Source organism: Chenopodium quinoa, unplaced genomic scaffold (genome assembly GCF_001683475.1).
Source record: "Chenopodium quinoa cultivar QQ74 unplaced genomic scaffold, ASM168347v1, whole genome shotgun sequence".
Classification (NCBI taxonomy): Eukaryota; Viridiplantae; Streptophyta; class Magnoliopsida; order Caryophyllales; family Amaranthaceae; genus Chenopodium; species Chenopodium quinoa.
In genome coordinates, this window is record NW_018743199.1 from 1,427,889 (window position 1) to 1,499,977 (window position 72,089).

Below are 72,089 nucleotides of genomic sequence, written 5' to 3' on the forward strand. Positions count from 1 at the left end.
GGCACTTGTGTTATCACAATGAATAGGAACGCACTCTAAAATAATGCCATAGTCACGCAACTGTTGTTTTATCCATAGCAATTGAGAGCAACATGCAGCAGCAGCCACATATTCTGCTTCAGCAGTGGATAGAGCAACAGTGTTTTGTTTCTTGGAACTCCAAGAAACCATGCAAGAGCCTAAGAATTGGACTATACCTGATGTGCTTTTACGATTGACCAAATCTCCTGCATAGTCAGCATCAGCATATCCTTTTAGGTCAAACGAGTCACTTTTTGGATAAAACAGACACAAGTCTTCCGTCCCTTTCAAGTATCGTAGAATTCTTTTGACGGCTGTTAGATGCGATTCCTTTGGATCCGATTGAAATCTAGCACAAAGACCTACACTAAACGAAATGTCAGGTCTGCTGGCAGTTAAATATAACAAGGAACCAATCATACCTCTGTATTTTGTTTGATCCACACGAGTTCCCTTGGGGTCTTGGTCCAACCTTGTGGTTGTTCCCATGGGAGTGTGGTTTATCTTTGTGCTTTCCATACCGTATTTTTTTAATAACTCCTTCACATATTTCTGCTGATGGATCATTATTCCTTCGTTAGTTTGCTTAATTTGGAGCCCAAGGAAGAAGTTGAGTTCCCCCATCATGCTCATCTCAAACTCACTGCTCATTAAATCAGCAAAGTACTTGCACAAGGATTCATTAGTTGCACCAAAAATAATATCATCAACATAAATTTGTACAATTAATAAATGAGTTCCTTTTGATTTTAAGAACAAAGTTTTGTCAACTTTTCCTCTTTTAAAATCATTTTGTAAAAGGAATTTTGAAAGTCTTTCATACCATGCTCTTGGAGCTTGTTTTAATCCATACAGTGCTTTATCAAGTTTAAAAATATGGTTAGGAAAGTTTGGATCCTCAAATCCAGGTGGTTGTTCAACATAGACGTCTTCCTTTAAAAAACCATTTAAAAAAGCACATTTGACGTCCATTTGATAAAGTTTAAAACCCATAAATGCAGCAAATGCAATTAAAATACGAATTGCTTCTAATCTAGCTACATGAGCAAAAGTCTCCTCAAAATCGATACCTTCCTGCTGATTGTAGCCTTTAACAACTAATCTTGCCTTGTTCCTTACAATTGTGCCATGTTCATCTAGCTTATTCCTGTATACCCATTTGAGACCAATAACCTTTTGATTTGTTGGTTTGGGTTCAAGGTGCCACACTTTGTTTCTTTCGAATTCATTTAATTCCTCTTGCATGGCAACAATCCAATCAGCATCTTCCAAGGCTTCTTTGTGATTTCGAGGTTCCAGTGTTGATAAGAAGGCGTTGAATGCACAGAAGTTTCTCAGTTGGGATCTCGTCTGAGTTCCCTTGCTTAGGTCACTTATAATTTTATCCAGGGGGTGTGACCTTTGATGTTTCCATGGCTTTGGTTGGAATGATTGAGCTGGTATAAAAGTGTTATTTTGAGTTGCTCTTTCTTCCATTTCTTCATGGTGTTCTGCTTCTGCATTTGCTTCGCCTTCTGTATTTTCTGTTTCTTCTGTATTTTGATCAGAGGCTTCAGTATTATTTGGAACTTCAGTAGGTTCCTTATTAGTATTTTCAGTAATTCGAACATGCTGCTTTCTGGGAATTAATTCTTCATCTTGGTCTGTTGAACGAGTGAGACCAATTTCAAAATCTCCATCTTCATATTCCTGTATACAACCATAATTATTAGTTTCATCAAAAATCACATGTATACTTTCTTCTACACACATAGTCCTCTTATTGTAAACTCTATAAGCTTTACTATTAGATGCATATCCTAAAAAGACTGCTTCATCACTCCTTTCATCAAATTTTCCAAGATTTCTTTTATCATTATTGTGAACAAAACATTTGCATCCAAAAGCTCTTAAATGAGCAATATTAGGTTTTCTCCCTTTTAACAGTTCATAAGGTGTCTTGTCCAACATTGGTCTGAGCATGGCTCGGTTGACGATATAGCATGCTGTGTTGACGGCTTCTGCCCAAAAATTTCTTGGAAGCCCACTTGCTATTAGCATTGTTCTTGCCATGTCTTCCAATGTTCGGTTCTTCCTCTCAACCACACCATTTTGTTGTGGTGTTCTTGGCGCTGAGAAATTGTGACTTATTCCCTGTTCTCTGCAAAATTCATCAAACTTGGAATTTTCGAATTCCGTACCATGGTCAGTTCTCATATGAATAAGTTGATTACCTATTGATTTTTGTGTCTTTTTCAAGAAAGTCATAAACATATCAAAAGTTTCATCTTTACTATGTAAGAATATGACCCATGTAAATCTAGAATAATCATCCACAAGAACTAAGACATATCTTTTTCCACTTCTACTTTGAATTCTAACGGGGCCACACAAATCCATATGAATGAGTTCCAATGGTTTTGTGGTGCTTACCATTTTCTTTGATTTAAATGATGATCGAACATGCTTTCCTTTGATGCAGGCTTCACAAATTTTGTCATTTAGGAATTTGATAGAAGGTAATCCGATTACCAAGTCCTTTGACCTTAATTTGTCAAGCAATGAAAGACTAGCATGTCCAAAACGTTTATGCCATAGAAGTGGATCATCCTCAATAACACTTAAACAAGATAGATTGTATTTTGGAACTTTGTTAAGGTCCACGGTATATGTGTTCCCTTTACGAGTTCCTTCCAAAACGATTTTACCAGTGTTATTGTTGATGATTTTGCATTTTTCAGAAGAAAAGCTTACAAAGTTTCCTTTATCACAAAACTGAGAAATACTGAGTAGATTATGCTTCAAACCCTCGACTAAAAATACATTGTCAATTGCATGGGAACTTGACCTTCCTACTTTGCCAACAGCAACAATGTTGCCTTTCTTATTGTCTCCAAAGGTCACTGTTCCCCCTGTATAGGCCGTCAGTGAGAGAAATCTGGATTCATCTCCTGTCATGTGCTTAGAACAACCGCTATCGAGGTACCACTGGTTGTTCCCCCTCACTTCGACCTGCAAAAGAAATTAAGAGTTAGTAGTAGGAACCCTTTCATTCATGGGTTCCTGTGTTGACACATTTAAATCAGATTTCTTCTGCCAAACATAATTCACATTCTTATTGTACAGATTTGCTTTCTTAGTACATTCTTCACTGCGATGTTCCTTTTTACCACAGAAAGAACAAACGGTCTCACTAGGTAAGTTCACATATTTCTTTTTCTTTCCAGTGGACTTCTTCTTATGAACATAGCCTAGACCTTCTGTTCTTTTTGTCTGAGCTTCCTTTACCCACTTGGGAACACCCGTGCTTGCTGTATTTTTCCTTTTTCTTGCAATTTCTAGGTCCTTTTCTAGTTTCTCATTTTTATCATTGGTTTCCTTTATCTCTTTCTTAACATGCTCTAGTTCATTATTAAACATGATTAAAGGAACTTCAGTAGACCTGCAAGAATCAATGTTAGTACACAACATTTTATATTGAGTCAATTCAATATTCAGCATGATATTCTCACTCTTGACTCTTTCAAGGGATTCTTTTAGCATAATATTTTTATCTAACAATTCAAAGAATCTGCCTTGAACATCATTTCTTAAGCTATTCAGATACTTAACATGATCTCTACAAATTCCAGTTGCCTTTTCGGCTTGCCTTAGTTTTGCACATAATTCTTTATATTCATCTAAGGTTTCTAACAATAAAGAGATTAATTTATCCTTTGAGAGAGATTTCAAATAATTAGGTTGAATGACTACCTCATCATCATGCTTTGCCATTAGACAGAGATTGGCTACTTCATCGTCTGTGTGTTCCTGTTCCTCTTCTTCGGAACTTGATTCTCCCCACGTGGAAATCATTGCTTTCCTGAAATTTGTTTTAGAAAAGTTAGGCTTGGAATTTCTGCTTTGATCAGCTTCTTTTCCCTTGCCTTTCTCAGATTCCCATAATGGACACTCTTTGATGAAGTGGTTGGTGCTTCCACATTTGTGACAAGAAGACTTGGCTTTGGGTTCCTGATTTCTTTTACTGTATCCTTTCTTCTTGTCTAAAAACTTGTTGTTACGGTAGAATTTTTTCAGCCTTCTCACCAACATTGCAGCTTCTTCTTCATCGATGTCAGACTTCTCTTCGGATTCTTCATTAGCTCTTAATGCTAGCCCTTGACTTTTGACAGTCTCCTGAGTCCGATTGTTCGACTGGATCTCGTGAGTAATGAGGGAACCCGCAAGATGTTCCAGATTGAACTTGGTGAAGTCTTTTGATTCCTGCACCGCTGCAACCTTTGCTCTCCATCTGTCATTGTCTGGAAGACTTCTTAAGACTTTTCTGACCTGCTCATCTATAGGAATTATCTTGCCAAGACACGTTAGTTCGTTAGTAATACCTTTAAATCGAGTAAACATGTCTTTAATGGATTCTTTGTTTCCCATTTCAAAGCGCTCATACTGAGACAAAAGAATGTCTATTTTGGAACGTTTAACATCTGACGTTCCTTCATGTGTAACTTCCAGAAGATCCCAAATTTCCTTTGCGGACTTGCACCCTTTGACACGAGTATGTTCATCGGGTCCAAGTCCCCAAATTAAAAACTTTTTGGCAGTAGCATTCATTTCAAGTTTTTCAAAATCAGTTTTTTCATACTCATCCATAGGTTTAGGGATTACCTCATTATTAGCATTCGTTTTCGTAATTTCGTAATCTCCTACTTGTATAATTCGCCATACCTGATAATTCTCTGCTTGGATAAAGATTTCCATCTTATCCTTCCAATAAGGATAAAATTTGCCGTTGAAGTATGGAGGCCTTTGAATGGATGTACTCCCGAATTCCTTTTCCTCTGTGTAAGCCATTTTCCAGGAACTTACTCAACAGGGTTGCCTGCGTGTTCTGAGTTCCTGCTCTGATACCAACTGAAAGTCTAACTGGCTAATACAAGAGGGGGGGTGAATTGTATTTGAGGTGAAATCTAAAAACTTTTTGCGGAATTTAACTAAATGAAATAGTGACGAGAGAAGATATAGGCTTTTCTAAATTTCCACTAAGTAATCAAACTCTTTACAAGTGAAGATTCAAACCCGTTAACAAGTTCCACAAATTAGGAACTTGTTCCCAACTCTCACAGAAGACTTCAGCAACGAAGCTTCCTTGACCTCACTTTACAAACTCACAATCCCAACCCCTAAGTACTTGAATACAATCTGTGATTACAAATACCTATTGCACTCAAGAATATATGAAGGAAAATAACTCTCTTTTTGTTATTAGATGGCTACTGGAATTTTTATGCTCAAGAGTTATGTTTTTCTGAGATAGTTTGCATGAGTATTTATAGAGAAGGCTTAGTCATTAACCTCCACCATAATCACGTCCACATGTCAACAACCCACTAACAACTTGTGGAGTTATCTTGACAGATTGTGATCATGAAGAGGTTTCCTAGCCTTATCTAATTAAACCACTATCCTAACAACTTGATAACCATTAGCCGTATAAAAGATTTTCTCACAGAAAAACCACTTGCTAACTTTATCAAATATTTATTTAAAAGATTATCAAAAGTTTGTTTAAAAAGATTTTATTTGAAAAGATAAATTTATTATTTATTAAAACAACTAGATAATTATCTTCGATAATTATCTTTATTAAAACTTTTACAAATTATCTTTTCTTTAAGAAATTATCTTTTAAAACTAACTTTTATTCCAGTAGTCTTTAACATAAGTCATTGAGTTCCTTTCCGACTTTATATTATTGAGTGCTCACAATTAAAACTAGAACGTGAGATTTGCACGAGGCTTTTTAAAGAATGCTACTCCGCATCCAAGTTCCTACTCCGGAACGAACTTTGCTTGAACCCTTTATTCACCAAAGACTCAAAACATTCATTAGTCGAGTTTGTCAATTTGTCCATCAAAATCAAAAGGCTCAACAGTTGGATATTGTTATCAACTGTGAGTGGTGTCTAGAAATTGGCTGGAATCTGGATTTTGCTCCTTATGTTTATGACTTAAGAGGAAGCACATCACATTGTTATGATAGTGATAGCTTTGTATTATAGCATACTTCTTGTCTCGATTCCCTTAGTCATTGTCCCCTTATAGATGGGATCAGATAGCTGCAGATTGTGATTTCTGATAGTGATTATATCTCTTCTTATCTAGTGTCTTAGTAGTTTGACATTTGTCCTATGAACAGTGGTCGGAACTGGTACTTAGTGAGAAAATCGACATGGTAGGAGTATTTGTACTTAAGAAGAATGCTGTATGCATTCCTAATACGAGTACAGAACTACAGATTGCCGACTTTGTTTCCTCATGAGGACTTGAAAGCAAGAAGACTAACGAGATGTGTAAATAGAAACCTATACATGTATTTGTTTTGAGAACATGGTGGTGTCTCTATTTACCAGATTGAAGATGATAATGTAAGGTTAGAAGAGCATAACACTGACTCTCTGAGCTTTCCATTACTTCCTTTGTGCGGGAGGGGACGGGGTGTCCTGGGATAGTAACGTGTATGAAACCTTGATAGGCCTACTGATTGGACTCTGTACTTGTGATTTTGTGAAGGGACCTTAGAGGTGGCCAGTGGGCCGGGTTGGACCCAGCCCACCCTAACTCGCACGGCTGGTGGGTCACGTGGGTCCGACCCGGTTTCAATCCGGCACAGCCCGGCACAGCTCGGATTTAATCCGGGTTGTGTCGTGGGTCCAAAATTTTCGACACAACCCATTTCAACCCAGCTTAGTTTAACCCGTTTGATTCGACCCAAATCGCACAACCCGTTTTGACTCATTTAATTCGACACACCTAGCCCGTGAACCCACCTAACCCGACCCACCTGGCACAACCCAGCCCGCACGGCCCACTCGCACGAATGACCCACCCAACCCGCACGAGCCAACCCACCTAACCCGCACGCATGACCCACCCAACCCGCACGGCCGGCACAACCCGCACGGCCCGCACAACCCGCACGGCCCGCACAGCCCGCACAATTCGCACGACCCGCACGGCCTAACATCCATTTTAAAAAAAAAAACGGCTAGTTTTTTGAATCTAACGGCTAGTTTTTTGTATCTAACGGCTAGTTTTTTAAGTGTATGATCATCCATTCTATTTTTCCTATAAATACCAATTCCATTTCACTCAAATTTCCACACAAATTCAAGCTTTCTTTCTCTCTTACTTAAAAATTCTTATTGTTCTCAAATTCTCAAGTGTTATATAGAGTTATATTTTTGTTAAAAAAAATCTCCTTAATATTATTATTAGTATTCTTAAGATTCTAAAAAAAAAAGTTCTTCTCCATATTATAATTAGTAATCATACAAAAAAAAAAAATGAGCTCAAGAGGAGGAATGGGAAGGAGTCAAAGTGGTGGTCGAAGTGGTAGCCAAAGGAGTGGTGGTGCAAATTTTTCGTATGAAATTAATACGGAAAATTTAAACCAATTTGTCAATGAATATGGAGATTATGGTTTAGGAGATAGGCAAAATATTCAAACGTCTCCACCACAACATTTCTCCCACGAGTCCCACCAATCATCAAGTTCAACTATGCCACCTCCATCGCAACCAACATCTCAACCTTCATCTCAAGGTAATTTCTAATTAAATTTTTATTGTTATGAATATTTAAAAAAACTATTATTAATGATTATAAAGTTAGTTTAGTTTCCAATTTTCTATGATTTACAATTAGTTAATTACCATGAAAAATGCGTTTAAATAAGTATAATTAAAATATTTAAAATTTAAAAGCTTATTTTCATGAATAGCATTTAAAAATTAATTTTAATAATTTGATTTATGAAAGGTGGTGGCGGTGAAAGTAGAGGTCGAGCACATTTTTCTTGGGTGTGGAAACATTTTGAACGAGTTGAGGTCACACCCCCGGGATGGCAACCTGGTCAACCAAAGAGGTTCACGTGTACATGCCTAGTTTGCAAGGCGCTAGGTGCAAATGTCAAGTCATATAATTGGAAAACGGGAGATGGAACCGGAACCTTGAGTCGGCATTTGCAAAATAAACACGACTTGTTCGAAAATGGCCCCCGTCCTTCGGGGGGTGGCGTCCAAACACAATTGGGTGGATACATGAACCAACCCGGCGGAGGTACACCTTTCATTTATAATAAAGATAGAATGATTGATGAAATGAGTACTTTAGTTATTGCTAATGAATACCCTTTTAGTTACGGTGAAAATGCAAACGTTGAGCATTTTAATAAAGTTGCATTACAACCTGCATTTACTCGTGTCCCCCGAAATACCCTAAGACGTTATACACAAACTTCTTATTATAAGTATAGGAGTGGTTTGATTGAATTATTTCGTACTTTTGATGGTCGTGTTAGTTTTACAAGTGATACATGGACTTCTAGTTTTGGCGAACCTTTTCTTTGCATTACTGCTCATTGGGTGGATGATGATTGGTTTATTCAAAAACGTATACTATGTTTTCAAGCTATGGAAGAAAGGCATACCGGTTTTAACATCAAAGTTCGTATTTTGGATTGTTTAAAAGAATTTCACTTGAATAATAAAGTTTTTTCTTTGTCTCTTGATAATGCAACTGCAAACACAAAGTGTATTGACTATTTGAAAAATGACTCCGAGTTGAATTTGTTGTTGGGTGGTAGTCTCTTGCATGTTAGATGTTGTGCTCATATTTTGAATTTGTCTGTTCAAGAGGGTCTCGCTGAGTTGCAACCATTGCTAAACCCAATTAGAACAGTTATAAAATGGATTAGGATTACTCAGTCAGTTAGAAGAAAGTACATAGCTATGTGTAAAGAGAGAGGTCTTAAGAAAAGACAATGGTCTATTGATACCCCTACCCGTTGGAATTCTACTTTCAAGTTGTTGAGTGATGCTATAAAGTATCGTGATATTTTGACCCAACTTTACAATGAGACTCGTGTTGATCCTACTGAGTTAATAACCGAAAGTCATTGGACTAATGCTTCTTTTGTTCGTGATGTTTTAAATGCTTTTGATAGTGCAACTCATATTTTCTCTTATATTTATGAGCCTAACGTTCATTTAGTCATAATTGAGTGTGTTAAAGTTGTTCACACCATCGAAGAGCATATGAAGATTGATGGACTTCGTCCCGTTCTTGATAGCATGAAACGTAAGTGGCATACTTATTTTAGTGAATTTCCAATCATTTATGGAATTGCTGCTATTCTTGACCCCGGTGTCAAAGCTGAAGGTTTGGAAAATCTTTTAGAATTTTATTATACAAGTTTAAGTATCGATTATGATGTTAGTGAATATATTAACAAATGCAAATCTGTTTTGGGAGACCTTTATGATCATTATGCATCTATTTATGGTTTTGATTTGGCAACACCAACTACTACTAGCACTTCCGATTCTAGATTTGGTTTTCTTGATAAAGTTATGAAAAAAAAAACACAAAGCATCTACATCATTCTCATCATCATCTTCTTCAACACTTGCTATTAATGATTATTTGTCATATCAACATGAGACCAACAACAACTTTCAAATTATAAAATGGTGGCAAGAACATAAAAAAAGTTTTCCTATATTGGCGAGAATTGCAAAAGATATACTTGCAGTTCCCGCTTCATCTGTTGCTTCCGAGTCTGCTTTTAGTGCAGGTAGAAGAGTGTTAGATGAAAAAAGATCTCGCTTAACTCCGGAAAGCATTCAAATTTGTGTTTGTAAGAAAGATTGGGATCAAGCTGAAAGAAGAACTCAAGGTTTAAAGGAAGACGAAGACGATGAAGATGATCCTGTGATGATATTGGAGTCGTCAACGGATGATGCAGCTTCCGGGGATGATGATGCAACAAACATGGGTGGCTAGAAAAGTCTAAATCAGGTACGCTAAGAACTACGTGGGCTTTGATTCTTTCGGGATACGTAGGCAACTTATTTTTCGAAAATTACAATTTAATTGCAAAATTAAATTTTAGTTTTCTAAAGATAGGTCCAAGCCCCCCCCCCCAAATTTCAAAAGAAGTACAATATAAGAACTACGCTGGCTTTGATTCCTTATTTTATAATATAAGGATACGTAGGCATCTTAATTAAGAGCAAGCCATCAAATTGTTAATTTTGTAAAAATTAAAACACCACACAACCCACCCGACCCTAACCCACGAACCCACCCGACCCTAACCCACAAACCTACCCGACCCTAACCCACCTAACCCACAAACCCACCCGACCCTAACCCACTAACCCACCCGACCCTAACCCACCTAACCCACAAACCCACCCGACCCTAACCCACTAACCCACCCTTCGACCCACCCTAACTCACTAACCCACCTTGACCCGTCTAACCCACGAACCTAGCTCGACCCACCCATGACCCGTCTAACCCACAAACCCAGCTCGACCCACCCACGATCCGTCTAACCCACAAACCCAGCTCGACCCACCCACGACTCGTCTAACCCACGAACCTAACCCTGGTGTGTCCAACTTCTCCGACCCAACCCACGACCCGGCCCACCCTACCCTACGTGTGTCGTGCCGTGTGTCATGAAACCCCAACCCGCGACCCACCTAACCCTAACCCAGCTCGCACGACTCGCACGGTGGACACCTCTAACCTTGAGCTGAATTGATCGTGTCATGTGTTATTGGGCTACACATTCTCATCAACTTCTTTAACCTCATCAATGTGTGCTGGTGAGCAGGACTTTTCCTTGTAGTGTGCCCGACTTCTCTCTTGGGCTAAGGCGTAAAGGCCTTGGTGTTAACAACTTGCTAACCTAAAGGCCCGACTTCTCTCTTGGGCTAAGGCCTAAAGTGAGACTAAATAAGAAGTATACTTAGAGAGTCTAGAGTCCATAAATAAGCTATACCCCTGAAAGCTAGTGGTCCAATGACACAGTGTGACTCGACTCGAGGGATCTAGACCAAAATATTAAACCCTGATAGCTCGAGCATAACAATAGATCGACATTGAGTAACAAATACTTCCGTTAGTCCGCTGTTGTGTGAGAATCCGTAATAGACATGTACATGATGCACATAACTTTACTCAAAAACCAATTAGTAATGTAGCAGGATTATTTTCATTTTATCTTTCACCTAACCTTTTTCTGTATCCTTGTTAGTAATTCAAAATATGCATTGTTAATAACCTCATTTGAATTAAAAATCTCAAACATGTACATTTGATTATAACTCCACATTTGCATCATTTATAACCCTATTTAAACTTGTCACACCAACAAGTCAACAAGTGATGGTGAGGGACATCATAAGAAATTGTGGAAAGAAAACACACCACCTTTTAGAAAATCTAACAAATAAGGGTTTCGAATAATTAATCAATTTGTCCACTTGCTCTTAGCTTTATAACTTTATTCATTATTCTCCTTTCGTGACTAAGGGCAAAATCTTCGTTTTTCCATTAATGATCCAATTATTTTATGCTAACGAAGTGATTAAGAGTTATAATGATCCAACTATTATTTTTACTCATAGTAAAATCGTATCGATATATTATATGTTATATTACACGTTCTAACAAGTTTGGTTTCACTTGGGTCAATTAGGTTTTAGGTCAAAATATAATTAAGACATATTTCTACTTTTTTTTTTTTTTGAAACCAACCGAATAAATAATTATATACTATATTAAGTTGACATATTCCAACCTTAAATATTTTGCTTGATTTGAATGGTTATTTATTTTATTTATTTTTTATTTTTTTATAAAGCTCGAAGGTCGAATGATTTTAATTTAGGTCATAATAGATTCAAAGTCAAGTAGTATAAAGTGAAAATTAAACCAATTTCATTTTATTTTGTTTGTTTAGAAAAGCACAAAGGCAGGTGATGAGAATCGATCCAAAATCCTATAGAATCGGGAGGGAAGCTCTAACCATTTGAGGTATCCCTCACTCTCACAATTGTTCTCATCACTTTAATGTTCCTACTAGAGTTACAAGCTTACTTTCATCATATTTAACCAATTTGTATCAACCAAAATTGGATAAACTCAAGCTAAAAATAGAACCTTTTTTTTTTTTTTTGGGGGGGGGGGGGTGTTATTAGGCCAAATTTTGCAATTTCTCAGTACTGTACTGGATTAAGCTGGCCTTGAAATATGAGGTTAAGAATTGGATTATTAATGTTATAATCAATCAACATAAGCCCACTAGGCTACTACTATGTTGGGTAGTGGAGGCAAAATACCCTTTGCAGTATGGCCGACTTGTCTACAACTTGTTAACCCTATGGCCCATCTTCTTTTTCTTGGGGAGAGGAGTAGCAGGGTAAGGAGGAATAATACACATCACTCAAAGTGGATTTTTATGGTCATTATTAGGCATTGAGAGGATTTTATGGGAGATCATTCTTACTACACCACATAAAATTAAGGGTTTTAGGAGAAACACAGATGAGAATAAAAATAATAAGTCCACTCTCGGAGACGGTGTATACTTATTCGAGTCTAAGGAGAAATAAGATTTTTCTGATAGTGGATTCTTGAGTCTATTCAAAAATAATTATTTCAAAAACATATACAAAGTATTTGATTTGAATATTTCTTTTAATACTTCAACAAGAAAATTCCAACTTTAAAATCCCCTTGTGATTAAACTAGGAATCCACCTGTGGAGGGAGACATGTTATGCAATTAATTATAAGAGTTAAATTTATCTCTAAGGAATAGATTCTCGAGTGTATTCTTAAATTTTTACTTCAAAATATCATTTATTAAGTTTGAATAATTCTCATACTACTTTAAAGGCGTCATTGTTTGAAAAATCTACTAAGATTAAACTCTCAGCCGATTTTTAGAGATGTAACTATCACTCTGTGACAGATTAACAGGATGTTATTAGCAAATGAACAACTCAACATTGTCAAAATCATATATGTACGGTGTTGGACGTCTAGAATCATCCCCAGGCCAGCTAATTAATGAGACTAGATAAGGTTTGTAAACATCATATCGCGCTAAGATGGAGAATCATTATATGCAAGTAGCCAAGTACACCTTCAAATAGCTGAGTCGGAAACCATTGCCTACCATTTAATCTACATTTCCTGAATTATCAACTTCTTTTCATGCTGTAACACTCCAAAATTGCCAATATCTAAAATAGCCTATATTTTAAATCCACACTTACCATACATGCAAAATGTTACAAATAACTATAGTATAGTCTATACTCTATAGTTTATAGTGTGAGTCCTACATGTATGTAGCATGTAGGAAGAAGGGAACATAATTGCATAAACGCCGTTTCCTTTTTGGAATGTGATTAGCAGTTAGCACTTGTATAATTGTTTTCTATCATTTCATCATTATTTAAGCATGTGAATGCAACAGTTTCAACCCATGTTCTTCGTAGTGGGCGTTGCTAAAAGACAATTTTTGAGGTGGTCTTATAACTTCTTATACTATACCAGCTTTCCGGCAAGCCTTCCCCACCACCAAGACCTAACTAAAGATGATACATGAACAATAAACAACCATAATTCACTGTGTTTTGAGCATTGCATATGCTAATCTTCCGTCTAGTCACTAGTCTCTAACAACTTTGGCGGAGGTGCTTACTTCTATTTCTTACATCATCGTATAGTTTTAAAGATTTTGGTTGGAAATTAAATCATAAGATATGTGTGATAGAGGTGGCTAACTAGTCGTTTGAATTAGATCTGATATAAGAAACGAACTGCATGTATTTTTTTATATTAAATGAAATATGTATGAGGTGGTAAATAAGTCGTTTGGATTTGATCTGACATGAGAAACAAACTGCATTTTTTTATTAAATGAAATACGAAATCGGTTAGAATTTGGGTTAACCAGCGTAACCTTTCTCCATGTTTTTATTACATCACCACATGTAACACATTTGTGATTTTTCCTTAGCTGAATTATTGCAATTTTGCAATCATCCATCAAAGTCACACAAATTGCAAAAATAGTCGGTCCACTCCGAAAAATTTGTGATTACATGCATAGTAACATTATTTTAATAAATGAAATGAATTATCAAGCATTGTAGTTATTCAAACCACCTATCAACTGCCCTATGCCCCCACATCACAAATTCACAAGTGTGGAAAATTGTAGCCAAAGTTATTGGTAGTCTAATTCACCCTAGCAAAAAATTTAGTGCATATTATGGTAAATTTGAGATGAGTAAAATGCGTGTCAAAATATGTGGAGGCTACTATCATCGCACCCTCCTTCCACCAACCTTCCGCTCTTCCACTTTGCGCTGGTGCGGGTGGGTCGGCCCATTGACTCACTCACACACCCTTCTTGGTTGAAGTTTCTCCCTTCCCACTCTTTTCAAAATATAACAAATAAAATATAAAAAAAATTACTCATTTATTTTTGTAATTATAATAAAAGAAAGTGCATTTGTTTTTTGGATTTTAATAAGAAAAAGTACTTCTTGTAAAATTATGGCATGACAAATGTTTCTTTTATTTTTCATTAGTTGATTGTAAATATGTATTTATCAGGTCAGTTAAGTCACCTTGTAAAGAGCCCAAAATAAGTAAAGAGCCCAAAATAAGTAAGGTAATAGCAGGTGCAAGGAATAAGATGAAATGAAATAAACGAGATAGAAATGCGTGCATGTTACTAATATTTAACTACTTTATTCTTCCATATTTAGCTGAGACGGTTTGATCGGCCCAAAGTTATAGGCATGTTTATTGATTTTACCAATAGTAATTTATTATGTACGTATTGTAAAAGTTTGTTGAATTTGTAAAATTTTCATAAAAGGTTGGATAAAAATGGGGCTTATAACATAGGGATATCCAGTTAATTCCCCAAATAAATAAATTTATAATCGTTTTTTCAAGTACTAATGGAGGGGTATATGGGTCTTTTCATGTACTAGTTGAGGGGTACATGTGTAATTTCCTCACCAAACAGTAAGCAAATTGCAAACAGTAATTGGACAGCTCACCAAAAGTACTGAATAAATGACCCTGCTTTTTCAATATATTTACAAAAATGCCATCAGATTAACAAAAATTCGTTTATCTGACAGATTACTTGTATTTTCCCCTTATAAGAAAATACTAAAAAATAAATTAATGAGACTATTCATAAAGGAAAAAAAAAAATAGTAAAAGGCCTAACAACTAAATAGAGACAACCTTATTAAAAAAAGCGTGAATATAATAAAGATTAAGCTCACTATTTCATATAAATAGTGATACACTATTTTACCGCCTTTTTTTACTCTTAAACTTTTGCCCTTCCCTTCTTTAGTTTCATACTAGATGCACGGTTCTAATAAATTATTTTATTAATTTAAAATTTTGTATATTTATGAAGATCATTCAATAAATATATGGATAAAATTTCTAATATCATAAGATAATTTTTTAATTTTAACGCTAAAGTTATCTTTTGTTGTTTTATTAATTTTATGTGACGCTTGAATTTAAAATCTCAAATCTTATTCACTAATTTTGCTTATCTAGTTTTTTTATTGATCAAAATAAGTCTTTTTGTCTATATGTTTATTTAATATACTCGTTCTGTTTAAAATGGTAGTCTCATTTATAATCGTTTAACTATTAAAAATTATGGGAAATTAATCATATGAGATTTAGTTTTATTCGTCTTAGTCTTTTGCCTATGTGTTTATTTAATATACTCGTTCTGTTTAAAATGTTAGTCTCATTTATAATCGTTTAACTATTAAAAATTATGGGAAATTAGTCATATGAGATTTAGTTTTATTCGTCTCGATGAAAATCAAACTTTTATAATATTTGCTAGGGAAAGATTAAAAATATTTGCGATACAAGAATTGCATCCATATAGATAATTATTACTTAGTTTTTTTTTGTTTTTTGTTTTTTATTTTTAAGAGAAGATAATTATTGGTTTTTTAAAATAATTTAAATTTTAATTATTCTCTATTCGTTGTTTTTACATATGTGTCAAAATTCTTAAATATTATTTTTCACTTTTGCTTAGGTGGCGAGTAAATTTTTTAATTCTTAAATAAATTATTAATCTAATTTTTCATTGGACAAAATAATACATTTTCTTATGTGGCGCGCCAAATGCTCCCGAAAAATGTCTACTTTATTTATATATATTAGATTTTCTATTTAAAAAAAGTATGTATTTTTTATTAGCTAAGAAAAGTAGTGTTAGCCTTTTTTTTTTCTTTTTACCCCAAGCGAATGCGTAAAATGCAGTGTAAATAGTTAATTAGTTTATAATGATGATGTCGGTATTAGTGTGAACATTGAGCTAAAACCAGAAAAATATTGGCCCTACGATATACTATCTTATGGTGAGAAGCTCATTTGGGAGAGTAAATAAAAAGGAACACAAAAGCAAAAGGAGCACATGTGTGTTGATCAATACTTTGACTTATCATAATTTATTTGTAAATGGTTGTCTTCATCATTTTGAAATTTCAATCCATAAATCCATAACCAATTTTACTTGCAACTTCCACATAATAACCGACCCATGGGCCATGGAGAAATCCAAAAGGAAAACGACAAATCTTTGTAACAAGAAGTGGTATACTTAATTTTTTTTTTTTTTTTACAAAAAATCTCATTACTCAGAATATATATGAGTATAAGAGTATTGTCATGTAAGATATTATTAGATTTGTTTTAATGTACGGTTTTATAACTTTTGGTTAATACATAATTAAGATATTGATGGTTAGAGAAAAATATTGAAAATCATACAAAGTCAAAATAGGAACATCTTTTTGGAATAGGGAAAGATATAATAATAATAATAACAATAACAATAATAATAACAATAATAATAATAATAACCATCACTAAATATGTGAAGTAAACTAGTACTCCATCTGTCCTAATTTTTTTTGCTCCTTTTGACTTTTTACGTTCTTCAAGACATGTTTTTGAACGCACGTATCTTCATTTTCATACATGTTAAAATTATACTCCTTAAAAAACATTATACTAATAAAATATACAATCACCCAAATTTAACAAAATTACACATGACTATATTATAGATTAATAGTAATTTACGATCATGATTTAAAAAGTTTGACCCAAAAAATGAGAATATGGCAAAAATAAAGGAACATTGAGAGTAATAGGTAGTGTCCTAGTGATAGTTTCAGCACCCAAAAGTCACGTACAAGTTGACTTCGCAGATTAGAGGTGGTCGTCAACTCGTCACACACTACAAATCTGTTACACAAACATTACACCTACTAAAAATGGAAACCTGTACATTAAATTATTATATTTCGAAAAAAAGCAAGGTTCTAACAAATAACTGTCAGATAATATAAACTCCTTTATTAGAGTGATTTCCATTGATCAATATTTATAGGGTTACAATGAGAAACCTAATCATATTAGGTAACTATAAGATATGTACAGATATCAAAGATAATCTTATACAAAATATATCCTAAACCTAGGATGAGAATATTCTATGGATATTCTCTATCACACCCCCGCAGTTAGAGCGGGAGAAAATCAGATGCTCAGACTGGATCTGAATCACGCATCGAACGGTAAGGATAGTATAGTAACCCATGATCAAAAGAGAAAGTAGTAGAAATGTGCCGATGATGACGAGAGAAGCAACAACCACGACCTACATAGAGTAGAGATAAGCACTGCTAGGCCGGAGGAGAAGGAGAAGAGCCGCACACAGACTTGGGCTAAGTTGCAGATCCAGGGAAGAAGAAGCTAAGGGATCAAACCATCATCGGGAAGAAGACACTACACTACTACGTGAAATCACAGTTGAAGAAAAATAAATAAAATTGCGCAAGAAAAGATTAAATCCCACCGCTTGAAATTAATCAATTCTCAGAAGATTCCAAGAAGTAATACTCCACAAAGATTCCAAGTGCTGCAACAATAAAAGGAGCTAACTTGATAGCAAAAGAGATGTGCAAAAGTTGACCTTATTGTGATATACTACCACCCAAACAAAATGTATGTGATTATGTGTTAAAAAAACCAATGAGGCAATGTAAGAATCATTGTTGGTCATGGGGAGGTGGAAATAGAGTGCGGCACATGGAGTAGGTTGGCAGATGTGGTTACTGCCAGTAGTGGGAGGCGGTAGTGTATGCGATTGCCAACAATGATGGAGGAGGCTTTCGCGATTGCTACTGTTGGTGGGAGGCGCAAGGTTACATAAAGATTCTAAAAAAAAATCTTTGAGAAAAGAAAAAAAAATCTATATGTGTGTTTGCGGAAGCATAAAAAACTTTGTATATCCCGCCGGTGGATTTAATTTTCTAACCCACCGGCAGGGTGAGAATATTTGTATATAATCCCAAGATCTAACCTAAGCTGTGATACCATGTCAGATAATATAAACTCTTTGATTAGAGTGATTTTCATTGATCAATATTTATAGGGTTACAATGAGAAACCTAATCATATTATGTAACTATAAGATATGTACAGATATCAAAGATAATCTTATACAAAATATATCCTAAACCTAGGATGAGAATTTTCTATGGATATTCTCTATCAATAACAATTGAAGTCGAAGCTGGTCCAAGAAAATCTTAATTTTTATGGAGTAAATACAAATTCCAGATGTTTTTGGGGGCGTAAATAACGGGCATTGACGGTTAACTTGATAAGCACGTATTGAAACTAAAACTTGATTGTATTAGCTTGCTTAACTTTAACCTTATGCACAAATTATACATTGTAGGGCAAAAGTTGTCCTAGGAAACTGGTAAATGTCAGGATATACTTTTTATAAGGCAAACAAGAGAGACAACAAACAGCCAAATTCATTGTTATAATGTACTATATGCTAGTTATAAGGAGTATTTCATGGTGTAAATTTATGCCCAACAAATATTGGAGAAGTGTTATCACATCAAATGCATGAATGAAATCGTTTATTGGTACCACACATTATGACACTTTACCATACATACATATATTTCTTCTCTTTGCCCTTTGCATTGCGATTGCAGTAGCTATAGTGCATTGTTAAATGCTTTGCTAGTGCTGCTTTGTCTTTGTCACGAAAGCCTTGTTTTGGTAGTTATATGCAATGATGATTTGTACCAACTTAATTTTACACGATTTCATGTACACCATCCGATCCATCTCTAAATAGCGTATCCGTTTTTGTTATCAACTTTTTCTTTAGCATTCATATTTGTCGTCAAGAGTGTTTTTTCAAATGACAATTATAAAAAGTATTTATATGCGAATAAAAATATATATTAGCCTGGGTAAAAAAAAAGAGCTTAAATAAGTTAAAATAAAGTGTACAGATTAGGACTATTAAATCCATATATGTGAGACAACTCAAAAGTTTTTTTTGGCTAGATGTGAGGCTTTATATTTAAGTTTTCATTGAATATGTTATAAAATTTATTATTTTTTTCAAAATAAATTATTGATATTTGGAGATGAAAGGAATATAGTAACACAAATTTATATATTTAGAGTCTATTCTCTTCAAATTATTTTCAATTCAATTCTTAATTTCCTTCTCTCATAAAATATTTCTTTCACTTTAGTTTAGTTCAGTTCATTTCAGTCAATAATAACAGGCCCTTAGAGTTTGTCCACATTTACTGAAATGAGTTGAAATGAACTAATTAGAGCTAAACTGAACTGAACTGAGCTGAGTTGAGCTGAAATGAATATTTTATGAGAGAAGAAAATTAGGAGATTGTTGAGCCCATGTGAAAATCCACATGTGAGTGATGTGTTGTCCCACATTGAAGAGTGTAGAAAAGTGTTGGGAAGTGTATTCTACATTAAACAAATAAGAAAGTTATGTCCACCTTATAAGGCTAAAGGGATACTCCCCTTATTGCCATATGGTTATGAGGTAGAACCCCCGGCCCTTAGTCATATAAAGCGGACAATTGTGACGGATGTGGCCCAGGCCCGTTTGTCAAAGATGAACTGAACTGGGGTTACAATGGTACAATATAGAAGTATAAGACAATAAAGTTAACTAAAATCTAAAGAAAGTCTCCCTAGATTTCCTAGAAGTTGCAACTCATCATTAAAAATCAAAATCATTCATGATTACATCCCATAAAACAGTTAATTTAATCTTACCATACACTTGTTTTAGACAAAACCTAATGTTAAATTCATATCAAATTAATGAACATCAAAAAGCTAGAAAAATGCAACCGTCACATCCCATTATCCCATTCATAGTAATAAATCCGCACTTTTTTCCATTAAGCAAAAAAATTAGATTAATTGTAGTGGTTTCCATCATTTTATGCAAAAGTGAAATATTAAGAAACATTGAATTATTTCGAGGAGATGAATAAATTAAACAAGTTCGTTCAATGGAGCGCAATATAATCACGTCATGCAATAAGCCAGTGATGCAATTTAAGTTGGGGAACAAAATCTCTAAACGTTGAATTTTAGATTCTACACTTACTTCTGCTCACTATATGGTTAGCTTAACACTTGTAAATTCAGTACAAGTTTTAATTAGGAATCAGAATTTTTCTTGATCTTTAGATTACGTGTAGTACTGTACTATTTAATATTGAAAACTCCTTTTTACTTATTCCTCATAATTTCTTATTATGCAATTTTGAACTTGTAAAATTGGAAACCTCTTCTAATAGAGGTGCTCAGGTGCATCATGTAATAGAGGTGCTCAGGTGCATCATGTCTCACGTTGTCTTAGGGTCTGTTCTCTTCCGCTTATTTTCAGTTCAGCTCCGATTAATTCAGTTCAGGTCCAATTAGTTCAATTCAGTTCCTAATTTTTTTCTCTCATAAAATATTCAGTTCAGCTCCAATCAATTTAGTTCAGTTCAGTTCAGTAAATCACAACAGGTCCTTAGGGTGTAGCAGTAACTAAAACTAATTAATCATAATAAACTCGTTGTATATAAAGAAAACTATTCTTAGTTAGTGTAGTGTATTGAACTAGCTACAAGACATGATCAACCTGAAGCTCGTCTGGAGTAGTGGAGTTCGAGTGCGTGCTCGAAAGGGTAAATTGGGGCCATTTTTTTTGGCTTAAATTACAACCCTTAATAAGCTATCCGTCCAAGAGGTACTCAGCTATTGCCCACAACTCCAACTCTCCAAGTATTACCATCTAAAAAGGTACTATTAGAGAATATAACTATTATTTTTTTGTTAAAGTAAGCGAGTCAGGCATGTTGTTTTTCAAATCATATTAAATAATTAAATATTTAATACGTCATCTTATAACACTCAACTGAAATTTAAATTTATATTCCTCGATTATGTAGCTTGGATCATCATTGTTCCTTTATACTTGATCAAATTTAACTACAACCAATCTCATTCATTCACGCTAAGTTTGGCAAGTACTTTTTCAACCTAGCCTACTTGGTTGGACTAACAATTGTATAATACACCTCCACTTAGCTTGGTAGTTGTTAGGAGTATAATTAGACATTTTGATTTATAATGATTGTTATTATTCTTTATTAAATTATACTAATTCGTAATTTGGTGATAGGCTAAGGTAACTAAAGGTAGATAAACATGTGCTAAATTAATCATTCATCTTGAAACACACTTTAGGGTTGAGAATGACATAAGAAAAAGAAGTCATCTTCTTTTGTTTTGCCTTTTAAAAATGATGATTAGTGGGTATATCTTTAATTTTTGCTTTCTTGAAAAGAAGTGTTGTGGAGCACATAAATAGGACTAGATTAGGTCATGCAAGAATTATCTTGACTTGTTCGTGTCTTTGTCTTAATGTTGCAATCCCTATTATTTTCACCGGTCAAAAAGGATTTTGCCATTGTTTCTACAATTAGAGGTTAGTGTAATAATATACAAGTATTTTTTTCCCTTGGAAAATTCTAACACAACACCAAACATTTTGTGTATGTATGATTATTGGCAAATAAATAGAGTATTAAAGTAGTTGGCGCGGTTAATTAAAAGTTAGTCCAACCAAGATAGTCGATGACGACAGAGGTCAAACCGATTTACCTCGTGTTTGATTTAAACTCGCCAAATTTTATACACTAATTTTGACTTGTATTATGGTAAATCCGTAAATGATTTTTGATATGTGATATGTTGTTGGTGAGTAGTTGAGTACATACATACTTTAAACGTATGCTTTTAGTAAATCGACTTTTAAAATTTTGTATATACTACTTTTAATATTGTATGCGTTTAATTGTTATTGTGTCGAAAAGTGTAAATGTAAAATTATTGTAATGAAAATAATTAGTACACTAATAAATATGACTCCGTAGCTGTGAATTGAAAGCCATTTTATCAATGACTTGATTTGAAAGAGGTTTTGTAGAATACACTTTTTTTTTTTCTTCAGATTCATATACTACAATGCCTCGTATAGTCGTATACAACGATAGAAGTCTTTCCACTTTTCATGACTTCACATGTTACAAACTAGCTTAGACAAAGTTGAGGGCTTAGACTTCACATGTTACAAATTAGTCTAGGCTAAGTGGAGAGTTTAGACTTCACATGCACATGCCGCAAACAATGCAAAGTTGATCTTAAGATGAATAACCAGTAGCTGGAGAATTTATTTATTTATTTTTGGATGAAAAATACAAAAACTAGGTAAGTTTTCCCTCAAAACTATACTCTAAGCTATCTAAAGAAATAAAATAAGAAAGCTTAGCATCTACATTAGGATTAATGTTTACATAATCTGTAATGTGATAACATAATCTGATGTGCGATTGGTTTCCAGTAGCCGGAGAAATGCATATATATGGAGTAGCGTTCTTTTTTCTAGCCATCCTATCAGTGTTTTGGATATTGTAGGATCTTACTAAAGTTGCCAAGGATAACCCTATAAAGATTTTATGTTTTGGATATGAGAAAGTTTTACAAAGTTATTATAGTTGACAAGGATAACCCTACAAAGATTTCCCTAGTCTTATACTGTGATTTCGCACGCTCAACAAAATTTATGAAGTATGTAATATGTACTTTGCAATATTTCATTTCTAACTTTGTGCATCAAATACCCTAAACTTAAATTTAAGCGCGACACATATATAAATTGTTACGGGAAGCATAGATTTAAAGTCATAGGGCATGTTTGACAAAATTAGTTGCATCATTATGTGAGTTTTGATACAAACTTACCGAATAAATTTAAATTAATTTTTAGAACAGTAATTCAAAGAGAAATTTGGTGCAGCTGATGAACAAACACTACTTCAAAAGATCAAAGTTATTACCCACCATTACTTCACCAAATACCTTCTTCTTTTTTTTTTTTTTTTTTTTTTTTGGTGTTTAGAGAGCCACAAGAGCGGATGATAAGAATCGATCTCAGGATCACCTCAAATCGAAAAAAAAGGTTATACTATTATTTGATTTACTAGTAATTAATTAGTATTTTGACTTGGTATAAACTCTAAAAGATGCCATAAATAAAGTTATTGTTGAATACACCCTTAACCTCACTCTATCAATCAATAACTAAAATAGGGTTACCATTTTTTCATCCATTTTCTTTTTATATATACTTTCAATGTGAGAAATTCGAAAGTTTTAAGATATTATACACTAATAAAAAGTTTGTTTAAATAAAAATACAAGTATATCGATCGGGTAAAATGTCCTTGCAATTTAAGGTAATGCATGGTTGAAATTTGCATCTTGTATATGTATAATCTAGGGCACCTCAGATACGAATTCGTACATATCGATGGTAGCTAAATCTATAGCCACAAAGAAATTAAAGTGTGGCAGCATAAAGATGAACTCTCAATAATGCTCAATCTAGTCAATAAATTAAACTTTAATTTATTTGTGAAAATGCAAGATGCTACCAAAGTGGAGACTTTTTATGATAGCGCCAATTTAAAGATAGGAGTATAACATTTCCAAAGGTGAAAGGACGTATTCCGAAGCTATGGTGTAAAGTAGTGAAGATTTAGCCCTTTATTATTCTTTCTTTAGACTCTATATCCAAGCATACTACCCCATGCAACATGCATTTAATTATATGCTCCCATAATGAACGAAACCCTAAATGACCTTAATCAAAGATATTAGAACTTTCTTGGATAATTCGCTCGAGACCTACCAAATTTGCCATTGATTGAATTGACATCCGTAGAGAAGCCAATAAAATTTCAATGGATGAATTGATTACGTATGTTGGTCACCATCTATTTCTGAAAATGTAATCTCATAATATACAGAGTATGTAACGTGTGTACAATGTATGGTGTACCCCTCGTGAAAAAGGCCAGTAATTCTCATCTCCTAGCTAAATTAATGTTTTTTTCATTAATTTTTATGTTCACATTTAAAAAAAAAAGAAAAAGAAAAAAAATGTGGGAAAAAAATAACATGCTGACAAAAATCATCAAATCAAAAAAAGTTTGAAAATATTATTATCAATTGTTAGTTCATTGGCTAGCAATATAATATGGAGTAATAAGTAATAAAATTTTTACTTACTGAGGGATTGGCATTTGAGCAACATTATTTGTTTCCACTTCCATTCTCCTGGATTAGGTTGGTGCCATCTATATCTACTAATGTCTCTTATATATGGACCATCTTAGATATCCACTAACCTATTATCTTATAGACCATGATGTGAAAGGTTATATATCTTTCTTTTTTAGGGATAAACTTAAAGAACATGGAAATGAACGGACAAACCGCGTATGCGTGCTTGCATGATGCATATGATACACTTGATTCAACTAAGTAATGATTCTTTGTTTCCATATATTTGGTTTTGTTGAATAATTAAACACGAGTTATATATGATACTTGAATTGATCTCTAGTTATAGGTCTTGTGAACGATGGTAGAGGATTGTATATTGCTAGATTCGAAGAAGGTGTGACGTTTGTGCCATGTAATTGTCCAAAACTTAGTAGTCATATTAGCTTGTCTAGCTAAAGCAATGACAAATAGAGACCCAACTAAATAAATACAAAATTTCAACCATTGCACACTCATCTATAATTAATACGACGAAGAATAATTAGTCTTTATTATCTATAATAAGCATGATCACCGTATTTTGTCACCTCTATGATTAAAACTTTGAATACTGATAAGAAATCTTATTGCGTAAGGGCTTCTCTAAGAGCTAAATAAAGATTTTTTAAACTACAACCTTAACTATCCACAAAACAAGTATCCCTTTCAATCTTTAATGATATGACTTCCATTTTGATAATTTAGGCCACTAGAGAGTTAATTTTAGGATTGCCATATAAATTTTGCAACTAGCTTGCTGAGGTTATCACTCACAAAGGTCATTAAGATTTATCAATTGCACCCTTTTGTTAAAGAAATCATTTCATTCAATAAAATCAATATTTTAAGTACATACGCCTACTAAATAAGATTGTTGATGAGATTAATTAATAACGACCTAATTGTATAAACTTATGTTCTTTCCTTGTATATAATTTTTTTGACTTGATAATTGTAAAATCTTTAATGCAATAATAATGTTTGGATTCCTTAATATAAGAAAATACAATGTTTCTTTAAGATATTTTATTTACGAAAAATATATTGGTTATATACTCCATCATATGGCCATATGGTAGGACACATGACACATCTTTACATCAATCATTCAAAGTATTCTACATGCTAATAGATACGAGTAGAGGTATTTCGTAGCACCATAAATATTATAGAGTATAAATATTTATTAAATAAATAATTAAGATAAAACAAGAAGAAAGAAAAAGGAAGATGCTTCAAAAAATAACCCGTACAAAACGCAAATTAAAGATACAATCAAGGCTCGCAAGTACATCCTGAAATTGTTGAGGCCACTAAAGCATTGATACTTGTCGTCAAATCTTTCATCCTTTTTTAGATAAAGCTAAATAGTAAAAACCCAACTAGTTTGAGATGAAGGAACTATGACAAATTAGGGAGAAGAGAACGTTGATCTTTTTGAACTCATCAGTCATCAATCAAGCAGGAACGTCATTCTTTTCGAACCTGCAAATATAATAATTTTGGTTTTTCCAGAGCAAAACCGAGCTCCAATCAAATATTGGTTTGTCAGAGGTAAACCACACTCAAATTTCTTTTTGGTCTTTCAGTGTAAAACACACTCAAATTTCTTATTGGTCTTTTAGAGTAAACCACACTTAAATTTCTTATTGGTTTTTCAGAGTAAACCACACTCAAATCCAAAGAAGCAAAATTATGCTCGAATCAACTCACAAACCTTGTCTCACGGCACAAGGAGAACCAAATATATCTTGTCTCACGACACAAGAGAGCCGTTTTTTTTTTTTTTTTAATTTTTAAATATTGCGTCAAGCATAACGCTATTTAATGTGTTCATCTCCAAAGATGTGTTATAGTGGAGGAAGTCCGCTCACATAAAATAAAAATTTAAAGAGTATTAATATTGCATAGCGGAAGCAAAATTTTGAATCCCACCGGTGGGTTTAACTTTCTAACCCACCGGCAGGGGGGAAATTTTTGTGAGCGGTCCCAAGATTTAACCTGCTCTTGATACCATGACAAATTAGGGAGAAGAGAATAGAATAGCTTTTGTATTGCTTGTTTATTATTCATCAATAGGTTGAGTATTTAGGTTTTATTTATACAAAACCTAAGAACATAAGATAGGAAACAATCTTCCTAAAAGATATACTTAAATAATATCTTAACATATAATAAACCTAAATATATTATTCTCCTAATAAGATCAATACGGAAAATATATCACACAAATTTTTTCCCATATATTTTCCGATATCTCTAACAAACTAACACACTTCTAAGAAAATGTCAAATTATCGAGTTGCCCTTTTTATGCATGTTTTCTTCATGTACATTCATGATTTTCTATCTTATACATTCATCCAATATTTTTTTACTTATGAGAGTGAAGAATAGCTTAATTGGTTAAAAGCTTCCTTGTCGGTTTCAGATGATCATAAATCGATTCTCATAATTCGCCTTTGTGGCTCTCTAAAAAAAAAAAAAAACTTATTTATTACTTTCAATTTTTGGGGCAACACATCAGTTATTTCACGCTTGCTTGTTTTTGGAGCATTCAATATACATATGTTCATGACTTGATGGGTTTTCTTTTGTGATAGGATTCACCACTTGAATGTTGGAGAGTACGCATTTTTTAGATAAACAATGAAAAGAATTTAAGATCATTGTCATGTCAAAATCAAAGTTATATGCTGTGCAAAGTTTAAGATAACAAAATTTGTTAAGATTATCTCTTTAGTCCTTTAAATATAATTAAGGTATGAATTTTTGACAGAGCACCATGTTGCATTTATCCCAACTTATCGAAGTATGTTAAAGTTTCTCTTAGTTTTATTTATCGAATCTCTTTAAAGTTATAAAATGAACTCAATTGCTCTTATATAAACTTCAAAAATCATTTTATAAAACGAAATATTAGCTTTTCTAAAGTAGAATTGGAAAAAAAAAAAAAATTATCAGAATCTCTAACTTTTCAATTAAAAATTAAACATAATTAATGTTCTTGTCTAAAATTTTATGAATTCGTTTTAAGAGATGTAATATCAACTTTATTTTAAGTCGAAAGAAGTAATCAACTTATTCATCATAGGCTCAATTTGTTGTCACTCCTACGTACACGTACTTCTCAACATGTGGTCAACATGAGAGAATACTTATTGAGTTTGGAACCCTAATCTTGAGAAAAATAAGGTGAATCTATGCCAAAAACCCTCTTTAAACTTTTATATATACTGAAATACATAACCAATGAAGAAATCATAGTATTATATAATGTGGCTATTGTCAAAAGGGCAAAAGAATAAGAATTTGCACCTCATAAGACAGTTTCAATTTTATACAAACATGACTGATGGATATAATAATAAATAATAATTTATATAAACAAACGACTAAAAAGAAAAGAATTTTAATGTCAAGTCTAAATCAGCCAAAAAAAGTTAAATACTATAATCATTTAAATGCTTGTTAGAGGCCTAGTCTAACAAAATTTGGTAAGATCCCCACTTTCCTCCCCACCAAATTAGATCATATAAAGGGAGAAAAAGAGCAAATTTTGCTTTTGTGTATTAGAAGGTTCGATCGAATTTCAATGAGTAAATGAATTTTTGGAAAAAAAAAAAAAACGTTGCATTATTTGTCCAAGTTGTTCATTGAAAAATGCACACGTCTATCGTAACGCTGCTTCTAGTCTTCTGATTCCGTTGCATGCAGTTTCAACTGTCTTATTTGCACTCTTGACGGAAGATATTTCATACTAGCTAATTGTGTGTCGTATGATGAGTTGATGACACATATACGATCTGTAATTAGTGTCAACTTTGTCAAGGTGTGAAATCGGTTATTGTTGTCAGGTGTATAATAGACATGTTCCTTAATTTGCTTAACGTATTGAAAATTAGAGTGTACCCGTGCAAAATGCACGAGATATATAAGAAAAAATATATTTAAAATATGAAAAGTTAATTTTAATGTTGTAATTTAGACTTGAGCTGTAATGGTCGGTTTTGGACTGGTCGGTTCTGCTGAACCCTAATTAGCTCTGTTGTACTGAGTATAAATAATCATATTAATAATGTGATGACACCTGCTGTGCTATGCTGAAATATGATATTCTATGCTTTAATTGCTTAGAAGCTCAAAAAACAGGGTCTTACTCTTTTATGTCGGTGGTCACCAAATGCTATTTTGAAGTTTACTTTTCAAAGTTATAGAGGTTACCCGTTCAGTGTTATAGGGGTTACTCGTGTTACTCGGTTAGTGTCATATGAGTTAGTGTGTTGCTCTAGGAGTAACATACTTACATACTCTGTTGCAATTAGTTATTCGCTGAGGCCAGTTCCACAAAAACGTGTTGTACATTTTTTTTGCTTTTGATGATTAAAGAAACGGAAAATGTTTGGAGGGTACGTAGTCCCTAAAAAAATGCATATAATTGAAGGGTTGGGGATTTATAGTACTATAGTGAATGGCTGATAACGAAACTGCATACTCGTGGTAATGCATGACATATATTATACTATGTACCAAAAAAATACTCGTAAAACAAAGTGAAATTTTAGAATGTAGTGTTTAAAAAAATGTGAAATGTTGGGGATTTTGAGTGCTACAGAGAATTGTATGTGGATATATATATATATATATATATATATATATATATATATATATATATATATATATATATATATATATATATATATATATATATATTGTATTGTAAAATAGTAAAAGTAAAAGTGAAGTATTTATTTATTTATTTTTTTATCTAAAATTTAGAGAATTAAAAGTTATTGACAAAAAAAAAAAAAGTAGTTATTTTCCTCCAAAAAAAAATAGTGGAAGTTGGAGAGGAAGTTATCCGAAAAAAAAAAATGCATAGAATTGCTCCATTCAAGAATTAGAGTGCTATGAATGAAAGTTGGACAAAAAAAAAACTCTTAAATTATATAATAGATTTTTAGCTAAAAGATGTACTTATGTATTTGTATACTCTTGTTTTTCTAATAGTCAAAATTAGTCATTGTTCTGTTTTTCAAATAGTCAAAATATGAGTTGTTGGCGCAAGCTTTTGTCTTCTAAGAGACTTGGATTTGAAATTTAAGACTCATCCATACCTCCCTCATTATATACAAGTATTCTAAGATAAGTTATTTACTATTTAGTTATGTTGTTAGTTGATTAAAGAAAGCTTTTTTTCTACGTATTGTTTTCTAGCTATAGATTTTAAAAATCTCTTATTTTCTAATAAACAATTTTTATTTTGTTTCATTTTCATTTTATTACTTGTCACATCGTCATCCCTACTTTATTAGACACACAAAATTTATGATAATTTTTTTTTTTGGGTCTCATTTAATGACCTTTAGTGTTTAAAACCCTCAAACCCCCACCCCCTCCTCTCTCTCTTAAACCCTAGCCTTCATAATTGAAAGAGTGGCTTCCATCGATTTTACGCCTATCTTTGTTTATTTAGAATTTTTTTATTTTTATTTTTTAAGTTTATATACAATAATGCTTCCTTCTTTTTGAGAGGATCTTTTATTCTCCGGAAAGGATTTTCAATCTCTTTCAAAGTATAATGTTTTTCCAATCTCTTTCGACATACAGGGTTAAGGAGACGACTTTTATATTTTAGAATCCGAGATTGTAATTATAATGGATTGTTTTTGAAATTGCATGTTGCGTTGGTGAAAGTTATAAGGAGTTGCAAAAGCTACCAATTTTTGGAATACAATTAGATAATTAGATGAAGAACATCCTCATGAGAATAAAAAATCGTTAAATTGTCTCATCAACCTATGTTTTCCAACAACATAAGCAATAGATGCTCCACTACAAGATCTAATCTACGTACAATTGTAATTTTGGTAAGGAAAATTTATTTGATTCAATATGTTACGTATTTGTTAAATTCAAATTATTTTATAGATTTCGTTGACTTTTTAATAAATAACTTTTACTTTTCAAAAAATATATTATAGCCTTTAGCATTTTTGTTGTTAAAGGATCTAACAACATAAATATGTTTTATATTCTATCATGCCCCCTCACACGTACGAGAGTCTATTGGGTTTGAAATGTAGATGCAACATGGGTCTTTCTCATACCTTGCGCTTTATATTCCATTTGAAAGTGGAGGGTGGATCACATCCCCCCCAAAAAAAAAGGAATAAATATTAGTATGTATCTTTATACTTGACTTTTAGAAAGCTTGCATTGTCACTAATTACTCTTTTGAAAGAGTCTTGCATTAGAAGTGAACCAAGCTATCCTTATCATAGCTAACAATTGATATACTAGTACTACTATCCAAAAAAGAAAAAAGAAAAAAAAACCTTAGGTTAATATTGGAAATTGAAAAAATACTCCATTAATGTAAAGGGGTATTGAAAAAAAATTTAGGTTAATATTGGATGATATTCGAGGATATTGAAAAAATTAAGTTGATTTATAAGAGACAATAAATAAACTAAAAAAGAAAAATTGAATCTAATCTACGTAGTATTTTAATTTACACAAACTTATATTTAGGTAAAATGCTCCCACAGTATATATAAGGCTATAAGCTTTAAAAAGGCAATATAGGACCGCTTCTTGCAATATTGGAGTACTTTATATGTCACATTATTTGATTTGGAGTTTTCTTTGATTGATTTTCAATATCAAAAGATTCAAAGCTATCTTGCACTAATTTAGGAGTCATTATATAATCTTTCATTGAAATTCTTGCTTTTGATATATAGTACTCCTTCCGTCCCTAAATTACATTTCTATTTTTTTCTATTATTATACGAGGAATTAATGCTAGAAGTAGGAATGTAATTTAGGAACGGAAGAAGTATGAGGATTAAAAACCTTGATTTGATTCATTGTAAGATTTGTAAAAGGGGATACATCTCGGGGTCATATAATGCAGTTTGAAACCATATTTGATCATTGTTGTTATAAATGTTCGTTGTAGGCTTGATTTAATGAAATCGGTGCAAGTTATAAACCGGTAAATAGGTCGTTTAAAGGTAAATTGGATGGTTCCACCCACCCAATTGGACTCTCGAAGTGTATTAGGGACCATGGTAAACATTTCGGCAATTATTATTTTTGGGCGAAAAAAGTCGAAAATCCAAAAATAAAGGCTAATATCCACGCTTTTTGAGAATTTTTATAGGTTTCGAGGCCCGGTATAGAAAAACCTTGAGATTCTAGGGAATACATCTCGGGGTCATATAATGTCGTTTGGAACCATATATGATAATTATTTGTTGTCATAAATGTTCGTGGTAGGCTTGAATTGATGAAATTGGTGCAAGTTGTAAACCGGTAAATTGGCCGTTTACAGACATATTGGATGGTTCCACCCACTCAATTGGATTACTGAAGGGTATTAGGGACCATGGTAAATATTTCAGCAATATTTATTTATAGGTGAAAAAAGTCAAACATTCCAAAATTGAAGGCTAATATCAATGCTTTTTGAGAAATTTCGAAGGTTTCGAGGCCCGGTGTCGAAAATAATAGAGATTTTAGGAGATACATCTCGGGGTCATATAATTCCATTTGAACCCATAAATGACCATTATATGTTGTTATAAATGTTCATGGTAGGCTTGAGTTAATGAAATCAGCGTAAGTTGTAAACCAATAAATTGGTCGTTTAAAGGAAAATTGGATGGTTCCACCTACCCAATTGGACTCCCAGAGGGTATTAGGCACCATGGTAAACATTTCGGCAATCTTTATTTCTGGGCGAAAAAAAGTCAAACAATTCCAAAATTAAAGCCTAATATCCACACGTTTTTAGAAATTTTAGAGGTTTCGGGGCTCGGCGTCGAAAAGTTTTGAAATTCTAGGGGATATATGTCGGGGTCATATAATGACGTTTGGAACCATATATGATCATTATTTGTTGTCGTAAATGTTTATGGTAGACTTAAGTTAATGAAATCGGTGCAAGTTATAAACCGGTAAATTGGTCGTTTAAAGGCAAATTAGATGGTTCCACCCACGCCCAATTGAACTCCAAAAGGGTATTAGGGACCATGGTAAACATTTCGGAAATTTTTATTTCAAGGCGAAAAAAAGTAAAAAAAAATCCAAAATTGAATTCACGCTTTTTGCGAAATTTGGGATGTTTCGAGGCCCGGTATCGAAAAGTTTTAAAATTTTAGGGATACATCTTGGGGTCATATTGTGCTGTTTGGAACCATATATGATCATTATTTATTGTAATAAATGTTCATAGTAGCTTGAGCTAATTAAATCGGTGCAAGTTGTAAATCGGTAAATTGGTCGTTTAAAGGCAAATAGGATGGTTCCACCGACCCAATTGGACTCCCATAGGATATTAAAGACCATGGTAAACATTTCGGCAATTTTTATTTCCGGGCGAAAAAAAAGTAAAAAAATTCCAAAATTGAATATCTACGCTTTTTGAGAAATTTTTTAGGTTTCATGGCCCGGTGTTGAAAAGCCTTTAGATTATAAGGGATACATCTCGGGGTCATATATTGTCGTTTGGAACCATATATGATCATTATATGTTGTCATAAATGTTTGTGGTAGACTTGAGTTAATGAAATTGACACAAGTTGTAAACCGGTAAATTGGTCGTTTAAAGGGAAATTGGATAGTTCTACCCACCCAATTGGACTCCCGGAGGGTATTAGAGACCATATTAAACATTTCGGCAATTTTATTTCCGGACGAAAAAAAAGTCAAAAAATTCAGCATTGTTGTCTCTTGTGTGCCCATGGATTCAGGAGAAGTTCGAAAAGTGAAACTAACTTTCCTCTTTCTCTAATGTGGAACGAACACTAACAAGTGGGTTTACAATGGATTTCAATAATTATAATACATCAGTATATTATTATATACCATATCATGTAATTTTTGGAAAAGTATACTTTGTATTTTGTATGTAGTCGTACAATATTAGAATTTCAATTACAAAATCTACTAGCTAGTATGAGAGATTTTTTACAATTCAAGAAGTTAGCTCAAGGCAATGGAATTTTTTTATTTTTTTTCTTTTTTTCTTTCTGGATACCACGCGAAATACAAAATATTGATAAGTCATGAAAGGTAGTGCCAAAGACTTCATATTGAACTCCATCCTCAACACAAAATTTCAATTCTTAATGTGTTCACCTAAACCTTGATAAAAGAAAATGCAACATGCTTCTTATAATAGAGCTTCATTAATTAGTAGATTCTTTGCGTTCATGTGTGTATACGTACCTATCATGTTTGAAAAAATGCAACTTGAGTAACTTATTACGAGTAGGTTGCAATTGAAATTTGCAGTAATCTGCACAAAATTGAAATTAAGCATACCAATATTAAATATAGATTCACTAGCTATAATAGGAAAAACATATCCGAAGTGGTTGGCCAAATCAAATTGAATATCAATTACTTCAAACTTCGTATAAACGGACAATTATCCCAAAATTATTGTAGAGAGACGTAGTAGCAGCTAGATGAACTTGAATTGGAATCTCACACAAATTTTGGACAAATTACTTTAAGAAAGAGTTTAGTAATACTTTCTTTTCTAAAATGATTCTCTTACTTTTTATGTTCCTACCTACATTCTAAACTTCTATCCATTTGAATATCTCCTCCTCTAGTCTATGATGCTCTGTCTATCTATAATTCTATATATTCCTGTTTTTGTCAAATTTTGGCACGTCCTTTGTTCCTTGCTTGTTCATTGTGTAATCTCTAGTGCATATATTATGCATGTGTTTTCATTATATACTACTAATCACGGGATTTTTTTTTTTTTTTCTCTCGTCGTATGGATATTTTTGGTGTCATTTTCTACCATCTATAAGACCAATCAATGATTTCACATGTGTTTGAAATTGTATTTTTTTTTTGGGTCATTAATTAGTCATAAGGGCATTAAAACTTATAAATAAATGGGGATTAGGGATTTATATTTGTTACCTATCGTAAACAAACTCTCTCTATTATTGGATGTTGGAAGTGGGTAATACTTTATACTTTTTCTATATCAATTTCTAGTTATATACATGGGGTTATTTTAGTTTTAGGCCATTTCATTAAAAAAAAACGTTAATATATAAAAAAATAAATCCATCCTTTTTTTCCCCTTATTTGTTAACAATATACTTTATTTCACCCCAAATTGACTCACCTTTTGAAGAAACTTTTAATTATGATACTCTATCCCTCTCCTTGATTCTATACTATAATAACTACGTGTAAATATTAATGATCCCCATCAAAAAAAAAAAAAAAAAACTCTTAAACAAAGAGAATAGCGTCTTAAAATTATTTAAAATTATTTTTTAGTTTGTTTAAACATTAAAACATGATAAATGGGCTAGGCCACACTCACCCAAAATGTTCACTTTATACATAACTCAAAACAATATTATGAAGATGATAATCTCTTAGGGATTATAAAGCGAAGATAACTTTTTTTTTTTTTTTTTTTTTTAATGTTGATAGACATATTAATATTCCTCTTTACTTTACACTATTTTAATGTAGGATAACAATTTCACTCAATTAACCTTTGTTCATGGGATCAACAAACCAACATGTATTATGTATTAGAATGAAGGGAGTATATGTATTACCTCCTTTGTCCTAATTTATTCCACTTTAACCAAATATTTTCGGTGTCTCAAACTTCTAGTATATCTGTTGTGTCTATTGTAATTTTTTCCACTTTAACCAAATATTTTCTTAACATAAACAAAGAGTTGAAACTTGAAGGTCATATTATTTTTTTAAGTTGATATAATGTGTCTTATCAAACCAGTTAACCTAATCTAGGTGAGTTGGCATGCAAAACTTCTTAAAAATTGGGAGGAGAGTAAAAGAATCCTTACCCTCAAATTGATTTAATGCTTTTTTTTTTTCTTTTTTGAATGGAAATTGTTTTAATGTTAATAATGGATAATCCTACCTCAAATTGTGAGGTGAAATCATCTATAAACCAATAACGTAGTAATACTCTTTTATGGAGTATATAAAAATAAAAATAAATAAATAAAAAAATTATACTCCGTAATAACGGAGTACTATGAACGACATTATGCATGTCATGGTCTGAAGGAAAAAGGACATATTTTTTAAATTAAACCTTTCACATTTATTACATAATTTACTAAGCTAAGGCAATTATACGTTACTGTTGAATCACTGCCGAAAGGAAAGTAATTAACTCAATTTCTTTGACTGGGGAGTTATTAATAGGCAAAAGCTAATGAGCGTCCCCAGGGCGTCAGATAAGAGAATTAAAGTGCAAATATTAGAGTAAAATTAACATTAATTACACCGAACGACGCTTGATTTTATCATGAATTCCTAACTTAATACCATTTCAACCATTATAATTTATCTTTATATAACGCTCCGGGGCGCTCGTTAGCAAGATCCTTAGTAATATAAAGCCGTAAAGTCAAAAATAAAATATAGAAGCAGAAATCATTGATAAAAAAGAGAATTTTAATTAAAATAGAAAGGGGTAGGATCGTATGCCGTACCAATATACCATACGGCATACGGTGGAGCTGAATTTATACATTAATATATACGAATAATACGAGTATCACGAAATCAACATCACTAGAGGACCAAAATCAGTATCACTACTTTGATCAGACCCCCACGTGACAAGCCTTCAAAGTTTAATTCTAGTTCAACGGACAACTGTAATACATAATAGATGGAGTCTTCCCCAGATAACCAGATATTGCATTCTATAATCATATGCCCACATTAAAAGGCGATTATAGGTCATATCGAAAGGTGATCATAAATCCAGTTGGGCTTAATTTTATTTTTGACTTAAATTGGCCCATATTCTAGATTGAGTCCCATTAGGTTAATAGATTGTTTATTCTTTGAAAGAGGTAAGAAAGAATAAACATTATGAAACTCTACTACAAGGGGAATTTCTAATGTAATTAGGTTAATCAAATTGGATTAGACATATTTAGCTATAAGATAAAGTGTAATTTAGGAAACGTGAATCAATTATAGTGATTAACACTTAGATAAGATTTAATGTTACATGACAAAGAATATTCTTTTAATAAGATCCCATCGTCGATTTGATTGAAACTATTTCCGGCAACATACTTTAATGTTGATATAATTTCCAAATATAATTAAATAAGATCATTCTTAATATATTGATGTAGATATAGATAAGTTATATTTGGCAAGCATTCTTTTGTAAAAATTTTCTATAAAAATAATTGCAAGAAATTATTATATTGATCGCTTTAAAACCGTTACCAACTATTGTTAAAATCACAAGAATAATATTAAAATGTTTCCCAAAAAAAAAAATTAAAATTTTTATTTTTTGATATATTTTTTTTATTTTAAAATTTTTATTTTTTGGTATTTTAAATATTTTTATTTTTTGATATTAAAATTTTTATTTTTTGATATTTTAAATATGCTTGAACTTGAATTTTATAATTATTAAATTATACAGAGTATTATATCCATATGTCATTTAAAAAAAAAACTTTGGGATCCTTAATATTAATTTTACCGAAAACTAGTTAGATTAATCTAAACATTAAGTAAAATACTTAAATGTAAACTTAACTCATCTGTAATTATTTTTCTTTTTGAAAGAACTTATTATATGTAAATCTAAAATATACTTGTGTATAAAAAACTTTTTCTGAATGTTAATTTTATTACTCCATAGTTTTATACGGAGTATTATGGAGTACAGAGTATAAATTTATAAGTCATGAAACAAAAGAACGAAGTATATCATTTTCCTAAATGTATTTGAACTGGGTACGAACTATATTTATTACACCGATTTACTCGTAAATTATCGATAAATATCCAATTTAATACGAGTAATAAAAAAATGAAGTATATTAAGTACTTATATAGTTCCCTTAGGGCTGCATATAACATTACCCTTTTTATAAAGTTTTTTCTTTTATATTTAAGTTGAATTGAAAGAAGTATTTTTCAAGTTTGAAATGAGTTAATTTTATTTTAAATACATTGAGCCTAACAAGTCATCAAATTGAGAGATCATAATTATTACAATCGAATAGTGAATTATTTTTTTTTATTTTGTTATTATTAATTGGATATTTTTGTTAATAAAAAAGAAAGGTGAACGCAATTAAAGAGTGTGTGAACCCCACCACCCACTAAGAAATTGAAAAAGGCGAAATAGTCCCTGATATCCCAAAATAATTCCGTGACAAAAAATAAAACAAAATCTGAATTTCTATCTATTATAGCGGGGAGCTAAAAGGAAATGAAAATAAATCCTACTCCTTTTTCTCTCTCCTAGCTCCAAATATGAAAACAAATCACCTTTTTTAAGGAAATAAATTATTTTTCGAAAATTAATTAAATTAATTTTCGGAAAATAAAAAGAGTAAAAGGAGGATCCCAAGGATTGGAAGATGGGGTATATAAAGGAGGCCATCCCCAAACAATCGGACTCAGAAATAACAACAGCTCTCTTGTTTTCCCAACACCATTCACACAACCAACCTCAACACATTCATATTCCTAACAACATTAACAACAACTATAACAACACCAACAACAACGTTGCTAATACCGAATTTATCATACAAAACCCCTCTTCTCCTCTTTCTTCTTCTTTCTCTTCTCCAAATAATAATTCAATGTCGTCTTACGACCCAGAAAATGGTGCTACTAATGGCGCCGTTTCCGTCAACAACGATAATTCTAATCATCAACAAAAACAACAAACTGTTGTTGTTCCCGAAACTGCCCATCAGATCAGCACTGGTATAATTTTTTAATTTTCTCTTTCTTCTCTATTATTTTTAATTAATTTTTTGTTGGGTGTTGAAATGTCATTATCTTTCGTGTAGGTTGTTATGAATTTTGTGATTTTTATAAAATAATTTGCTTGTGGTGGTGTAATTTTTTATTTTTTATTTATTTTTTATTTTTTAAATTTTAATTTTGTTTTGGTTTTTTTTATGCGTGTCCCTTGGTGCAATTTTCAGTATGCACCGCGACACTTGGTGTAACTATTTTTTGTTTCTTCCTAGTGTAGTTTTCTAACCAATTCAGCAACAAAATAGTCTTAGGTGCAACGTTACACCTTTCCAAGTGTATAATGGACACTCCTTCAATATTACTCCGTTTATAGAAAAGAAAATATTGCTGTTTGGAAAAAAATTACTACTCTTAAAATTAAATTTCTGAAATTTCTACCTTTTTTTAATGTTTGTCTCCTGTTTTTAAAATTAAACTTCGTATAATCTTTGATTACGTATATAAAAATTTTATATATTGATACTCATGAACAAGATTTTTATTTTATTTTATTTTATCGTGATCAAAATTTATCTCGTTTTATACCCAAATAGATCACAAAAAAGAAAAGAACAACGACAGATCAAATGAGTAAAAAAATACTTGTGTTTTGAATTAGACTAATAAACTAACTAACTAACCATGGTATTTCCTCGTGATTTCATTATTTTAAAATAACATGTTAACTCTGAAAGACAATCGGTTAGCTTCTGTTTTATTAATTTTCCCGCTTAATTATTTATTTATTTATTTTTAAGGATGATAACATGTTTCATGTTTGTCTGTGGGGTGCATCTTAACTTCCACAAGGTTAAGTTAGTAATTTTGTTATACAATCGTATTATTTATTTTAGTCTATGATATTGACCCGTGGGTCACAAGTCACTTTGGTTGCTTTATAATTTGTCTGGCATAATATAGAAGTTTATAATATTACTTGTATAATTTAATTTAATTACAGTAATTTGATTAGTTTTACATCATTGGATACTGTATAATTTGGTAAAATATGGTTGTGTATAGATTCATGGCTGCAAGCTGGGTTTGTTCTGACGACTGGAATAAACAGTGCATATGTACTGGGATATTCTGGCGCTATAATGGTCCCACTTGGATGGATACCTGCAGTACTTGGTCTAATTGCTGCTACTGTAATTTCTCTCTATGCTAATGCTCTTATTGCCAAACTTCATGAGTATGGTGGCAAAAGACATATCAGATACAGAGACCTTGCTGGATTTATCTATGGTATGCCCGATACGAAACTACTCCTTCCTTTTCTATTTAGTTGTCACGCTGCTACCTCATGTTACACTATCAGCGTGACTATTAATTTTTGCATAAGGGCAAAACTTACAATAAAATTGTTTGGTGGATTTTGTAGGTCCAAGAGCCTATTCACTTACATGGGCTTTGCAATATATCAATCTTTTTATGATCAACACTGGTTTCATTATCTTGGCAGGTTCTTCTATTAAGGTAAATCTTAAATTTAATCTTGAGTAGTTCTACTTATTTTTTATGTAATAATTGATATTCAAGTATACAGAAATTTATTTTACTTAACTAAAATTATTTTTGACTCTGTTTATATGAATTTTGTAGGCTGCATATGAGTTGTTCACTGAAAGTCATGCACTGAAGCTTCCATATTGCATAATCATCTCTGGGTTTGTATGTGCCCTTTTTGCCATTGGGATTCCTCATTTGTCTGCTTTGAGAATTTGGCTTGGAGTTTCAACGTTCTTCGGTCTGATTTACATAGTAATTGCTATTGCTCTTTCACTTAAAGATGGTAATGCCTGATTCCATTTCCAGCCTTTACCATTCTTTACAAAAAAAATAAAAAAATAAAATAATAAAAAAAAAAAAATCATGCTCACATCACAGTACATGGGTTTTTAAATTTAGTAGTCTATGTTACAAACTATTATTCAATCTATTGTAATTACTAATGATTCATTAGTAATAGTTTTTTTTGAGATGTAATGTAGAATTTAGTGAGCATGTGAATCCTGTATATATCAATCTGTGTACCTGGCCTACAAATAGGTTTTAAATCAGCATGTATGATACTATATGCATCATTTTGTATAAGCTAAGAGACATGATTTATTCTGATATTCTTCTTAGAGTTGCAGGATTGGTTGCTGAAACCTTCCCGGTGGTAAGATTTTATAGTTTCGTTTTTATTTGTTGTACTGCTGTCTTATTTTGCTGCATTTTCCCCGTTTTTCTTCAATGGAAAAGCTAAATCTAGGTAATCTAATATTACTACATGTTTAAAACATACATGTTAGACTGTACCAATCAAATATACTGTATGCCTGTTTTGTAAAACGTAAATAAAACTAACTTTTAGAACTTAAGGAACTTTTAAGCTTATGTATGCATCGAATTTTGTAGGTTTGCGACTTAGTTAAAGATAGATACAATACTTGCAATTTTGAACACTATGCCCTTTCCATATAATCTGTCACCCTTAACTTTGAACCTTTTTTTTGTGAATTGAAGAGTCTTCATGTATCCCGACTATGTTTTCACTCTGTTCAGACCATTATCTCTGCCCCTTTTGCCTTGCCTTGTTGCTTTGTCCAAAATTCATCTGAAAGTCATCTCAAGACCTTTAACTTGAAGGGCGCAATCTAAAGCTAGGCGCAAACCACCCATATCTTGTACTCTTGTAGCAATATGATGTGTTCATACAACTACTGTAATAAACTAAAATTGTGTTTTAATGATGTACAGGAATCAATTCTCCGCCTAGAGACTACACCGTACCAACTGAAAGAGGTAAAGTCTTTACAACTATCGGAGCAGCTGCTAATTTGGTCTTTGCGTTTAATACAGGAATGCTTCCTGAGATTCAGGTGTGTAATCGCTTCTTCCTTAATCCTAAATGAAGTGTGATAATATATATTTTCACATAACTGCATTATTCTACTCATAATACTTGATACATGAATCTTAATTCTCACATGTTTTTTTTTTTTGCAATTAAATTGTGTGAGCAGGCAACAGTAAGAAAGCCTGTGGTTGGGAACATGATGAAAGCCCTGTACTTTCAATTCTCGGCTGGAGTTGTACCCATGTATGCTATTGTTTTTATTGGTTACTGGGCATACGGAAATAAAACAGACTCCTATTTGTTGAACAATGTCCATGGTCCTGTTTGGGTGAAGGCCTTGGCTAATATCAGCACTTTCCTTCAAACTGTCATTGCTTTACATGTAAGTTTACATCTCGACTGTCTTTGATTTTTATTTCCAAAATCCATGAAAAAAATGTTCATAATTCTTATTGTTTGTATTTCTCAGATATTTGCAAGTCCAATGTATGAATACCTTGACACAAGGTTTGGGATCACAGGGAGTGCATTCCATCCAAAAAATTTGGGATCGCGAGTACTAATCAGGGGAGGTTACCTAGCATTGAACACTTTCGTCTCAGCTCTTCTGCCTTTCCTAGGGGATTTCATGAGCCTTACAGGTGCTATCAGTACTTTCCCACTCACCTTTATCCTAGCAAATCACATGTACTTCAAAGCGAAGAGGAACAAGTTGAGCATGGCAATGAAGATATGGCTCTGGATCAATATTGTTTTCTTCTCCTGTATGTCTGTAGCTTCCTTCATTGCTGCTTTGAGATTAATCGCTGTTGACTCTAAAACATATCATGTCTTTGCTGATTTAGAGGGTTAAATATATATTTTTACACATATTTAAGCCTTATTAACTAGGTTGAGTAATCAGCAACTAGTAGTGTGTGAGTGTTTTTTTTTTTTTTTTTTTTTTTTAAATTTTATCAGCAACTTTAGTTTACACTTCCTATTTGGCTTTTTGGTCCATTTGGGGATTTTCCTGTGATTCTTCATAGTGGGTAATATGTACGTATTGCATTGTATTGGAGAGAAGGATAAATAAAATGAAAAATCAAAAAATAATAGGAAGCATATTATTTTCCCCACTTGTTTTTTTTTTTTTTTTTTGCTGCTTTTATTTAAAGTTCATGCATTTCTATACTTTATTTCTGCCCTTTTTCACCAACAAAATATGCTGAGGTCATACTCCATAGGCCCTTTATTGAATTATTAGGTTCCTAAAAAGGGGAAAAAGACATTTTTTTTCCTAAATATATTCATCACCAGTAAGATACAATAAAGAGGAAGTACTGTGAGGTTCTTGTAAAACACATATTTCAATAGGTGGCATAGCATGTCATGTATTCAAAATACTTTGTACTCCGTATCAAATACTCGTTATCAAGTATCAAAGCTTAGTCTAGTGATAAAGTTTGTCACCTCGGGAAAACCTCACTAGAACTACTTTGGGGGTGGGGAATCCCTTTGCTTTCTTCCCTTTGTGTGATTAAACCCCGTTAAACCAAATTGGGAGGACCCGGTTAATCTATGAGAAAATTCGGCCTCCTTTCTCATATTGCAAAGTCTGACACACACGATATGTACATAAAATTTTATATGGTATTTCCGTCCATGCATTATACTCCGTAGTGTTCGTTTGCATGAAAGCACAGAAAAGGAAAAAAAAAAAAAAAAAAAAAAAAGCACATGATGAAATTAAGAAAATGAGCAGTGTTAAGAGCTGCAAATGTTCTGCAGTTATTTCGAAGGTATAAAGGGCGGATACTGATATTTGGTTATGGGCATCCCCTGATATAAAGTTACTCACTAAATTGTTTTTATCTGATAAGAGAAATACTTTATACTCCTTGTTTTAAACATCAGCAACCTCGTAACTATCAAATTCAGGGAAGAAATAAATTTTGTATGTATTCAGCATTTCAACTACCAAGTTAAGCACGTAAGCAACTCTCATTGGTAAACTTTGCCACGAAAGTTCGTGAAAAGTTACACTTCTTCAAAATACGGTTTTATTTTGGATAGAATTTCAAAGAACAAATCAATTTTAAATCAGCTTAAAATAATTGATTTTATATTGAATTCTAGAAAATCAAGCAGATTTACAATATCAAAATAAATCAATTCAAAATCAGCTTTATCATAATTTATTTTAATGGATTCCAGAAAATCAAGCAGAATTACAAACTCATTGTGATATTAAGGTGGATTATATACTATTGTGCTACTCTTAATTGATATGATTATACAATATTCGGATTGTATTTTGTCACTTCGTATCATATATGATATTTATTGTACATATGCTTCCACTCTTAGACTGTAGGCTTGAATCCAAGTAATATCATATAGACAAGATTATTAATTTAATATTCTATTATTTATATAAGAGTTTAATGCTTGTAACGCAAATACGACACTTGAAACAAATTGAATCACCTTGTAACCCACTCTTGATTAGTTTTGTAGGATAGATATTATGGACGAGTGGAAGCTATGTGATCAAGTGGATCCACTTGACTTATTTCTTACTACGTACCCAATTGGATTAGGGCTATAGGTGGAAGAAGTATGGCCTGGCTAATTCTTTATTGCATAATAGCCAAATCAATGGACTTGCCAAACTATGGACTATAGTTGTTTAATAAGATGAATGATAACGTAGGTGCAGGACTGCTAAACATAAGTTTGGGTATGGGGGACCATAATAGTTTGGACCCAAAGCCTTAATGGTGGTCTCATCCTATTAAGATCCATCTCTAATGGTCCATTTGTCCTCTTCTATTCCAATCTGCTGGCATCTACTCATACTCTTACATAGGGATTGTGTGCACTTACACAACTGCTTTTGACTTTTTGTATCAGAGTTATTGCAAATGCATACATAACTGCTTTTGACTTTTTGTATAAGAAACACTTTCCAACAATTTAATCAGGATCCTATCATAAAAGTCGTCAACCATATCTTCAAGGTTTTAGTTCATGCACTCCGTTGAGTATTCTGTATTGTGCTGATCATATAGAATAGATTAGGGTTTCGTAATTCATTATGCAACGCTTTCATAAACAAAATCCAATGCTTCTATTAGTAAATGGTAATGGTCAAGCATTGTGTATACAAAGTATCTCTTATACCTGTTTGTATTGACTGAAATGAACTAAATTAAACTGAACTGAAATGAATATTTTATAAGAGAAAGAAATTAGGAGCTGACTGAGCTGAAAATAATTGTATAAGAACAGGCCCGAAATCAATCAAATTATACATTGACTACTTATACAAGTATACTTGTAGGAATAATCAATTAATGTTTCACAAAACCTCCCAAGCAACACTTGTTCTAATTCTAAGGTTTATCATCTCACATAGTTTTGGTGTAATGCTAAAATTTGTCATCTCACATTATCTTGGTTTAATTAATCCCCACAACAATATTTAGCCGAGGACTAAAACTTAATTCCCAAATCCAATTAGCCGAAAGAGTGAATCGAATGAAAAACAAAACACATAGTCTTGAGGCTTGTTCTCTTAAGTTAATTTCAGTTCTAATTATTTCATTCTCTCCTAAACAGGCCGTTTTCTTAAAATTAAATAAAAGACCGTTCATAGTATTCAGATCGTATCTCCGTTAACCAAGTCAGCGCCCGGTCACCGCCTAGCATCACGGCGATCTGCAGCGGTGCGTCCTAAAATCAATACTCTGTCTATATCTCACATCAATAGGGTGAAATTCCTTCGAAATTTAGTCGAAATCGTTGCAAATTCAGTTCATCTTCGGTCAAATTGTAGTTCAATTCATAGAAATTTCTTCTGGTGTATTGTATGATCCAACAATGGCGAAAATTAGGGATAGGACTGAGGATTTTAAAGATGCTGCTCGCCGTAAAGCCGTCTCTTTGGAGTACAATAAGGTACATTGAATTTATTGTGGTTTATTGTTATTGACAAATGGTGATTGATGATTGATTGTATTTGAATGACTTGAATTATGATTATAATTGTATCCTGATTGATTCTATAGATTTTTGCAATTGATGCAAATTGTAGAAATTAATTCTTATGAACTTTCAATTTTGGCGTGTTAGTCTAAAATTGCTGCTATAATGGCATCATTCATAATACACAAGCCTCGCGAATGGACTCCGTTCATGAAATCTTCTTTGAAAACAGTTGGTGGATCAATTTAATCATCGAGGCATTAATTTGATTGGACAAAGAATTTTGATGCATTGCAATGCTGTAATGTGCTGATTTTGCTTGGCAATTTTGAATTTATAGCTTGACAGCATTGGAGAGTTGGAAAAATATTCGATGAAACATAAGCACGATTATGTTGATATGCATCGGATCACCGAACAGGAGAGATAGCATTGAGCAGGAAGTAAGTTCCAAGCTATCTTTATGTTGGACTTATGGTGTATAATTATTGTTTTTTCTTGAGCTTAGTTTTGGTACCTCTTCTGTATGTATCATTATATTAGCTTCAATTTAAATTCTGTATGTATCTTTATGTTGGACTTATGGTGTATAAAGAAAATGACTGATTGTCTTCTCATTCAATTTTCGTAATGTACAGTTGATGTTATTGCCAAAAACAAATACAAGGATTACATATTCTAAGTGTTGTGTCTGCCTCATTTGCATATTTTGTGTTCTATAAACAATATTGATGAGGGAATTGGTAGAATAAGTTGAAAATATATAAATAAGGTGGGAGACCATCCTCGATGTGCCATTTTACACCAAAGCTGGAACTGCAGTTGAAACCTTACAAAAACTTAAAGTGCATCTTTTACAACTTCAACATCAATATCTGCTACTTTTCCTGTTTTTAATTTGATGTTATGATTATGCAATTTCTCACTACTATGTGCTAACATGTTGAAGATTATAGAATTTTTTGAGTGTAAAAACATGTTTGCTACTACCTGGTCATCAATGAAAGTGATTGTTTTGGATGTTAAGTCTTTTATTTTATTTTATTTTATTTTTTGTTATGAAGGATTTTTGCCATTCAGCTTCAGATGGTTAAGGATACATCCCTTCTAAGTAGAAGATTGCATCTATGCCTTATTACTCCGCATACTCTACATTTCTGGTGCTGCTGTTTTGCTGAAAGTGAAATTCTTGCCAAGGACCAGAACCTAAGTTAACTGATACAGCCCATTCAGGTATGTCTGTACTCCTGTTAAGCATACATTGTTCATTTACTTATTTGTCTTTCAAAGTTCAATCAGGAAAAAGAAGCCTACTTAGCTCCCTTTTTCTCAGCATAAATGTTTAGGATAAAAACTTGTTGCTCTAATCATAGATTGTAAGTGAATAAATTGATAGAACCCAACCTAAATGAAAGGGAAAATTTTTTTATAGGTCAGTTGGTCTGAAACTTTTTAATATCAAAAAAGTGAATCCAATTCAACTAATCCATGGAATTAACCGTGCACAGGTTGCTTATTGGCAAACTAATACTCCTAATGCTTTTATGATCAAGGGCAACCTTTTAAGTTATAGATCGATTTTATTGCCACATTAAAAACAATCTTTGTAAATTAAACTTGGCAGGTGATGATTTAACTTGTAAATTCACATAAGGCTTTAAATTCATGCATGTATGCTTAATCTATACCTTGTATTAGTTGTATGGTTTGACACTGAGACCTTAATTGTGATTCATTGTTTTACCCCCTTTTATTGGTTGAGGCCTTGAGAGGCGTCAGTATAAGTTAAATCTGTTCATGTTTAACGTTCTTGCCAAACATATCATATAAGCTCAGTTTGAATGTTAGCATGATTAAAAAGTCTTAACCATATGGTAATTGATGCTTGAGAAAATGGTAAGTTCAAAATAGAGTGAAAACTTGCATTTCTTAAAAATGTAATGCTGAATTTCCACACATAATAAGAGGCTAATTCTGATCATAAAAGCATTTGTAAAGTCATAATCAATAATATTAACAGTAGCATAACATAATAACACGTCGGAATTGCATCATTACATCTAAAATCTTAGCAAGAAAATAAAGGATTCCATTATTGCCACATTAAAAAAAAAAAAAAGACCATTGATGTGTTGGAGTTGGTTCAGTGGTCACTAAACTTTCGTCCCAAGGAAGACAGTAGTTAGTACAAATCTGGTCTCCAAAGACGCTTTCAAAATTGCTATTGCCTGCCAAAACAAACATAACACAATAATGCAGTATCAATCTAGCGTTCCTTTCATAAACCACGTTCATATAAACAATTAAAAGTTGAAAATTTATTACCTCCTGATGACCAAATTTAACTTGTCTCTCTTCAAATGAAGTCAAGTCCTTTAGAAGGGAGGTAATGAGAGAAACAGACATGGGTTTGATCTCCAAATTATCCATCACCATAAACGCCTCCTTGACATAACCCGGTGCTCTGGGCACATATTCCAACGTTTTCTGAGCCATCTCACTGCGGTGGCGAGGACAAAAGGTTCCTTGGCGATCGCTTATCCAGCAATTGTTACTACTGGCGCAGAAATAGAATTTTAAGTATTTAGGGCCATAATAATTATAGCAATCTTGTGGCTGTTTCGTAAGCAAAGGGACAACAACAGCACTCATAGGGTCGAGCACGGAGTTCTTGTCGAGATTAGTCTGGAGATAGTCATTGCTCAGAGAGTCAATGCCTTTGTAGAGGTCTCCAAGACACCCTATCACGCCTTTCTGATTTTCATTGAGGAGTTTTACAACAGTAGCAAGCGGCAATGATAAAATGTGGAAGATGAGATCAACAACTTGCTTATCTGCTTCTGCAAAAATGACCTTGTTAATCTTTTTGTTTACTATGATTTTCGTCTTCTCTCAATCAAACTATAGTCCCTACTTGCAATTTCTGAATTTTCTTTGTGTTTGTAAACTGAAATATGTTATGCTGATAATATATAGAAGATTCTTGGGACTATTAATGTAAAGATGAACTCAATTAAGTAAACTAATATTATTGAGATAATATTTTAGAGATTATCTAGTGAAAAGATATATGTTAATTAAATGTGACCTATATTAGGTAGTTGAGATTACTAGGGAATATTAGCATATATTAGTGCTTGCTCTCCAAGTATTTTTATTATATTATGAACTAGATGGAAGCCCGTGCGATGCACAGTTCTAATAAATTATTTTATTAATTTAAAATTTTGTATATTTATGAAGATCATTCATTAAAATATATGGATAAAATTTTTAATATCATAAGATAATTTTTTAATTTTAACGCTAAAGTTATCTTTTGTTGTTTTACTAATTTTATGTGACGCTTGAATTTAAAATCTCAAACCTTATTCACTAGTTTTGCTTATGTGACAATTGAAATTTTTAATTCATAAAATAGATGACAAATCTAGTTTATTTAATATACTCGTTCTGTTTAAAATGGTAGTCTCATTTATAATCGTTTAACTATTAAAAATTATGAGAAATTAGTCCTATGAGATTTAGTTTTATTCGTTTTAGTCTTTTGCCTATGCGTTTATTTAATATACTCATTCTGTTTAAAATGTTAGTCTCATTTATAATCGGTTATAGTCTAAAACCGCTACTTAAGTAAAGATACATTTAATCAATTTATGAAGGGTAAAACCGCTACCTCAAGTAGCGGTTTTAGTTTTAGTACATAAACCGCTACCTGAGGTAGCTACTTGAGGTAGCGGTTTTACTTTGAAAAATAAAAAAATAAAATAAAAACTTATCCGAGCCTACGTGGATAATAATTTCGTAATTAAGTTTTATTCCGACGCAAAAGTGTAAATAAGTTTTAAATAACTAACTTTCGTAAATAATCCCAAAATAATACCTTTTCTTATGTGGTGCGCCAAATGCTTCCGAAAAAATGCCTACTTTATTTATATATATTAGATACTAGTTTTATTCTCGTGCAATGCACATATTTTACTAAGTATATAGTAAAGTACAACATTAATTCTCGTGCAATAGATGCACGATTGTTTAATACGAAGTAGTTATATAATAATACAACAAAATTCTAAAAATGCATAAAAAAAATTGAAAATGATAAATATAGCCCAGGGCTAACATTTATTACACCTATTTGCGCGTGATTTTGTCGTGAATTCCCAACATAATTTCATTTTAGAAAGTATATTTATTGCTTATATATAGCCCTAAGGGCTACATATATCATTACTTCAAAAAAATTAAGGACTTGACACCAATTATTAGAAATTATGAAGTAAATATAAAAAAATAATCACATAATAGTTATAATGAATAATTTAATATTTAAAAATGTTTATATTAGATTTTATGTTAAGCAAATCATTATTTAGATACATTAATCCTTCATTATGGTAAGATTTTTTTTTTTTTTTTTTTTTAAGCAAATATTTTTGGAGGGAAAACACTCAATATAATTCTGCCAAGTGTCATTTTAGATTTGCCTTTAGTAATATGTAATTGATTGATTAGATTAGAAATACAGAGAAATTATAGAGACCTAAAATTTAACTTGATAAATCATAATTCAATGATCTATTATTTTTATTTCATTTTATTTTTACTGTTAATTTTGCCTCGTTTTAAATATGCATGTAGAGTTGCTTGTAAATTTAACAATATTGAATGAGTTAAAAAATTCAAACATATTTGTTTGGTATGTTTCAATTTCTACAATGAACTATAAAATTACTCTGTAATGAAATAATGTATTTCTTTATTCATCAACATATAAAATACATAAATTAAACTTTTAATGGTTGATTAACATAATTCGTCTGGAGTCCCTAAGCTGATCTGAGCTAGCTGCACAGCAATCCACAACTTTATTTTCTAAATTTATGGTTGAAATCATTTTTACCTGCCTCGAACTCTAAAACACGAATGTGATATTCAAGGAAATCATAGCAAATCAGTAGTGTGCATAAGATGAAATGAAACACTATAGCCATATGTAAAATTGTACTGCCTGCTAGTGTTGAAATCAGAAGTCTAAAACTGGAACTGAAATTATTCGACAGCAAGATTGTACTAATAAGTAACACGGATGATTTTAGCACCAACAAAATAACATAAGCACTAAATGCAACATGAAGTGAACTACATAACCTTAGGAGCTGTAACGCGTTTAACCCTTGTTTTTTTCTTCTTAGAAAGACAGTAAACTAGTAACACAGTCGATTTTAGCTCCAAGAAAATACGAGTAACATAAACAATTAGTAAAATTAAATGTGACAATCAGTTCAAGCGCATTACAAGAATACTAGGAGGTGGAACGTGTTCGACCCTTGGTCTTCTTTCCTAAAAAGACAGTACTCAAGACAGAATTGGTCTCTAAGGAAGCCTTCAACAATGCTAAACCCTGGAACAAAAAATTAAAAACACATCAATACAAGATAAAAATTAGTCTCAAATACGAATGACAAATCACGACATAAAATACAGAACAATTACCTCCTGAAGGCCAATTTCAACTTCTTTCTCTACCAAGGGATCAAAATCCTGAACTTCCGACTTGATGAGAGTGGCCGACATCGGTTTAATCTCTAAATTATCCAACACCATATAAGTTGCCAGAACCTTGACATATGATTTTGGTGCAATATATTTGGAGTTGGTGTGAAAAGGCATTGTTTTATTACTAAAGCAAGAGGGACAAACTATACCCTTGAAATCACTAATGTAGTTATGCTCCCTACACAAATAGTAAGTTACTGAAGTTGGGGTGTCATTCGATGACAACAAAGGATTAACTACGCTAGTTCTTGGCCTCAGCACAGAATCCTTGTCTCGAAAGGCCTCAAAGTATTTAGGTTCCAAAGACTCAATACTTTGGTAGAGTGATCCGAGGCAACTAACCATGTCTTTTGCATTGAGAAGTTTGACAACAGTTGCAAGTGGCAATGACAGTATACTGAAGATGAAATCGACAAAGTCGAGGTTTGCCTCTGCAAATACCACCTTGTTAGCCTGTGTGTCTACAATGATCTTCAAACTCAGCTTCACCTCAGTCTTGACTACCTCAGCCATATATATTGACTCTATCAACTTGTTAAATACTTGAAAGGGTGATATGTCAGTAAGAGTATTAGCTAGTGTTTAAATAGTACGAACATTATTAAAGTAGTTCTGTAGTTGAGGATTTGATGAGAACCGGAACATGAAATAATTTCATGGGCGGCTGATTTGGGTTCCCTATACTCCATTTATCACACCTCCGGCCACAAGCCTTGATTTTATTTATTACTACATTATTATAATCATATTGCTTGTGTAAATACACTACTCGTATCTGATAATGCCCAACTTTAATTAATTCGACATATGAAGAGAATAATAACACCAGCCCAGATATTATTAATGGTTCATTAATCACTTTTCATTCTTTCTCCAGTCATAATTAAGCAAGTACAGAGTAATAAATAAAATTTAAAGGGGTGCTCTAAGATACGCAGTACTCCGTATTTAAACAACACAAAAGGCCATATATTGCAGTTTGCAAGCTAGAGTAGATTTACAGCAATATCACCCTTAAAGGTCTAATTCACATCCTATTAACATAAAGGTCATAAACTTCTAAGATAACATGTTCAGCAAAAAAAATACATTAACATCATCAAGCCGATCAACATACCGGACCCAAAATGTAGCCACTTGATAGCAAAATACATTAAACCAAGTCAGCTATGCCTATGCTATTATAAGGTCAGAAAGTCAGAACACACTACATCTTCTTCCCGAGGAAGACAAGAGTCAACACAGCCTTGGTCTCCATCGATGCTTTCAGTATTGCCAATCCCTGCACAAAATATACAACTCAAAATTAAACCCAAATTAGGTGCTATGTAATATACAATTTCAATTACCGTGTAATATTTTTTTAACGTAGTTATAAAAAACAAAAATTAACAGAAAAATGCTAGGAAGTCAAAATCACAAAGATGGTATGTACTATAATGACAAACTGAATTGAACACACAAAAGTTATAAACAAAAAATACCTCTTTGAGACCAAGTTGAACTTCCATCTCCGCCAAGGATGAAACATCCTTAACATTAAACTTGTTAATGAGTGTTATCCCAGAAATTGTTGACACTTTTGTAGAGGTCTCCAAGACAACCCACCATTTTGTTGGAATTAAGGAGTTTGACAATGGTACCAAGTGGCAAAGACATCATGTGGAAGATGAAATCCACAAACTCTTTGCCTGCTTCTGCAAATAACACCTTGTTTGCCTTTGTGTCAACTAGCAACTTCAAGCTTAGATGTGCCCCATTTTCTGCCATTTTCACCTACTAGCTGCTACTGGAGTACTGCTCTAGCTCTAGGGTTTTGTTGAAATAAGCTCTTTACTGCAAGTGCAAGTGTTTTTATAAAGGATAAATGAATTCTTTTTGTTATTTTTACTTTTTTATTTATTTAAATATTGATGGGATGTGTCATGAGAGTATTGAATATTCATGCATGGTCTTTTTGTAGGGGTTTTTTATTCAATTTTTGGTTTGTATTTAGGCCCGTGAAATGCTAAATACCGTCCTCTATAATTATCGCCACCTCCATCATTTCAAGGAAACAGATAATTTAACCCTTACTAATATTTTTCCTAATTTCTTTGGAAAATTTGTAAATCGCAGTCATTTAAAGTTCGTATTTTGCAAATTGCAGCCATTTAACAAAAAAATGCAAATTGCAACCCAAAATACGTATAAATTGTAAATTGCGACCCGGTTTAACTTTTTCATCGGTTTACATGTCGAAAAATCTTCGACTAAGGTTTTAGGGGTCAATTTAGTTCTTAGGGAACCAAGTTGAGCTCGGAATTAGCTAAAAAATAACGTGAATGTTTCATATTCCACCCATTCTGTCGCTGTTGCTTGAGGACACGTCGATGTTGTTGTCTGAGGTGGTCGCGCTACCGCCTCTGCTGCCTGAGTTTTGCGCCACCAATAGCTTCCCGATAAACCAAAAAAAAAGGTTGTTGTGGTGGAGTGTTTGTTGAGAGAGGAAAAAAAAGGAGGAAAGTGGGTTAGGATTTAGTAAGGGTGGGATTGACATTTTTCTTCAAATGATGGCGATTTTGATAAATTTTGGAGGGCGGTATTTAACACCCCCAAGTTTAATTTGATCTAAAATATAATTCGTTTTTCAATTACCGAATTCAATCAGATCCAATCGGAATTAAAATTAAGTTGCTTGTATCCCATTTAAAAATCTAAATTAAAATATGTTACAAATTTTTAAGGTCTAATGTGATTTTTATTCTTTTACATCTATTTTTTTGGAATTCGAACAAGGTCGATCCAATTCAATTCGAAAATCTGAATCATTAAAAAAATTCTAATCCATCTGATTCAATTTAAATTTCAGATCCAATCCCAATAAGCTATCCAGATTAGATTAGATTAAATTTCAATTTTAATAATGATGAACACCTCTAGTCTTTTTTAACTACACATGTAAGTGTCTACATTGATAAGAAAAGATTAACAACGAGAATGTCGAACACTTTCTAAGGATAAGATATACTCTCTCCGTTTTTTTTATTTTTTTTATTTGCATCACTTTGTATTGCACAAAGTTTTAGGAGAGTAATATAATATTGTGAGTGGGTGAACAAATTATTATAGTAAAGTAAGATAGAGACCATGAAAGAGAAAATATGTGAGAAATGATAGATATTTTTATTAGTTTAGTGGTGATTATGAAAGAGAGAGAAATGATAAAATAAGTTGAGTGGGTTTAAAGTAAAAAAGAAAATTGATAAAGTGTACTAAAAAGTTATCAAATACACCGTATAGGAGTGATGTATTTATAAATAAAAAAAATCCAAAAAGAAAAGTGATGTAAATAAAAAAAAAAAAAATCAGAGGGAATACATTTTTTATTGTCATATAATCATGTGATAAAACCTACAGTTCTTAAAAACACCCTCAAAAAGAAAAGTGATGCAAAAATTAGTTATGTGGGATCGTATTAGATTCGGTATGATGTATACTATTTTAATATCAAATGTTTATAATTTTACATATTGGTAATTAAAGATATTATCTATTGAAATCACACATAATACATTGACAAGCATGAAACGAAAAGTGTTGCAACTAAAGTATTTAAAAATAGATGTAAAATAAGTAGTTTACAAATACAATACTTCCCTTTTTCTTTTTAGTTGACACGTTTCTTTAGTCACGTTTGCCAATGCACAAATTAAATTATTAATATCTTTAGTTATCAATAAGAAAAAATTATAAAAAGTTGATATTTTGAAAATATATATTGTGACGAATCTAACAAGATTCCACTTGACTATATTTTTCCTAACATATAGATCACAAAATATGGTCAAAGGGAGGTGTGTGAATAATGCTAAAGTCAAAACGTGTCAACTAATACAAAATGAAGGTAGTATTTTTTTTAATTTTTTTTTAAAACCAACAAAAATACGTAGTACAACTTAAAAAAAATTGTACTGTACTCGGTATTTAAATTACTCCCTCTGTTTTTAAATAATTGCTCAATTTCTATTTTTTACACTATTTATTTGTCCTACTTTGACTAATGTTTGTGATTTATACATAAGAAAAAAAAAATAGTCTTGTGACGTGGGTACTTATTGGAATCATCTCAATGAATAGATTATAAATTTTCAATTGTTAGAATATTATTTTAAAAAATTAACATCCATATGCATGTCTAAGAAAAATGACATAGTGTTTCAAAAAAAAAAAATGGCGTAAGTATTTAAAACGGAGTGAGTATTCCATAAAATGTGTATGAACTATGAACATGTGTGTAATCCTCAATATGAAATTTTAAAAGAAAAAAAAAAATCTGAATTACTCCACACGAAGCATGATGTATTGATATGGTCATGTGGTGGCGTAGTGCAGTTCCAAGGCAGTCCCCATGACTACTCACTGTGTCTAAACTCTGAAGTCTGAACATTGCCATTTGAAATGATTACTCTGTTTTTTACTGATCGAGGATAATTATTACTCCATATTCCTTCTTTTTTACTGAATCGAAATGACTACTCACCTTGCAGTGAGGTCAAATGACTTTGGGTTGCTTCATCCTGTTGCTATTTTGCTAAAGACCATCATTACCAAAATCTGAGAGTAAAGATTATACAGTACTCTGCAAGTCCGTATTACTAGCGACTTCAGTTGGATTAATTTTGGTTAAGATTAAAATAATCAAGAGGACGAGGATTTTGGCTATGTTAATTCACCTTGCTTCATGAGTTCATGTTCATGGCCTATTTATTTGTCTCAAATCAAATCTTAAAAAATAGGTTGAATAAGAAAAAAAAAGTTTTGAATATAATTTGTCATTTTATATGCATTTTTTTTTCATTAAATATTATAAATTTTATATATAAAATTATGATAAAAGCATATTTTGAAAAATATACACATTACAATAATAAATCTTATAAAGACTTATTCTAAATTAAACACAAATTCTTATTGTGGTTGGTCACACACTGACACGTCACATGGTGTGAGGCGTGTGATTAGCTATCATGAAAGTTAGAAAGTACTTCATTGACCTTACAATGGTTACTTCGTTCAATGTTAAAGAGTTATTTGGTTAATATTACTATGCAAAAGTCATTCGTTCGATGTTATAAAGGTTATTTTGTTCTTTTACAATGACCACATGATGTAGCTAGCCGCACACAAAATACACGTCACTTGAATTGGCGTAATCTGAAATTAATCTAATAAAGTATGGTTTGAATCTAAATTGATATGGTTTGATTGAATGAACCCTCCATATTTTATTTTTTAAATTGAAATTTAAATAGAGTATAATTTATTGGTTTATATGCGATATTTTATCAGTAAATATAAAAAATTTAGTAGTATAAAATATCATAAAAAAAAATACATTTTTAAAAGATGTACGTATTTGAAAAATACACATTAATACAAATCTACTACAGTAATTACATGTTTCACCAGTATGTTTTCAATATTTAAAATAACGTAATCTGGTCTAATTATCTGTTCATTTCAGCTTAATTACAGTTCAATTATTAATTTCCTTTTTTCATAAACAATTCAGTTCAACTTATTTCAATAAATACGAATAGACCCTAAATTTATTAAGGTATGTTTTGAATCAAATTTCACTGGGTTTGATTTAATCTATTCATTTAATTAAATTTTGACAATACTTTTACACTAAATTATACGGAGTACCTAACTAATACTCTTCAAATATACGGAGTATACTTTTTGCACATTTTTAATTCGCAATCAAAGGTTTTTATTAACAAGTGAAATGAGAATTAAAAAAATTTAAACTAGTCTAAATTGATTTTTTTTGGTATCTGATCTGATTTACGTGCTTATAATTTTTAATTTTTTCACGATTTACCTGCATAATATTTTCCCTTTTTAATTTAGTATTGCCACATTGTTGGGAGTACTAATGACTGATTTATGGAACTTCAAAATCATAACCATTTATCTTCAAATGCAAAGTAATTAACAATTCTAACAAATGCTCTTGGCTAGTTGGCTTTAAATTTGATCAATTACATGTTCATAAAGTAATGTTTTGCCGTAGATCACAAGATATGATCAAACATCAAAAGTTTAAATTGCACTAATTACAATACAACCAATTCAATTACTAGCTAATACGAAGACAGTACACAAAAGGCAATTAAATTGCAACAATTCAAAATGAAACAAGAGATAGCTAATGTTGGCCTCTCCGATCCGGTAGCTAGGAGACTAGTTTCACTTTTTCATTTTCTTAGTTCGAAAAGCCGAAAGGAAGACGGTACTTAGCACGGCCTGGCTCTCCATAGAAGCTTTCAGCAATGCTAGCCCCTGCAAAATAATTGAAAAATGTTACTCCTTGAGCACATAAAGGGTTATCACAATAAAAAGACGTGCTAAATACTAGTAGAATTTCAACAGTAGTAACATTATAATCACCTCTTGGAGTCCAACTTCAACCTGTTTCTCCTCCAAGTGATCAAAATCCTTGACATGAGACCTTATAAGCGAAAGGGACATTGGTTTGACCTCCAGATTGTCCATCACCATGTAACTCACCGCCCTTTTCAGATACCCACAGCTCAATGTTTTTTTTGCTGGATGAGCGTATCTTACGGTAGGGCATACCGAATTCATCTCGAACTTGCAAATGGGGCAAGATGTCCCTTGATAATCAGTAACGCAACTAGAATGATACGGACACATAAATGCAGCAGCACTCTTAGTTGGGGGACTTGGGCCAGTATTGACTGAGAACAAAGGAACACAAACATCGTCTCTTGGCTTGAGCACTGAATCTTTGTTATTATCGGCTTCGTAGTACTCAACATCTAGAGACTCGATACTTTTATAGAGTGCTCCAAGGGAACCTACCATGCCTAATTCCTTCTCATTCAGGAGTTTTGTGATTGTAGAAAGTGGCAATGACATTAGTTGAAAGATGAAATCTACGAAATCCTTACCAGCTTCTGCGAACACTACCTTGTTAGACTTTATGTCTACCAGGATTTTCAAACTCATCTTGCTCTCACTTCCTGAACTAGCCATATTGGATTATTTGTGTAGTTGGGTGTAATTTTTTTTCCAGCAACAATGAAAGTTATTGTAAATATTTTGTTGGGTGTCAGAGCTTATTTATAGAGAAATTATATTGCTTAGTTAATTGTGGAAGTGATTTAACCCATATGCATTATTCTACAGTACTCCATACTTCGTAGCTGTTTCACTGTTTCCAAATTTCTAGGGGAATTTCAAAAGCCAATGTTTTTTAAAGTTTCCTTTGTTTATTGATACAACACCATTTGAATTTCCAACATCCAATTTATTGATTTTACTAAGCACTATGCATCAACTTAGGGGTGCTAATTGAGTTGAGCAGCTCGCGAGCAACTCGTACTCGACTCAGTCAACGCTTGGTCGAAACTCGACTTGAGTCGAGATGTTAACGAGCAAGAGTTAAGCAAGCTCTACGTGCTGACTCTTTTGCCTAAGTCCCTTGCACGCGGTCCACTAGTAGACAGCACCCGTTAGTCTCCTAGTCAGGACTCCCCTTAGTTTTGCTAGGCTAAGTGTGCTACGAAATTGGCTAAGTAAGAGAATAAAGATGCTCACAAGAGATTTCAAAGGAATGCTTTGATTACTTGAGAGAACTTTACAATTGATGGCTAAGGTATGGCTAGCAAAACAAAGGGGAGTCCTGACTAGGAGACCAACGGGTGCTGTCTACTAGTGGACCGCATGCAAGGGACATAGGCAAAAGAATCAGCACGTGACAAGCCTCTTGTCACGTGCTGACTCTTTTGCCTAAGTCCTAACTCGACTCGATAAGTTCGTGAGCAACTCGATAATATAATCTTAATATAGAATTTGCAAATAAAGTTATTATCTTTAAACAAATTTGACACTTATTAAGTCTTAATTTATACCATAAAAAAGAAAGAGTAAATGTTTAATAATATCTATAAATACTCCCTCAATCTCCTTTTGATAATCCTGTATTAACAAATTTTAGTCCCAAAATGTTCACCTCATTTGTTTTTTTCAACAACCATTAATATTAAATTTTTATCAAAATTCCCTCTAATTTGCAACAATATTTGTGCAAATTTAACTTTTCCACGTAAATTTTGTTTTTCCATGTACTTTTATTACTTTCTTTCTCTACTTTTTTGCATACCCAATATCAATTTACTTTTCAATGTACTTTAACTATTCTTATTTGTGTTTATTAATTCTCGTGAAAAATGTCCGTAAGGGAATATCAAAAGGGGACGGAGGGAGTAATATGGAAAACAATATAAATTGAACAAAAAATAAATAAAGGTATATAGTAATAGAAGGACCAAAATTTTAACGAGCAGATCGTGAGCTACTCGACTCGACTCGAAACTTTAACGAGAACGAGTCGAGCAGGTTTTATTTGCTCAAAACTTTAGCGAGCACGAGTTGAGCATATGTAAGAAGTTTTCGATTTGAGTTGAGCATCCCTCAGCTCGTGATTGACTCGCTTGATAAGTACCCTTACATCAACTATTGAACCAGTTGCTACATGAATAACCAAGAAATTTATTACGAGTACTCCGTATTGTGAATTGAACTTACATTTATTGTAGCACCATTTTTTTAAAACACAATTAAGCCTTGTTTAGTTCACCTTATTTTTCCTTATTTCGGAAAAAAATAAGTTCATATCATACCAGATCAGAAAAAATAAGTTCAGATCAGATCAAATCAGAATAAATTAGTTCAGATCAGATCATCGTTTTATGTGCAGTTTTTTATTGCTAAAAATCTTTAATTTTGTAATAAAAAAATTATGAAAATTACATATTAATAAAATACACATTATTACGAATATAACAAGATCTCATTTGATATATTTTTTCTGTATATATTATCGTACACTTAAGGTCAAAGTTTGGTCAAATCAAATCAGACTAGATCATATTAAACCAGAACAGATTAGATCGGATCAGATAAGCAAATATAAGGCGAACTAAACAGTTTCTTTTTTTTTTTTTTTTTTTGTAGCAATTTTTTTTTAGGTCACAGTGCAAAAATTATGACTTTTTATAATTTTCAAAAAAAAAAAAAAAGAAAAAATGAAACTATTGTACACTCTTTGAGATGAATAAAAACCAACAGCATGCATTTGCTAATTTGAATATTGCCACAGTAATTGCCGATTTCATGACCTAGTGCATGAACTAGATCTTGCTAATTTGTATCCATATATTGTACGGAGTAAAAAAAACAATTTAAGTCAATTATATTTTGAATTGGAAAGGAGAAAAGTACATCTATATGTGTTCATTTTTTTTTAATTCGTTTGCAAAAACACTACACAAGCCATAACGATTTTCAAAACATGAAAAATAGAAAAGATACTAAACTCTATAGTTATGTCAAATTAAAATAAGAAACTCATTTTGCAAACAAGGTTACCAATCTACAATGTTGGATATATCCGAAATTCATCTTAGCTTAAGGATAGGAATTGTTTTACAGTTTGCATTGATAAATCATAAATGGGGTTCAAAATTAGCTCAATATAAGAGGCAAAGCCACTAAATTCCCTATATAAACAAAACTGCTTTTGACTTTTTATATAACATCCATCTCTAATGGTACATGTGTAATTTCAAAAGCAAGTTGCAAACAGTAATTAGACAGCTCATCAAAAGTACTGAATAAATGACCCCGTTTTTTTTAAATATATTTGCAAAAATGCCATCAGCTTAACAAAAATTCGTTTATATGACAGATTAACTTGTATTTTCCCTCAATATAATGAATCCAAAAATTGATTATAATACAGAGTATATTAATTTAGTCTATCCGTTATAAATCATCGCATATGATTTAGATCATGTATTGTGCAACACTCATAGCTATAATGCCCAAATCCTACTATTACAGGGCCATGAATCTTGGCGAGATTAGCAAATGACTGGTGAGGTTTGTCACCAACTTCAAGAATGTTGCCGATTATTGGAAGAGGTTTAGGACCTGGAGGAAGAGGTTTGGAAGTTTGGCCAGTAAGTAATATTTTAATGAACTGTAAAGCAATGAACCAAATTGCAAGTACCATTGCTAGGCTTGCGTTATCCATGATTTGCTCTCCTCCAAAAGAAGTATTAAAAAAATAATGTAATAGAAGTTGGTTAGTTTTTGCTATGTTGTGCATACTTACGTAAACTTCTAGCATTATCTATTTATAATGATTGTATCAGTACATCCGAGAAGAAAGGAATCACATACTATGAAAATTATAAACAAAATTCAGATTTTTAACAAGGTAATTTAGCTTCTTTTCTTTTCCCCTATCTTTTTTTCTATATATATATTATAAATTTGAATATTTTACTTATTTCATTAGTGTTTGGCAAATCCAATTAATGGCTCTATAGTTTGAAAGATCATGGTTTTGAATACTTGAAACAACGAAACCCAATAATCTACTTATCAATATTTCAAAAGATAGATGTAGGTTAGAAATACTACTCCGTGTCTCCGTATATCGAGGACATATAACTTAAGCCAGTTAAAGCTTTTTCACCCTAAATAAAGACAATGAACTCAATTAAATTATACCTTGTATTAATAACGATTTAACAAATAGCTGTACTTGTCAAAAAAAAAAAAAAAAAAAAAAAGCTGTAAGAAATAGCAACTCTGAAAAGTAAATTTTTCATAATGTATCTAATTTAGTACTCCGTAGAATTTATTTTTCCAATTTATTGCATCCTAACTTATTAAATAATTAATAAAGTGATCAAGATAATTGCTACATACATGACAGAGCCTTATAATTCAGAAACTTTATACTTCCTCCCTTTTTTTTTTAATTATTGCACCATAGCAATTGGGTACAAATATTTTAGTAGTGGAAAAAAGTAAGAGAAAGAAAGGTAAATTTAAAATTGCCCATGTGACATATTGATAAACTAAAAAGTGATAAAAAGTAAGGGTATGTTAGGTATTTGTAGTGTGAAGTTGTGAACACAAATAATTTTTTTCCAAAAGAGGAAATGGTGCAATATTTGTGAAACTTCCTAAAAAGGCAAGTGGTACAATAATAAAATAATGGAGGAAGTATATACTTTAAACCCTTGATTAACGTATAAACTTTGAAAACTAAAATTGTTAAATCCCATTTAATTCCCAAAAAATATGAGTACTTCCCATCTAAATTGAATCTACAAGCCAATTTTTTTGGACTGAAATGTAGACATTTCTCCCGCTCCATATAAACCATATATATATTCTTTCTCATAAAAAATACGGAGTACTAGTAATATTCATTGAAAATCAATTTAAGTAGGTAAGTATAATCTTATGGACTATATAAAAAATTAAAATAATGCAATAATGATGTAATTTTAGTACATAATGGCCCTGTTTGATTCACCTTAATTTTGTTGAACTGAAATTATTTTTACTGAACTGAACTTATTTTTACTGAACTGAACTTAATTTTACTGAACTGAAATTATTTTTATTGAACTGAAATTATTTTTACTGAACTGAAATTATTTTTACTGATTTTCTATTATAATTCTTCTTTAAGAAAACTGAATTTTAGTGAACTGAACTTATTTTTACTGAACTGAAATTATTTTTACTGAACAAAAATTAACTTTATAGAACTGAACTTATTTTTACTGAACTAAAATTATTTTTACTTAATATTATTTTTTTAAGGTGAAAAGAACAGGCTACTCCGTACTTTCTTTTGAAAAGATATCTACTCCGTATTTCGATAAATTGGGAAGTTTGAACAAAGTTTAATTATTGCGTTGTTTTTTTTTAATTTTTGGTTAAACAGCTTCATTTACTTAAAGTGGAAGAAAAGTAATTAGAAGAGTCATTGAAATAAGTAATGAATCGATAAATCTCCTCCTTTTTCCTCCTTTCTCTCTCCAAAACTCTAGCCTCCATTGTTGAATTTTGAAGAGGCTTCCATCGATTTTAATCGGTGGAAAGCCCCAATCCTTATTTCTTTATTGTTTTTTTAAGGTTTATAATAATGCTTCCTCCTTTTAGGAGGAACTTTTCTCCCTCGAAAGAAAGGGTCTTCGATCTCCTTCGAAAGATAAGGGTTTTTCGACTTCCGTCGAAAGACAAGGTTTATCTCCTCTTTTCGAGGGAGAAATTTCTTAGTTTTGAATCCATGGTAGCAGATCTAATGGATTGTCGTAAAATTATTTCGTTGGTGAAAAAGTTATCAAGTTTTCGATATACGAACAGATGAATCAGAAGGAAAACATCCTCATGACTACAAAGGATCGTTAGATTGTCTCTCCAACAAGGCTGTAATTTTCAGCGATATAAGCGGGAGATGCTACGCAGTACAATATCTACTTAACGATCGTAGTTTTTATGAAGGAAAATTTTATTTGATTCAATATCTTATGTATCTGTTAACGTCGAATCTCTATTGTAGATGTCGTATGACTTTTAATTAATGAAATATTTTTGCTATTAAAAAAAAAAGTGTCATTGAAATAAAGGTTAAAAAGATTGAAGCGAAGAGGAATAGCCGAATAGGAGAAGGGTTGTAATTTTTTTAATTTGATGTAAAAATAAAAATGGGGATCATAAAGGGACACATGGCATAATAATATGCAACCATCTTTTAATAATCAATAAAATCATTTAATTGTTTTAGAATAAACTAATTTTGTATTGTGTCCGTGCGATGCTCGGCTTGTTTATTGAATTTTAAGATATATTTTTAATCTTTTTGTCAAATTTTAAAACATATCATTGATACAAAATTAGTATTGATGTGTTTTTGAGACGATTTAAACTTGTAGACATGTAATGACTAATAATAATAATATTGGTGAAAAATATTTCTTGACCCGTAACCTGAAATAATAACCATGTCTGAAATGACTCGTGATCCGACCTGATTGACAGGTCTACACACAGTGATAAAATTATATTAGATTGTGAAGTACGGAGTATATTATTTTAATTGATTAGAATGTATTATAAACAATGGATGTGGTACATTTTGAACTAATTTCTTCGCTCCAAATAAATTATTATGATATAATAATACATTTTTACATCCTATGCGCTAATACTTATTCCATTTTATCATTTGTTTATAGTAGTTTTTCATTCAGCATGAAATTTGAGATGTTAACCAAAATATTTCTTGACCCGTAAGGCCGTAACCTAAAATAATGACCCTGTCTGAAATGACTCGTGATCCGACCTGATTGACAGGTCTACACACAATAATAAAATTATATTAGATTGTGAAGTATATTATTTTAATTGATTATAATGTATTATAAACAATGGATGTGGTACATTTTGAACTAATTCCTTCGCTCCAAAAAAATATTATGATACAAAAAATAAATTAATATGATAATTATGAGAGTTATAATCTAATTATTTTTGAATAAAATTATAATTCAATTTCTACATATGAAATATTGGTACTTCATCAAAAATAAAACTCTAAATTAATAATTTTATCCTAAAATTCTATCCAAATTTGATTGAAAATAAAATTCTAAACTAATTTTTTTATCCTACAAATTGAATTCTATATAACTCTATCCTACGTGGCACGACACTTGGCGAAAAGTTAGAACGCCAAGTGTCACTGCCTCGTCACCTGCCTAAAATTTTAGCTTTCTATATATTAGTTATATGATTATAACGCAGGAAATCAATGAATTATAAAAATAAATTATACTCCGTAATTAGTTTATACTACTCCGTAGAGTGTACCCCGTGCAAAATGCACGGAATATATAAAAAAAATAATAACAAAATTATATTTCAAATATGTGAAATTGATTTTTATATAGTTTTCGATATATAATAAAATTATATTTCAAATACGTGAAATTGATTTTTATATAGTTCTCGATATATAATAAAATTATATTTCAAATACGTGAAGTTGATTTATATATATATAATACTCGGTATATAATAAATAGATAGTTTTTTTTTTTGGATAGTTGGGTGTTATCAGGAAAAATAATAGTGAAATTTAAGAGAGGTGGAAGTTGTTTGGATGCCAAATAAAAAAAAATTAAAAAAATTAAAAAATTAAAAAAAAATAAAAAGAAAAAAAGGAGAGTGCGTGAGAATTAAGAGTTGGGATTTTGAAGGATTGTGGTGAAGTGTTGCAAATTAACTCTACCAGTTATATATAAGAATTAATCTTATAAATCATTAGTACTCGTAGTTTTTATAGTAAAATTAGTGTTGCTACTTTAATTATTGCTTATAATTATATGTATTTGATATTTAAAATGTATTTTTATTTAAAGTAAACCATGTGATTATCAATTATATACATTTATTTTCATGTTTATAACATAGTTGATTATTGGCTTAGATGGTTAAAAATCATCTTTCTTATAAGAGGTTGGGTGCTCAAATCTCTTTAGCACAGAGGGAGTAATTTATTGTATTTTAATGATGTGCACATGCGAATGTGGTATGACACAAAATCAAATCTTTAAAAAATAGATATGCATTTGTGTCATTGTATGTCTTTGTTAGGGTGGAAAAGGTCATGTCACATTCTAACACGTGGCCCTAAAATATAATTACAACGTACAATAAACCCTAGCCAGAAAGGGAATGAAAGATAGATGAAACTATACGAAAGTGATGAATTTATGAAACCCGTGCAATTGGCAATTACTCTATACTGTTACTTTCTTTCTTTTATTTTTTAAAATTTTATTTATTTATTTTTTGAAAAAAACTTGGCATTGATTGTGCATCTCTAATGATGAGAATCAACTTTGACTACTAAATTACAAAGTGAGTTGTTTTTCACGCCCAATGGTGATATCCAATCCATTTCTCAATTTAACAACTCATGTGACATAAAATTTCCTAATTAGTGTGTGGCTCGGACGATGTCGCCCCGGGGTACTAGTTTGTACTTGTTTAATTTGCTAATCAATTGGACTGTTTAGATAGTAAGACTTGTTGATTTCAAGTTAAAATCTTGCTATAAACATTTTTTAATACATGTGAAAGTGACATGTTATGTTTATAATGAATATGACGCATATTGCTGACATGTCAAATTTGAAAAAAAGTGACATGTGGAACATATTCTGTTTTAGGAACGCTTTTTAATATATAAGTATAGATGGCAAGACTCTCTTTAAAATCTAATGTCATTTTCTAATATAACCCACTACATGTCTACATCCAACGAAATAAACAATTTTAATTATGTATATAAAAAAAATTAAAAGTTTAATAAATAAATAAACCAATATAAAATTGATAAGGGCTCACATTTTTTGCCAACTAGTTTAGATCCCGTGCCATACACAGTAATTTTAAAAAAAATAATATCAAACTTTTGAATATAATTGGTTATTTTACAAAAAGAAGTAATAACAATAATAAATATACACACATGACCCAAAAAATAATAATAATAATAATAAATATACACACACCACTTTGATGTGAATCCTAATCAATAAATAAACAACTATTTTTTATTAAGGAAAAAATATAAATGAATACTTTCTTAAAGTAAATTAAAGTATGTCACAAATTATGTTACTCCATAATATTTTATACTACTAGGTTAAATCCCGTGCCATGCACGGTCATAATTAAAATTTACGACAAAATTTATAAAGAATGGTGTTAATTCAACAAATTTATCCAAAAAAAATATTTGTAACAAAATAATAGTCTCTAATTAAAGATATTGATGGTCAAAGTTGTGTCGCGATAAATGTGCAAATTCAACCATAACTTATAAAAAAACGGAGGAGCATAATATAATAAAATGATTTTGTTCAGTTGTTCTTATAAACGTTATGTATATTTGTAATATTTATACAAAGTATCATACCAAAAATATTATTCCTATTTTTAATTAAAATAAATTTTAAGTCGGAGGAAAAAAAAATTATAATAATATTATGATAATTTTGGATGATGATATATGTCAATACCTTATTTTTAAACTATGTTAGTATATTTGCTAAAAGATTTATAGTATATAAAATATATGTTAAAAAATAATAAAAAAAAAATTTAAATTGAGTATGATTGGATTAAATGTGTTGTTAAAATGGAAATAAGTATTATGGTAGGTTATAAAATGGAAGTTATTAAAAATTGGCAAAAAAAAAAAAGGAAAGATAAAAAGGCGGGAAAATTTTTTATAACATCGTGACAAGTGTCACTTTAGGTTCGCTTTTAGTATAGGTTAATTGATAGTCATATATGCTTGTGTGGAAAGGAATATTAATTCTTTTTTTATTTACAGTAATTAAACTTTAACATATATAAGATTTTATACTATAATTGGTTTTTTTTAAAAGGACAAACTAAGATATGACACATACCATTCCTGGTGTGTCTTTTAGTATAAAGTTATTGATTGATTGATTGATACCCAAAGTTGAGTATCCAAACTTAGAGACTTCTCGATATCCTTTAATTTACAAAAAAACACTCTCTCTAAAAAAAAACCCCAATGAGTCTCACAGTTAGAGATAATCAATCAATAACTATATACTAAAAGACACACTAGCAATGACACGTGTTATTTTCTAGTATGTCGCTTAATTTTTTTATAAAAATCTATTAAGGAAACAAATCTTAAACAAAAAAAAAAGTATTACAAACCATAAATAGAAGATTTGATGTATCATTGACAACTGTATAAACTTAAGTAAAAGAAAGAAAAAATTCAAAATTCAACATAAAATTTGCCAAACATAGCTAGTGTCATGTACTTCAATAATTACATATATTTTTTGAATATTTTTTATAAAATAATACTGTATAAGCTCCAAGAAAGTAATTTGAATATTAATTACTTAAAAAAAAAAGATTTGATATAACATTCCACAAAAAATATTAACAATTATGGAGCATAAATTTAAGAATAAAAATCGGATTCTTAACATGTGACATATGAGTGTAATGTACTACATTTATTATAACACCAATTTATTTTCTAAAAAAAATTAAAATCAAAATCTATTTACGGGTTAAATATATATGTAGTACATAGTTTAAGAAATTCATTTGGTTAATAAGACAATAAAAAAATACCAATTTGTTTGTGAAATTTACAAAAATATATAGATATTGTTAAATGTGTATATTAAAATACCTATCTGGCTAACAGGATTTTCATAATAAATTCATTATACTACCTCTGTTTCATGTTTTTTTCAACTTTAAAATATTTTATATCTTATAAATAATACCTCAAAGTAAAAAATATGATACGAAGGTAGTAATATTTTAGACAAATTTATGTTTTTTTTTTTATTAAATGTAGTTTTAACTAAGAATAAGTATTTAATATTACCGTGCATGGCACGGAACCTAACCTAAGCTAGTATTAGAAATATGTGAGTTTTAGGAGAGATAATATTAGAAATCCAAGAGACAACCAATCTGTTTTCTGTAAATGGTCTCAAATCTGTAATTTGTATTCCCCAAAATCAATAAAACTATTAATCTCGTTTGCCCGTGAATGTAGCTAACACAATGTTGGTGATTCACGTAAATTTATTTCTGTTTTTCTTGTTAATTTTATATTCAATATTTATTGATTCTTAGGGTTTTGTTCTAGTACGATATTAAAAAAAATGCTAGGGTTTTGCTAGACTTTTTCTTCTAAGACTATCACATAAATTTACGTGTTGTTTTGTCAACTGAATACAAGAAATTATTTAATTACTTAATTTATTGGCATATAATTACTGGTGAAACAATGCATACATAAATATAATCTAGCTTAGAGGTCATGGCTTAAAAGATCTTTTTATTTTACTGTTATTTGAGAAGATTATTGATTAGTTTAATTATCATGAGTAGTTAGTCAAATTCTAAACATATTACAAATTAATGAGTCTTATTATACTTGTATTGTTTACTCATCTGGTTTATTAAATTAAGAATCATCAGTACCATTCTCCTATCCTAATTAAACTTGTACTTCGTATTTTATTAGAGTAGCTGAGTAGCACACCTATGTGGTGCTTCCAATAGGCTACGAAAGTATAAATATATAGATCATTATTTCATTGCATGAATTTTGATATCATGATATTCAACAATCTTTAATACTACCTCCGATTTTTTTTAGTTATTACTTTGAGATATTATTTGAGAGATATAAAATATTTCAAAGTTACAACTAAAAAAAATTGGAGGTAGTAATTTGAAAACAAACAATTAACACATATAGTATATAACGTGATACACTGATACGATATGAGTACTGTCTTATTTGTATTATTTGAAGAAAGACGATTAATTATGGTGTAATTCAACAATAATCATGTCGCTAGAGGGGGTACCCATGCAGCAAGTGAACTTCATTTGCCACGTTTGTTTTAAAAAAATATTTGTACTGTGAAATTTTCCACCAACCATGTGTCCACATGTTTAATCAATCACTTCAAAATGATTTATGTTAACAACATGATTAATAACAAGTTTTGCCAAAATTATATAAACAAGATAAAAAGTACTCCGTACCAAATTTACATCACCATATCATCATCCAACTTGAAACTTAGAGACACGCACTATATAGCTATAGTGAATTAGTGACTACATAGTAATTCTTGAGAAAATACAAGTTTATTAATATGATAAATAAAATTTGTTTATCAAATGATAAAATTGTAAATAAATCAACAACTTTTTAGTAAATATGGGTCCAACTGTTGTTGATATATTTACGAAAATGCTATGATGACTGGGTATTTATGTTATTTTATTTACCATCTTGCCATTTGATAAACAAATTTTGTTTATCAAATTGATAAACTGGGGCTTCCTCGTAATTCCTCTACTACACACTTAACATACCAATTTATTAACTTTTAACATATTGCACATTCTCTTGCTCTTTACATGTCAATCATAGTTCTGTATTATTGGACCATAACCAAATACAATTTACCAGGAAAAAAAAATTATTGTCTATCTTCGTTTATAAATAAATAATTAACATATACATTTGACCTTTTTTCACTATCCATACACTAATTTTAACCATATAATCCAAGGAATATACCTCGAGTCGAGAGATAGAAGTCGGGAACTAGGAAGAAGTGGGGCAAGACGCATCCATGCCTTAGGGACGCATGGACGTACGTGCCTCTATTGAAACCTAAAAATTAACAATCAACAAATGCCCTTTTGAGATTTGTTGTGGAGATTCGATATCGAAATTAACTTGGTCTCGAAATTTTCTTGCAGAATTTGAAAGCAAATTTGGCATGCCCCTAGCCTAATGATTCCACGGATGTTGAAACTTGGAAAACAAAGATAAAGAGCGCAAATTGTCCCATCGAACGTACCAATTTGTAAACCATAAAAATTCGAACTTGCAATATACATTTAAAGTTACAAGAAAATATACGAAAACAATGATTTCGTTGATAATTCGTGGATTATATTACAATTCTGTACATCTCTTGATTCCCCTCTCCAAACGGCTAAGGTTTTGATCGTCTCCCTAGTACCAAACATTGCAGGTATATAGTATGGATTAAGCCGACAAGGTTCTGTACTATAAACGGACATCAAAACCCTAGGGCCTAGCCCTTTGGAGAGAGTAATCAAGAGATTTACAGGAGTTGTAACTTTGCAAATTATTAATAAATTTATTGTTTTCGTATATTTTCTTGCCTCTCTATTTGTATATTGCAGGTTTGAATTTTTATGATTTACAGCTTCAACGAAGGAGCGTTGAAGATTAGCTAGGCACGTCCGTGCCTCAACGAGGCTTCACTGATTTTCAACAAGGCACATCCGTGCCTCAAAAGACTTTCGACCAGTGAGGGAGGAGATTTCGCGCTTTGGCAATTATGGACGTGAGGCACGATTTTGATCGAATTCTTCGGCCATGGGATTTATTTCTTAAATAAAGTCTATCTTTTTTAGTTTGTGGGTTATTATAAATACTCTACGTTATTTCTAAGCTGTATACAACCAATGATCATTAGTTGAGTGATTATCAGAAATCTGAGAGTCTTTTGTATATTTCTCATCTGTGAGTTCAATGAGAGATATAATTAGAAATTCAAGAGACAACCAATCAGTTTTCTGTGATTGGTCTCAAATCTGTTCTGAATATGTAATTTGTATTCCCCCAAGATCAATAAAAATGTTACTCTTGCCTGCCTGTGGATGTAGCCAACGTATTATTGGTGAACCACACGTGAATTTGTGTTTGTTTTTCTTGTTAATTTTACATTTAATATTACACGGCCTGACTATTACACGGCCTTAAAGGAGAATGCAATACACACGTTTGTCCTATTTTATTTTTCAACAACAATATTGTTGAAGCTTAAGAGTTTTGATGAAGATGAATAAAAAGCAAACTTCAGCTATGATGAGAATTCTCTAAGTGTTGTAACTAGAACAGATGAAGTTAACTTTGAAGAAGAGTTCGTCAGTGGAACTAACTGAGTTCCCTAATATGAACATGAAGAGAAGCTTGACAGCAAGTTGAGAAGCTTGACTTGGTTTGCGTTGAAGACATCATGTTCCATGAGAAAGGCCTGTAAAGTTCCAGCAATAAGCTGGAGAGTGAAGGAAAGCAAGATATTAATCTTGGACTGTGTGAAGCCCAAATATCCTTAATCGCTACAGCATGGACGAGACAATCTAGGTTTATGTTAATAAGTTTATTTTTCTAAGGATTAGGTTTATGAATGGAATTTATTAGAAGCATGGAAAACCTTGACAAGGTTTATAAAAAGAAAGTTATACAAGATAAATTATAATTTATGAAAGATTTTCTACAGATTTTATCTTATAAAATCTGGTTTTAAATGATATTATTTTTTTCATAAATTTATCCTTGATAAGTTTTCTAAAAAGATTTTCTTTACAAAAGATTTACATAAAACGTGTTTTATGAATTTTGGTAGTTTTATAACTTCTATCTTTTGGAAAACCCTACTTTACATACGAGTGTCTGTAGTATATAAAGTAGAATTCATACTTTGCACATTTTGTTAGTTTATGCGTGAAGAATTTGAAGAGAGCTCAATTATGTAGGTTTGCTTAGTCTAAGCTTTCCTATCACATATTAGAAGTCAAGTGTTTGTACTGTTTTGGTTTGGGTGAGTGTTTTGATATTATTGCATACAATTTGTAAGCTTCAAGGTTGAAGCTGAGTGACAGAGTACTAGGGAGTACAGAGTGAATCTAAGTTAGGGACTTAGGTTGGATAGAATAGGTGGTTCTATTGTGTAGCAAGTTCAGTCTGGAACTTGTATGTAAAAGGTCTGATATGATTATAATAGGTTGTACCTAGGAGAGTTTGCCCTATTATAATGAAGTGACTTGGTGTTTGAAATCCCTTAGAAGATCGAGGTTTTACTTTCACCTGGGCCTTAGAAGGTTTCCTCATAAAATGATGTGTGCAT

At 31.7% G+C, this 72,089-nt stretch overlaps 2 protein-coding genes across 2 annotated transcripts; one reads left to right on the forward strand and one right to left on the reverse strand.

Annotated features, from left to right (window-relative positions):
- Positions 1–37,727: 37,727 nt before the first annotated feature.
- LOC110733385 (proline transporter 1-like) lies at positions 37,728–42,242 on the forward strand. The gene is made up of 7 exons (XM_021913424.1): positions 37,728–38,240; positions 39,300–39,524; positions 39,661–39,755; positions 39,882–40,071; positions 41,025–41,146; positions 41,291–41,506; positions 41,594–42,242. Exons 1-7 carry the CDS (start codon positions 37,886–37,888, stop codon positions 41,975–41,977), a joined length of 1,587 nt encoding a protein of 528 aa, XP_021769116.1. The 5' UTR covers positions 37,728–37,885; the 3' UTR covers positions 41,978–42,242.
- A 3,307-nt stretch (positions 42,243–45,549) lies between these two features.
- On the reverse strand, positions 45,550–57,769 carry LOC110733687. Its single transcript, XM_021913774.1, has 6 exons — positions 57,091–57,769; positions 51,884–51,934; positions 51,770–51,788; positions 50,590–51,227; positions 50,447–50,497; positions 45,550–47,979 (listed from the first exon to the last, which is right to left on the reverse strand). The coding sequence occupies exons 1-6, from the start codon at positions 57,697–57,699 to the stop codon at positions 47,197–47,199; spliced, it is 2,151 nt and encodes a 716-aa protein (XP_021769466.1). The 5' UTR covers positions 57,700–57,769; the 3' UTR covers positions 45,550–47,196.
- Between the last annotated feature and the right edge of the window lie 14,320 nt (positions 57,770–72,089).

What these genes read in the sequence shown, in the direction of transcription:
- LOC110733385 (XM_021913424.1), top strand. Translation starts at nt 37,886, where the DNA reads ATGGGGTATATAAAGGAGGCCATCCCCAAACAATCGGACTCAGAAATA. An exon ending in TGCCCATCAGATCAGCACTG is followed by an intron (nt 38,241 to 39,299) that starts GTATAATTTTTT and finishes GGTTGTGTATAG; the next exon opens with ATTCATGGCTGCAAGCTGGG. An exon ending in CCTTGCTGGATTTATCTATG is followed by an intron (nt 39,525 to 39,660) that starts GTATGCCCGATA and finishes TGGATTTTGTAG; the next exon opens with GTCCAAGAGCCTATTCACTT.
- LOC110733687 (XM_021913774.1), bottom strand. Translation starts at nt 57,699, where the DNA reads ATGGCTAGTTCAGGAAGTGAGAGCAAGATGAGTTTGAAAATCCTGGTA. An exon ending in TTGAAGTTGGACTCCAAGAG is followed by an intron (nt 51,935 to 57,090) that starts GTGATTATAATG and finishes TATTTTGTGCAG; the next exon opens with GGATTGGCAATACTGAAAGC. An exon ending in TTGAAATTGGCCTTCAGGAG is followed by an intron (nt 50,498 to 50,589) that starts GTAATTGTTCTG and finishes TTTTTGTTCCAG; the next exon opens with GGTTTAGCATTGTTGAAGGC.